The sequence below is a fragment of the Leptodactylus fuscus genome, chromosome 2, assembly GCF_031893055.1.
Source record: "Leptodactylus fuscus isolate aLepFus1 chromosome 2, aLepFus1.hap2, whole genome shotgun sequence".
NCBI lineage: Eukaryota > Metazoa > Chordata > Amphibia > Anura > Leptodactylidae > Leptodactylus > Leptodactylus fuscus.
Genome location: NC_134266.1, coordinates 80577150 through 80649238, shown reverse-complemented (window position 1 = coordinate 80649238; position 72089 = coordinate 80577150). Strand labels below are relative to the sequence as shown.

Genomic DNA, 72089 nt, shown 5'->3' with positions numbered 1-72089 from the left:
TTTAATGTGGAGGTGGAACGTGAATCTGGGGGCAGATGAAGGAGAGGACGGCATGACACTGGGGGCAGAGATGGAGAGGACATGAAACTGGGGGCAGATGAAGGGTGTATATGAAACTGGGGGAGAGATAGAGGAGGGACATATAATTTACGGGTGACTGTAGGAGGATTATACTGTGTGCGGGCACATGAAAAATTAATGAGTGGGCGGAGTCAACACAAAAGTGGGCGGGGCTAAATTTGCCGCGGCACGCTACGCGCGCCGCACATTTTGTCCCTCTTTCGGTTCTTCAAAAGTTGGGAGGTATGCATTAAGTTCTATCATGGTGTCTATCATACACCACTATCACACACATATCATTATGATAGACACCATGATAGTACTTAAGGGTTAAAGCATGTGTCTTGTATACTGTGTGAGGACTGTATGTTTGTATACAGGTATGTGTGTGTATATACAGTATGCTATAATAATGTGTGAGTGTATGTATATATGTGAGTATATATAGTATATATGGTATATGAATGTACAGTGTATATGCTATGCTAATTATATATACTGTATATATGTGTGTGTGTGTGTGTGTGTGTGTGTGTGTGTGTGTGTGTGTGTGTGAGTATATATGAATGTATATGTATGAGTGTGTAGTGTTGCAGTATAGGTATAATGGAAACAGAAAGTCCTCAGAGCAAACCTCTGTGGAGTTTCTGAAAAAAGCGCTGCAGGAAAAACTGATGTGTTGCCGCCGGGGGTTTTCCTGCCGCGCTTTTTGGCTGTGGGACGCTGTGTTAGGTCTTATCCTTTTAGTGTGATGTACAGTATATTGAGATGTTACAGAGGACCTTTCACCTCCTGGGGCACATGTGGTTTTATATACCGCTAGAAAGCCGACAGTGCGCTGAATTCAGTGCAGCTTTCCTGTTCTGTGCCCCCAGTAAAGAGCTATCGGTGCCGATACCGTAGCTCTTCACTGTCAGAACGGCATTTCTGACAGTCAGTCAAGAACGTTCTTCTTCCCAGCAGCACCTATTGCACTGTACTGTGAGATCGGAAGCGTTCCTCACCGCTCAGCGTCATCACTAGGCGGTAAGCAAAGCCCCCTCACACAGTACAGCGCAATAGACGCTACTGTGAGGAAGGGTGTTACTGATTGACTGACATAAACGCTTTTCTAACAGTGTATTAATCCACATGTGCCCCAAATGGTGAAAGGTCCTCTTTAAAGATTAGGCGCAGATGTGAGATGCAGTGTTTTGCATTGAGCTTTTGTCCCCAGCGCCCCGTTATCCTCCTGCCTGTGTCTGTTCAGTCTCATGGCCTTATTTCTGGAAATCCTTTACCTCATTGGTTTCAGTGGTCCCATGAGGTGCAGGACTCCCAGCAATGAGGCGCCGGCACGAGACTAAATGGACACTGGCGGCGGACAATGGAGCAATGGGGACAGGTGAAGGCGCTTTTTATTTATTTTTTTATTTTACACAGGCACATGGGTTGATCCAATTCCTGGACAAATCTTTAAAGGATTTATCCATCTTTATAATGTTGATGGTCTATCCTTAGGATAGGCCATCAGTATTACATCTGTGATGATACAACATCCAGGACCTCTGCAGATCAGCTCTTCCAGGACATCCTGGCTACAGGTAATGGTAACATTTCTAGGAGCTGCGCTGTTCACTTTCCATACAGAGTGTAGCAGTAGGTTTAGGTAGTATGTTGTTGCACATTGTATGGCTGGTGAGCTGCATGGCTCCCGAGATGGTATTACCTTTAGCTGCCCTGTCTCGGTATCGCTGGTCTGCAGGTTCCTGGTGGTGGGCCCCTAGAAATAATTCCACTGGTGGGCCATAGACACCCCAGTCCGACCCTGTTCCTGTGTAGCTTCTACACTAGTTCCCTCTCACTCAGCCCCCCTCTTTTCTCACTCCATTACACTCCCTATCTCCATAGCCTAGCGATCCCGACTATTACTAGCCCCTTCCACCCTCCCCTGCCTCCCTAAACTAGAGATCCCACCCTTTACTAGCCCCTCCCCATCTCCCTAGCTAACCTATTCCGCCCACTACTAGCAGAGAGGAAGAGGGGAGGAGCCGTTCCCAGACACAGGTAGGCTTGGTAAGTATTGATGGGGGGGGGGGGGGGAGAGTAATGGTGGCGTTCCATTTTGGAAGTAGTGAAACGGAACGTCACCGGATTATCAGAAAGTGTCCCTGGTGCGTTCATGTGACTGCCCCAGGGATATAGGTAATTAGACATTTTTTTTAATTGAAGTAAATTAGAAGTTAGGCAGGGGAAGGTGGTTTAGTTTAGAGGTTAATTCTTAATCATCATACACATCAGTCACTGCCCACAATGGGGCTCACTATATAATGTCCCTATATCACACACATATACAATAGGGTCAGTTTTATAGGAATATCAGTATATTATGGAGTATAGAGGAAACTCATGTAAAGACGAGAACAGTAAAACTCTATGCACATGTTGTACTTGGTTGGATTCAGATCTAGAACTCTATATTTAATAAGATATTTTACTGTATCTCTTTACTTCTTTAACCGTGTATATACTCGAGTATAAGCCGACTTTTTCAGCACTGTTTTTGTGCTGAAAAAGCCACCCTCGGCTTATAGACGAGTCAGGGAGTAATGAGTCAGGGAGAGATGACTTGAGGAGGCCCAGGTAGTCAGGGAGAGATGACTTGGGGCGGCCCTGGAGACAGCACCGCTTCACCATTCACCTATCGGCAGCAGCGCTGCTCCAGCGGCCGCCCACAGTCAGCAACGGGCCTCCGTGCTTCTTTGCTCCCTAGACCCCGCCCCACCAATCCATCACACGCTGGGTGACGTGGCCACGCAAGCTCAGGCCCGCACCCGATGTCTGTCTGCGTTCCTGGGTGGTCTCCACTCCTGGTTCACATTATCATATGTATTCAGTCCAGTTAGAGTCCATATGAAGTCCCCACGGATGGAATACAATCGCAATTGCAAGCGCTGTGCAAGCACACGGACCGCAAAGACTACAATGGGGTCTGTGTGTTTGACGTGCACTGCCTGCACAAATCATTCCCAGTTTTCCCAGTTTTTTGTGGTATATTCTGGTCGCCTTATATTCGGGTCGGCTTATACTCGAGGACTGGAACCACTGGGGAGGACTGGAACACTACAGCACTATGCGGAGACTGCCGGCCCTCTCCCCGCTTCGCTCCTAAGTCCCCGCTTACTCGGGAAGTAGGCCAGAACCTCCGCAGCGTTGTACGGAGGTTGCCGGTCTCCTCCTGAGCCAGACGGGGGAACTTCCAGTGTTAGCGGGGCTCTGACTCCGGATTGCTGCTGGCTATTCAGTTTAGTAAGCGTACTCCTGATGTGATGTGATTACCTGTGATTTGACCCCTTGCCTTGACCTTTGATCTTTCCTCTGCCTCCTGATTTCACATTTTGCCTATTCCTGTTAATGACCTCGGCTAGCCTCTAGACCTCTGCTCTCTGAACTCTGTTTGTACTTTGCTACGGTTCCTACTACCGACTCGGCCTGCCTGACGTTCCATTTGGATTTCCTTTTTTACTGCGTTGCCCTCTTGCTGATGACCCGGACCGTACAGCTAAGATTTATCGGCAGCAGCTGACCACCCGCTTCAGCCCTCTGGATCCCTGGACCAACACCGCAACCCGAAGCATCTGCTGGCAAGAGTCTCAGTGTCTGGTTTGTCGTGATTTGTGGTGCGCTGTGTGTTTGGCATTTCCCGACTCGTGCCGCTCTGCCCATCAGTGCAGCCAAGTCCATCTGGGGCTCTGGTGAACACCATTGTGGGGTTGGAGTTGGTGCGGCCCGTGGAGTGTTGAACACATGGCACTGTGTTAACCATTTTAATCAGTATATCCAGTACTGGTTCTTATTATGGTTCTGAACTGCATCTGCTATCCTAACATCCCTAATGTTACTTGATTCTATGTAAACAGCAGGCTTTTATCAAATAAGAGGATTTGTCTGAAAAAACAAAGGACAGTCATGGCAGTACCATGTTTCCAGTCATACAGTAAGTATACAGCCCTGTGTATGCCCCATTTATGTCTTATTTTAGCTACCTCCTGACGAAGCTCATTTTGGGGTGAAACTCGTGTCAAGTTTGTCGCCTGTCCTCTTCTGGTACTTGACCTTTCACATTGGCCTCAGGTATCTGTTATCTTGTGGTGGTATTTGCTCTGCTGCATTCTTTATAAATCCTTTGGTTTACCATCCGTATTATCTATATAACATTATTTTGTACTGGTCCATTTGATTGTCTATATCCTGGGGACTGTCTTTTATTCTCTGTGTCTTTTCCCATCATGTCAGGTGCTGTCTTTTATTATGTCCATATCATGTTTTTTGTGATCTTTTTATAAATTTATAATAGATTATAATTGGATATATTATTTATTAGTGGTCCCTGTTTTTCTGCAGTTCCAGATTAACATGCATGAGATATATCAGCACTCCTGCCTTGCAGTCGTATGTGATAGGAGGATTATGACAAGAAAGGAGGAAATGGATGATAAAAATTGTCATATATTTTGAAACTAATGAGAATAAGGAAGAAAAGTAAATGTGGAATAACATTCAGTTATATGTAGTTACTGCATTTAGCATTAATATAAATGGTTTGTACCTTGAAAATAAAATTCTGTCCTTGATTTCTTATGGCCTGTTTTTTTCTAGGCTGTTTTCCAAAGTTGACAACAAAGAGCTGATATTACAGCTTCCCCTGGGGCTGTCACTAAGTATTTCCACACTTCAGAATAGAAAATCTACCTAGTGATAAAGTAGCTGAATTGTATTTAAGGCTAAAGCCCTACGCAGCCAATCACTGCCAGAAAGCGCTGCAGAAGAGACCACAGCGCAAGCGCATAATGTTTTTTCCACAGCATTTTTCACACGATATTATACCTATATGGAAAACACCAACATTTACGTAGGTATAAATCGTAGCATTTCCGCTACAGATTTTTTTCTGCAATGTGTGGATGGGATTAGCCAGAATCTCATCCACTTTGCAGGCAATGTAAAACACAGTGTTTTCTGTATTTTCGCAATCTTGGACCCAGGCCTAAATGACTACTGTTTTATTATTATTATTATTATTATTATTATTATTATTATTATTATATAAAGACTTGGGAAACCTATATATATATATATATATATATATATATATATACTGTATGTGTGTGTGTGTGTATATATATATATATATATATATATATATATATATATATATATATATATATATATATTATACACACACACAATCAAGAGAGAAACAAAGTCCACCTCTTTTTAATACTATGGTTAGTATCAGGAAATAATACCAATATTTTAGGAAGTCTTAAAATAAGCTAAGTGGGTTGGCCACTTTCAGACTAACATTGAGAGATAAATGTTATTGTTTATATAATAAAAAGTTTAATTAATGTTTAATTAATGTTTACTGCCATTCATTCTGTTACTTCTAGTGCAGTGGTTCACAATACAGTTCCTCATGTTGCGGTGACACCAAACCAAAACATAATTTTGGTGGCTACTTCATAACTGTAATTTTGCTACAGTTATGATTCGGAATGTAAATACCTGATATCCATTATGTATTCTCATTGCTACAAATCAAACATAATTTAAACATAAGCATACCTCCCAACTTTTGAAGACCAGAAAGAGGGACAAAATGTGCAAATTTAGCTCTGCCCACTTTTATGTTGACTCCGCCCATTCTCATTCATTTTTCATGTAATCCCACACAGTATAATCCTCCTACAGTCACCCATATATTATATGTCCCCCCTCCATCTCTCCCCCAGTTTCATATAACCCCTTCATCTGCCCCCAGTTTCATGTCCCCCCCTACATCTCGGTCCCCAGTTTCATGTTCTCCCATCTCTGCCCCCAGTTTCATGCCATTCTCCCCCCCTTCATCTGCCCCAGTGTCATGTCGTCCTCCCCCCCTTCATCTGCCCCAGTGTCATGCCGTTCTCCCCCCCTTCAACTGCCCCAGTGTCATGCCGTTCTCCCCCCCCCTTCATCTGCCCCAGTGTCATGCCGTTCTCCCCCCCCTTCATCTGCCCCAGTGTCATGCCATTCTCCTCCCAGTTTTCTGGGCCCCCTTCATTATGTTCCAACTTAATGTTTAAAGGGGAAAAATTATGCTAATAGAGCCCCACATATGCGTGAATAGCCTTTAAAAAGGCTATTCAGGCACCATAAATGTTATATTAAACCCTGGTCCCGTTTTTAAATAAAAGCATTAAAACATATATGCAAATCTTACTGAAAGTGCACCATGGGCGGGGATGCACGATGCGACGTCAGCTTTGGGCACGCCTGCCTCTTCTGTCTTCTTGTAGTGACGCCCTCTGGTTCCGTGTCTTCTTCCGGCTTCTTCTCTTCAAATCCTGCGCCTGCGTAGTAGCCATTCCCTCCGGAGTGCTACTGCGCAGGCTCACTCGCCATTTTACTTAATGGCAGTTTGGGAGTGAGCCTGCGCAGTAGCACTCCGGAGAGGAGCGCTACTACGCAGGTGCTGGATTTGAACAGAAGAAGCCGGAAGAAGACACGGAACCAGAGGGCGTCACTACAAGAAGACAGAAGAGGCAGGCGTGCCCGAAGCTGACGTCGCATCGTGCATCCCCGCCCATGGTGCACGTTCGGTAAGATTTGCATATATGTTTTAATGCTTTTATTTAAAAACGGGACGGGGGTTTAATATAACATTTACGGTGCCTGAATAGCCTTTTTAAAGGCTATTCACGCATATGTGGGGCTCTATTAGCATAATTTTGCTGATAGAGCCCCTTTAACACACAAAAAAACCCCACTTATACTCACCTTCCAACGCTCCCCCGCCACTCTCTCCACAGTCACCAGACGGATGATGCTATGACGTCTGCGTATGTGCGCAGGCATTCAGTTTGGAATGCACGTCCATAACGGCGTGCGTTCCAGCTGAATAGTGCTGCTGAAACCGTAACGCAGCTTCTCAGCAGCTAAAGCCATCAGAAATATGTATTTTCTGATAGCTTTAGGCGACCCCTGTGTGTTGGTCGTTCGACCCCCGCTGGGGTCGTAACCCACAGGTTGAGAACCGCTGTTCTATTGGATACAATTCTGACCATGGTCATGCGATTAGCACACAGGTGCACATCCTAGTAACAAGCAGTGAACTTGTGTATCCATCACATGACCATGGTCAGAATTTTATCCACTAGAAGTAATAATTGACAGAAAACTAGAAAACTGTGAGGAATTGATACAGAAAATATATTGGAAAATTGTATATCTTTTTATTATGCAAACAATATATTTGTCTCTCAATATTGGTCTGAAAGTGGCCAACCCCTTTAGATACAACCTCAGATTGGGTTGAGGCTCATAGTTCAGAAAAGCTGTCAATGCACTGAATCAATAGAGCAGATTTATTAAAACGGTCTTATTTATTCAAAGGTGGCTGTCTAACATAAAAGGGGGTAATAAATTATGTTGGGACCATAAAAAGGGGATAATATGCTGTGTGTGAGGGGAAATAAGGGGATCATACTGTATACTGTGGGGGCCATAAGAAAGAGGTCATATGATATGGGGTGGCATAAGAAAGCGGTCATATACAGTGGGAGTGGCATAAGAAAGGGGTCATGTACTGAAGGAGCCATAAAAAGCAGGACTATATACTGTGGGGGACAAAATAAAAAAGGACTAATATACCATGTGGGGGCCAGTAAAAGGGAGTCATATACAGAGTGGGGGGCTAAATAAAGCGGGTCATGTATCCGATTGTAGGCCAAAATTTTTTGATCTGCCAATGTCCTAATTAGGGAGGCCCCTTCATTCTGGGTGGGGCTAGGTTCACCCCTGATTCCTGTTAGCCAACAACTAGATTTCTCATCACAAGAGTTCACCACATAGAGCAGTAGTTATGTAGTTGGTGGAGCTGTAATTTTCATTTTATACCACTAGAGGTCTCAATAGCCACAGTGAAATAAACAAAATGAATCATGCAGTTGTGTTTAACAATGTCTCCTATGTGCTTATGGAATGTTTGAAAAAACCTGGGTCAGATAAATTGGTCTATGAGTGCTACTACACTGATCTACATAGAACATGTAAACACACATTCGGTTTAGCATTAGCTAAATTAGCTAAAATTAGCTAAATTAGCATTCGGTTTTCCGTTCCTCAGGTCAGCTTACGCTAGGTTCACACTAGCATTCGGGTCTCCATTCTCAGCTTTCCGTCATCTGTCAGAGCGGGTACGGCCGTGAGCGACGATGAGCGTTTTATGCTCTCTGCCGCGAAACCATTTTTTAAAACCGGACACAGAGTACTGTAAGTCCGACTCTGTGTCCGATTTAAAAAAAACGGATTCGCGGCAGAGAGCATAAAACGCTCACCGCCGCTCATGGCTGGACATCTTTCAAACCCAATCAAATGAATGGGTTTGAAAGAGTCCTGCAGCTTTCCGTCTCCTGCCTCTGTTTTGTGCAGGAAACGGAAACCTGCAGAACGGAGACCGGGCGCAGATGTGAACGAGCCTTTAGGGACCTGAAAAACGGAAATCCTATCGGTTCAAGAAGCGGTTACCCACTTAAACCTACTGACCCTATTACAGTCTATGAAGCCTGTGGGTTACCGCCCAGTTTCTTCAAATGATTTACTGAAATTGACGGACAGTAAAGTCTGGCTTGCAAGTCTTTTCTCTCTCATTTGCATAGCGACGAAAACCGGAATTTCTACCGAACGGCAGCCCGGAGAAGACATCTAAAGTAGGAGAAGAATAGCCTTTCTTAAGGCTATTCCAACATGGTACCCAGAAACAATAGCATTTTAATGATAGAATCCCTTTAATCCTATGTACGCACTTACAGTAAGGCCGCCTAAAAAAAGAGAGTACCCATTGGGTCACATGGAATATATAATCTGCTGTATGGGTACATAGTGGGGCTCAGAGTGGAAAGAGCGCTATTTCGCTTTTAGAGGGCAGATGTGGCTGGAATAGTTTTCAGATGCCATATCTCATTTGCAGAGCCCCTAAAGTATCAATACAATGGAAACCCCTCAAAAGTGACCCCATTTTAAAAACTACACCCATTAAGGAATGTATCAAGTGGTATTCTCATTTTGAGCCTAAAAATTCTTCCCAAAAATTAATGTACAAAATGAAAATTAAAATTTTTAAAGAAATATGCCATTTCGGTGCCCAATACGTTGCACCCACTTTGTGCTGTCAGAGACCTGCACTCCTAAAACTGTTAAGTGGGCCATCCCGAGGGGCAAAAAATGAGGTATAAACTACTGCTTGGGCACACAGCAGGGCTCAGAAGGGAAGGAGCACTGCGCTTTTTAACTTTTGGGGTACAGATTTAGAGGGACTCTCTGGGCACCATGTTGTTTTTGCAGAGCCCTAGAAGTGACAGTAAACAAATTACCCAAGATGTGACCCGATTTTGTAGGGGCAATTTTAAGATCTCTGCAAATGTGACATGGTGTCCAAACACCAATAATCTAAATCTGCACTCCAAAAGCACATATCGCTCCTTCACATCTGCGCCCTGCTGTGTACCCAAATGGCAGTGTATGCCCACATGTATGACATTGGTGTATCGCTTCTCGGCCTTTTGGCTAAGATCAAGTGTAGTATCTGTTCTTATCAGAAGCAGAAAGTACGTGAAACCGCCGGAGGTGCTGGACTAGGGCCCACCGGTTGGGAGTAGACCGAAATCTGTGGAAGATGGGAACGTGAGAACCACTTTGGGCATGTTGCTGGGGGATGCGGCTAGTAATCGGTTCTGCCAGTGGTTTGTGGATGGCCACTGTAGGGGACCGATGAAGACTGCTGACGCTGGCAACATGACCACATGGCATTTTCGGGGGTGCCATGGATCTTGGCTGAAGGTCGGGGAGCGCTCGAAGGTCTCTGGTGTCGTGCCCTGGGGGTTGAGTGGCCCCCAGGGTGCCTTAAGTCACTGGGCGTGGGAAACCCACTGATTTAGGCACTATTGCGTGGCACTAGATTACACCATTTGAGCACCCCACTCCTTAATGCCTGGTTTACCAGCATTGGAGTAATTTTTATAGATCCGGCGGTAAACCGGGCTCTGATGGGCACTTTACCACTTGTTTAGTGTTTTTCTCACGTTTTGTCCTTTCACTCTGTCACCTTTTTTGTGTGTCGACGAAGGGATGCAGTACCCTTTTGGGACGCTTCCTGACGGTGTCTGGGGATGAGGCCTGTAATGGGTCTCTCCCCTCTGTCAGCTGACCTGTCCTGGGGAACCGGGGCAGGCGCAGACCTCTTTGCCTGAGCCAAGGAGTATCTCTGGTGGTGGCAGCCCGGAGAGAAACTTGGCGACTGGTAATCCTGAGTACCCCTGGTGGTGGCAGCCCGGGGGGAAAACGGATGTTGGTAGGGCCATCCTGCTCCGGCAGATGGCCCTTTCGGATACTCGACCCCACTCGGTCACCTTTTGGTCCTTGTGGGGAAGAGTTTGAGTCAGGAACCTCTCTCCCCTTTAGGGGAAGGGTGCGTTTTTTGGCAAGCATCCTGGGCACGTTTTTTTTAGTGTGGCACCCACACTTTTTTCGTGCACTTGGTGTTTTGATTGGCACAGACGGAGACCTTCGATAAAAAAAAAATTGGTGTACCCCAGATTATGTACTTAATGCCATATGTGTGTATAAACTACTGTTTGGGCACAGCCGAGCACAGAAGGGAAAGAGCGCTATTTTGGTTTTTGGTGCACAGTTTGGTTTTTGGACGTCATGCCACTTTTGCAAAGCCCCTGAATTGCCAATAAAGTGGAATCCGCACACGTCACCCCATTTTGGACACTACCCCACTGATGGAATTTATCAAGTGGTGTAGCGAGAATTTTTAACCATTGAGTGTTGCATTTATTTAGTTTCCATAAATGAATGTGCAGCTGGTAATGAGAAGTTAAAAATGAAATTTTTCCAGTTTCGCCATTTCAGTGCCCGATATGTTGTGCCTGACTTATATTAACAGAGATACACATTCCTAAAACTGTTACGCGGGTCCTGGGCACAAAAACTTTTAGAGCGTTCATCTCATACAAGTCGGACACAACATATTAGGCACTGAAATGACATATTCCTGGAAAAATTGTCATTTTCACCTCTCACTATCATCTTCGTATTCATTTACGGATAATAAATTATAGTAACACTTGAGGGTTAAAAATGCTCTCTGTACCCCTGGATAAATCCTTCAGGGGTGTAGTTTCCAAAATAAGGTCTCATATCAGGGGATTCCACTTTTACTGGCGCTTCAGCTCTGCAAAAGTATCATGGCATCCAAAAACCAAACCGTCAGTGCTCCAAAAACCCAATAACCCTTCTTCCCTTCTGTGTCCGGCTGTGCCCTAATATCAGGTTATACCACATATGACATTACATACATTATCCTGGGTACACCAGTGTCATACATGGGGCATAAATTGCAGTTTGGGCACACAGCAGGGCGCAGAAGGGAAGGAGCGCGATGTGGCTTTTGTAGTACAGATTTGGATGTTTGGTATCTGGACACCATGTCATGTTTATAGAGCCTGTAAGGAACCAGAAAAGTGGATTCCCCAAAGGAGTGACCCCATTTTGAAAACTGCACCCCTCAAAGAATTTATCAGGGGGTGTTGTGAGTATTAGTATCCCAGATGTGACTGCACAGCGGATGGCGAAGAGGGAATATGTAAGCTGTGCGGAGTACATTGCAGACACCAAATTCCCTACTATGTTCCAGTAGCTCCTATGATTGGGGGAGTCACTCTGGGGGTCACTTTGGGGGTCACGTCTGGTGTCTTTTCCCTCATAAGCTCTAAATATGGGATGTTCGGTGATATATGCTCGCACAGCTTATATATTCCCTCCCTGCCGCAGTCAGTTGTATTCTAATGATTTGGCGATTTGGGGTTTTTTGTCTTCACATTACTAGATGCTATATTTTCTTTATTTTTCTGGTGATGTGGCCATATAAAGGCTTGTTGTTTGCAGGATGAGATGCATTTTGTAATTACACCATTTTTGGGTGCGTACAACTTATTGAATACATTTTATTAACCTTTTTGCTGAATTAAAAAAAAATATAAAAAAATTCTGGCATTGCATATTACCTTTTAAATTTTTCGACATGCAGCGTACAGTATAAGTAACATGTGACTTTTATTCTGTGGGTTGGTACGATTACAGCGATACCTCATTTATATTATTTTAATGGCCTATTAGGCCATTAGCTGCTGGAATAACCCCACAAACACTATCATTATACTCGGGGGGTCCTTCAGACCCCTGAGTATAATTAGCGGAGGCCCAGGGGAGGTGAGGGAACATACAAAATGCTGTTTTTACGTCTCCTGACTTCAGGCCTACTTGGTAACGTCCTAGATGTCACGTGGGCTGGGCTTGCGTCATTATGCATCGCGATGCAAGCCCCTGCTCAAGTGACGTCCCGTCCATCAACATTGTTTGTATCCTCCCCATGGTCTCCAATTATTATACTCTGGGGTCTAAAAAGACCCCAGAGTATAATAATTGTACATGGGTGGTCCACAATAGGGCATAATATTGTGTGTAGGGGCCACTATGGGGAATAATACTGTGCTCATGGGGCAATATGGGGCATAATACTGTGTGCAGGGGCCACTATGGGGCATAATAGTGTGTGAAGGAATGCGGGGAAGGGGGGGCTTGGTCAGTCGGAGTCTTTGGGAGGGGTCGGTTGATTGGGGTCTTTGGGGGGGTCAATCTGGCAGGAGGGGAACCATGTCAGAAGTTCGCCACAGGGCCCCGCCATTCCTAGGTACACCACTGTTTCTCTCTGCCTATTTCAAACGGAATTTGGGATGGTTTCGCAAACACTAGTGGAATCCATGGCAAGAAAGGGCATTTTGCTTCTCTTTTCCACTACCTAGCGAAAAAAAAGTGAGTGGCTCCCATTGAAGTGAATGGGAGCCTTTTTTGCAGGTGGATTTTGAGGCGGATTCCACGTCAAAATCCCCCTGGAAAAAACGCCATGTGAACATACCCTTACATGGGCTCTCAGTCTCATTATAGATGCCTGGTAAAATTACAGCACATCACACCATAACGCATAGATGTGGCATAATTTAAAGGGGTTGTCCAGGATAAATAGATAATTATCCCCTAATCTAAACTCCCTCCCCTACCTAACTTCTAATTTACTTCAATTTAAAAAAAAATGTATAATTACCCATATGACCACTCCAGGGACACTTTCTGATAATCCGGTGACATTCTGTTTCTCTGCTTCCAAAACAGAAGGTCACCATCACTCTTCCCCCTCCCCTATCCCCTGCAATACTTACCAAGCCTTCCTGTGTCTAGGGAACGCGTCCTCCCCCTCTTCCTGTCTTATACCAGTTGGCGGAATAGATTCGCTAGGGAAAAGGGGAGAGTGGGAAGGGCTAGTAAGGGGTGGGATCGCTAGGCTACAGAGAGACACAGCAGGGTGGGATTGATAGTCAGTGAGGGTGGAAGGGGTTAGGTAAGTGATACGGAGTGTTCTGTAATGGAGTGAGAGAGGAGGGGGGCTGAGTGAGAAGGAGTTAGTGCAGCAGCTACACAGGAACTGCACAGCAGGAAGGTAACAGCATGTAAAAAAAAAAACACAGAGGATGCAGCAGCAACCAGAGACACCCAGAAATCACTCCAATGACTGCTGAAGGTATATGGGTGTACTTATTAACCCATCACTAGCACTAACAGACCTTTATAAAAAAATATATATATATTTATATTTTCTGCCTGGAAAACCCCTTTAATATCATGGTCCCCATAATTAATTTTTAGTATGGGTATCACTAAGGGTATACGGCTCCTATGTAAGAGGAAACTTTCATACCAGGTATGGGCATATGTCTCACCGTACTATGTTGCTATGCATATGGAATTTTATTTTCTTACATGACCATGTTTTACCTGTATATAATGAAAGTTGTGTTTTATTAGGTTTCCACATTTTTTTAGGCAATGTTCTACAAAAGAACTAAGAACGATGAACATATGCTGATCTAATCCCACACATTTATTGACTCCATTGACCCAGACGTTTATCATCGCCAGATCATATTGTCAAGCTTGGTAACTACTAAGCATTTGTATTTCACATGCAAACAAATATCAATAAAAAGTGTCCATTCTACGCTATCCTATCCTGACCGCAGCCTGACCAAATTGACTGATACCCATTAGTCATAGCAATAACAAATAGCACTAGCAGAGAATGTCTAATACATTTCTAAGCAATGGAACCCATTTCATCAGTCAAAAAAATCATAGCTGCTAATCTATATTAAAAAATTTTAGGGACAAAATAGTGCAGTTTTTTTTACCAGATCATATTTATTAAAGTTCTTATCAAATATACAATAAAATGTAAGAACAGTCACAACAATCACCCTGTCCAAACAAAACTCTCCCCCACATGACAGAAGTGATTTCAATGCAGAATGTAAATTGTAAAGCAACATATGGGACATAAAGACAGGTGCATTCACACTACGGATACGGTGACTAATTCTGAACGTGAAAACACATTCAGAATCAGCGCGTATAAAGCAGATCCCATTCATTTCAATGGGCGCCGGCATACGAGCGCTCCCCATTGAAATGAATGGGCTGCTTTTTTCTCTATGAGCGCTCCCATTGAAGTCAATGGGAAGCGCTCGTGTGTGCGGCTCGCCGTGTGAAGGGGCCCGGCGTTCGGCTCATTCCGAGCCGTACACACGAGCGCTTTCCATACACTTCAATGGGAGCGCTCGTAGAGAAAAAAACAGCCCATTCATTTCAATGGGGAGCGCTCGTATGCCGGCTCCCATTGAAATGAATGGGATCTGCTTTATACGCGCTGATTCTGAACAGGTTTTCACGTTCACAATTAGTCACCGTATCCGTAGTGTGAATGCACCCTTATATATCAAGACTTGAGAGCATAGATCCCATTTTTCAAATGATACCCCTCTCTCTCTCTCTCTCTCGTAAATTATGTCACAGATGCCTTGAGGCCAGGCCTGGGGCATGCTGTCTTGTCATGTCCAGTTAAATGCCTCCATATTTTACACAGCACTGATCCACATAATGTAATACCCCCTTAAATCCCACCCCACACACACAAAGTAATGCTGCTTTAGTAGTCCCCACACAGTATAATTTCTCTTCAGTGCCATCATAATGTATAATACCCCTTTATTCGCTATACACATTATGATGCCCTCTTTACTGGTCCCTATACAGGGTAATGAAACCTTAGCACCCCCACACACGATATATTGCCCCCTTGTACTGTCAGAGGGGTCGTACCTTGCTGCCCTATGATTACGGGCTCTGAGAAATGCTCCCAAGTACAAGTAAATGAACGAGTACTGTCGGGGAGGGGAAGTTCCTTACAGCCCAGTGATGAGTAAAACATCCTGAGACCATTCATGTGTGGGGCTACTTTTCTAGTAAGGGAGTGGGCTAACTCACAATTGTGCCTAAGAACGCTACCATAAATAGGAATGACATCTATACATCATCCAAGACAGACTTCTTCCAACCATCCAGAAATAATTTGAAGGTGAAAAATGTTTTTTTTCCAGCCAAAGCAGCACATCACAAGGCAAAAGTGATAACTAAGTGGCTTGATGAAGACACTGAAATGTTGGGTTCATGGCCAAGAAACACCTCAGATCTCAACCCTATTGACAACCTGTTGTCAATCTCCAAATGCAATTGGCCACACATAGACACAGAAAGTTGGTGAGTGGTACCACAACCGTGGAAAACATCTCGTCTGGTACCAATTCCAAAGACACCTCATCCGGCGGACCTCAACAGCTACAGACCTGTAGCATTGACATCCCAATTGATGAAAGTCCTAGAGAGACTGGTCCTGACACATCTACGCCCTCTAGTGAGCTTGGCTACAGGCTCGGACTGGCCCACCGGTGTACCGGGGAATCCCCCGGTGGGCCCCCGAGCTCTGACTTAAAGTTTTGATTTTTACCAATGCAGATGCATTGGTCGGGGCCCGATCGGGATGGCCAGGGGCCCCAACCGGGCACCTGGCCAATGCATCTGCCTCCACACACAGGGGCCCCCATTAGCTGATGCTGAAGAAGTACACATCGGAGGACAACGTGTCTTTCTTCAGCATCAGCTAATGGCTTCTCCCTTCACTTACCTGCAGCTGCTGTCCTGTGAGATCTCCCCTGCTGCACGCACGCACGCACTTCCTCCCCCTCCCCCCTCCTCCTCACACTGAGTCCTGTTACATCGCAGCGTGTGGGGAGGACAGGGAGCCGACTGCTGCTGGAATAGGTGAGTAAACTCTTTGTAAAATCTGTATGTTTAATATGTATATATGTACATTTGTGTAAAGTATGTGTCTTGTATACTGTGTGAGTACTGTATGTTTGTATACAGGTATGTGTGAGTATATACTGTATGCTATAATAATGTGTATGTATATATATGTGTGTGTGTGTGTGTATATATAGTATTCATACAAGTATATATATGACTTATATGGTATATGAATGTATATAAATGTATATGTGCTATAGTATTGTATGTGTATATTGTATTGTATATGTGTGAGTATATATGGTATATGTTTAAGGCCTGGTTCACATCTGCGTTCGGTGATCTGTTTGGGGAGTCTGCATGGGAACCCCCTCCCCCTTCCCCCCGAACGGATTACCAAACGTATTAGCAAGCGGTGTGCAGTGAAAGTATGCGGACCGCATAGACTATAATGGGGTCCGTGTGCTTTCCACGCGGTGTCCGCATGAGTCATGTGGACAGGAAAGTAGATTGTAAAGTACTTTTCTGTCCGCATGTTGTATGCAGACACCGCACGGAAAGCACATGGACCCCATTATAGTCTATGTGTGCTTTCACTGCACACCACTTGCTAATGCGTTCGGTAGTCTGTTTGGGAGGGTCCCCATGCGGACTCCCTGAATGGATTACTGAACGCAGATGTGAACCAGGCCTGAGTGTGTAGGTATATAGTGAGTGCAATCCCATCCACACATTGCAGAAAAAAACACACACGGCGGACACACTGCAATTTCCAAAACTGTTGCGGTTTTGGAAATTGCAGCATGTCACTTATATCTACAGAAACACCTGCAGTTTCCCTATAGGTATAAGGCTAAGTTCACACGGGGTTTTTTGGTCTGGAACCTGAGGCAGAGGCCGCCTCAGGTTCCGGACCAAAAATCGGGTAGCCGCGACTGGATGCACCGGCATCCAGTCACGCACTCTGCTCCAGATTAGGCCCAATAAATGGGCCTAGATGGGAGGAGGGAGTGTCTTCAGGCTGAATCGCGAGGCGAAACGACCTGAAGAATGAGCACCTCGCTTCTTTTTCTGGGAGCTGGAACAAACCGGCTCCCGGAAAAAAAAGAACTGACCGGCTCCCATTGATTTAATCTTTTTGGTCAGGATTTTGAGGCAGATACGGCCTCAAAATCCTGACCAAAAATCCCTGCGTGAACTTACCCTAAAGGAAACAAAGTCCTCAGAGGAAACCTCTGCGGAGTTTCTGCAATAAGCGCTGCAGGAAAAACTGATGTGTTGCCGCCGGGGTTTTTCCCGCAGCGCTTTTTGCTTTGTCTTGCTACATGGGGCTTTAGGCTGACGCTAGGTTCACACTAGCGTTCGGCAGTCCGTTCTCAGCTTTCCGTCTTCTGCTTGTAGAAGACAGAAAGCTGTCAGACCGGGTGCGGCGGTGTGCGTTTTATGCTCTCCGCCGCAAAACCGTTTAACCACTAAGGACAGATGAGTATTCTTTTTTTATTTATTTGTTTTTTTATTTTACACCTCCCTCCCACCACATGAGTTGCTCCAATTCCTGGACAACCACTTTAAAGGATGTATCCATCTTTCTAATATTGATGGTCTGTCCTTAGGATAGGCCATCAATATTACATCTGCGATGATACAACAGCCAGGACCTCTGCAGATCAGCTTTTCTAGGACACTTCAGCTACGGGTAATGGTAACATTTCTAGGAGCCATGCTGTTCACTTGCCATACAGGCTGTAGCAGTAGGTATATGTAGTGCGCATGGTATAGTGCGTGAGTAGCATGGCTCCCAACATGTTATTACCTTTAACCGCCCTGTCTCGGTACCGCTGATCTGCAGGGTCCTGGCGGTGGGCCCCTAGAAACAATTCCACTGGTGGGCCCTAGACATCCCAGTCCGACCCTGCTTGGCTATATACCCTCTCCAGTTTGCTGGGCATTGGGGTTGATGAGGCCATCATCCACCTTCTTCACAGAGCTCTTTCTCACTTGGAGAAACCAGGAAACACTGTGAGAATAATGTTGTTTGACTTCTCCAGTGCTTTAACCCCTTAAGGACCCGGCCATTTTTTGGTTTCGCATTTTCGTTTTTCCCTCCTCACATTTCAAGAGCCATAACTTTTTCATTTTTCAGTTCACAGAGTCACATGATGGCTTATTGTTTGCGGGACAAATTGTACTTTGTAATGGCATCATTCAATATGCTTTGCAATGTACTGGGAAGCTGGAAAAAAAATTCAGAATGAGGTGCAATTGGAGAAAAAATGCATTTGCGCCATTTTCTTATGGGTTTAATTTTTACAGCGTTCACTGTTTGGTACAAATGACATGTTACCTGTGTTCTACGTGTCAGTACGAACGCGGTGATACCAAATTTATATAGTATTTGAAATGTTTTGATACTTTTAAAAAAATGATAAACTTTGCAAAATAGAAAAAAAATTTTGTGTCATCATGTTCTAACACCTGTAACTTTTTCATATTTCCATGTATGGAGCTGGTTGTGGTGTCTTTTTATGCGGGACAAGATGACGTTTCTATTGATACCATTTGGGGAAAGATCTGATGGTTTGATCACTTTTTATTCAATTTTTTATAGGAGGCAAAGTGTTGAAAAAAACGCTTTTTGGCAGTTTTTATTTTTTTTGCCGCTACGCCGTTCGCAGTACGGGATAAATGTTTTAATATTCTAATAGTTTGGGCATTTTGGAGCGCGGGGATACCTAATATGTTTATGTTTAATGTTCTTTAATTACTTTTATAGCTAATCTAGGGAAAGGGGGGTGATTTGAACTTTTATATTTTTTTTATTTTTTTAATACTTTTAAAAACTTTTTTTTTTCTTCTGTTACATTTATGATCAGACCCCTTAGGTACCTTGAAACCTAGGGGGTCTGATCGCTCATACTATTCACTGCAATACTACAGTACTGCAGTGAATAGCAGAATCCCAGCACTTCTATTAGACGATGCCTCTGGCATCGTCTAATAGATCTAGTGCAGAGACAAGCCTGGAAGCCTTCAATAGGCTTCCGGCTGTCATAGCAACCGATCACCGCCCTCATGTGACGTTCAAGAGGGCGGCGATCGGCGAAACATGGCGGCGCCCATGCCGCCGGCGCCGTTTACACACTGCGGTCACGTTTGACCGCAGTGTGTAAAGGGTTAACAGCAGCGATCGGCTCGGGCACCGACCGCTGCTGTTATTGGCAGGTCCTGGCTGTATTATACAGCCGGCATCTGCCGTGTATGGAGCGAGCTCAGCGTGTGAGCTCGCTCCATACATCCCCATGCGACCCATGACGTACAGTTACGTCAAGGGTCGCTAAGGGGTTAACACCATCCAGCCAGGGCTACTGAGAGACAAGCTGGACCTTGTTGGAGTGGACCATCACCTATCCAACTGGATTCTATACTATCTCACAAACAGACTTCAGTATGTGAGAGTCCGGGGCCGTGTGTCTGACAGTCTGATCTGTAGTACAGGAGCATCACAAGGTACAGTTCTTGCCCAATTTCTCTTCACACTGTGCACTGCTGACTTTTGATGTAACTCATCTAGCTGTTACTTACAGAAGTACGCTGATAATTCTGCAATAGTAGGCCTCATCACTGACGGACATGACAGAGAGTACAGAGACTTAAACCGAGACTTCATGGAATGGTGCCAGTGGAACCACCTCAGGATTAACGCTGGGAAGACCAAGGAGATGTTGGTGGACTTTAATAAGCGGAGAAGTGCTCCGAATCTGGGGGTCATTCAGGGGATGGGCATTGAGGTAGTCAAGAGTACCTGGGTGAACTATAAGTACCTGGTTGTTCTCCTCAATAATAAGCTGGACTGGGCTGATCCCCTGGATGCCCTGCACAGAAAGGGTCACGGCAGACTCTACCTGCTCAGGAGGCTCAAGAGGGCCTTTTGAGTCCATGAGACATTTCCTAGGACCTTTTTCAACTCTGTAGTAGCATCAGCCATCTTCTTCGGAGTGGCCTGCTGGGGGAGTAGTATACCAGCCAAAGACAGAAATAGATTTACCAGGCTGATCAGAAGGGCCAGCTCTGTCCTGGGGACCCCCTGGACCCAGTACAGGAGGTGGGTGACAGAAGGATATTGTCCGTGGCGAGCTCCATGCTGGAGAATAACTCTCATCCCATGTATGAGACCGTGATTGTTCTGGGCAGTACTGTCAGTGACCGACTGCTTCACCCCAAGTGTGAGAAGGAGCGTTATCGGAGGTCCTTCCTTCCAACTGCAGTCAGACTGTATAGTCAACATCAGGCTAAGCACACAGAGAACTAAATGATCTTGAAGTTTTTCTTTTTCTTGTTATGACTCCTAGTATCTATCTTTTTATCTGCTATTCTGAGCTTTGTATGTGTTTTTTCTTGTATTATTATTGTATTATCCATACTGCTATAACACACTGAATTATCCCATGGTGAAACTATTAAAGGATTATCTTATCTTATTTTATCTTATTTTAGAAATAATGAGGCAAGAATATAAGGTCATCAGTCAGGATTTGGCCCTCAAGCTGATATCCAGCATGTCATGGCAAAAGCAGAAGCGTTGAAATATAAGGGTTGATACTTTAAATATTAAGTTCTTCTGTAAACTTAATATACTTGTCTGTAAAAGTAAAAAAAAAAAAAAATAACGATGAAATACTAATAATCATTTTTCGCTATGCCATTGAAAGATCGGACTAAAAGATCTAAAACCAGTGAAGCAACAAACTTTCTAAAGAAAACTAAATTTGTGTCAGTCTCAAAACTTTTGGCCATTATTAAATAAGCATGGAACTGCAGTAACACAGCATGGCCACTTCACGGAGAATGTTAACTGCTGGGAACAACAAATCTGTGGAGGGTCCATGTCAATATGATATTAATGCCCTATACTTCGGATAGGTCATCAATATCACTTGCCCAGAAAACTTCTTTAAAGGGGCTCTATCATTGGGAAAAGTCATTTTAACTAAGCACAAACTTGCATAGGCTTTAGAAAGTCTATTCCACACATACCTTTTGTTAGGAGTATTTAGGTTCATTACTTTCTATTTTTCTTACCTGGGGAGTTTTTGGCTGCGCAGTGTCTGGGGTGGCATCCTGGCGCTGCGGGGTTGTCCTGTCGTGGGTATTGGTGCACACCTTCTGACTTGCACGCGCGCACTGCTGGTAGGCAGCTTTATTTCCTGGTTGATTAGTCTGTCCTCCCATTTGCACCTGGGAGGAGTGGTCTCTACTCTGTATTTAAACCCATGCCTCCCATGGTTCTGTGCTGAGTGTCGCTTTTACAGAGCTAGGCCTTAGCAGGAGGAGTTGGTGGTTATCTTGGATAGAGGAAGTTCCGTGGTTGGTTTTTGGGAGGTTTGGGTGAACAAGTTGGTGTGTGTGTTTTCCCTTCTGTGTTCACCAATCCTCCCTCTGTGTATAATTGACTGTGTGAGTGAATTGCCTTATCCTTTGATTTCTACTCAGTTTCCCTGTGTTTGTTTCCTAGTGTAAGGTTCCTTCCCATATTGGTTTGGGGGAATCCTTTCCCACATTTTTCCTGTGTGCTGCTTGTGTTGTTAGTCAGCGTACACCCTTGTCAGTCCCTGTCAGTAGCAGCTTCACTTGTTCGTTAGGGGTGACCCCCTTTAGTCTCCAGTCCCTAGAGATCTTATAGGGCATTCCTTCTCCCACTTCCCTCTAGGCCTACGGTATCAGTGAGAGAGGAGCTGTCGGGGTCAGGCGTAGCCTGAGAACAGCCGACCCACACCCGTGAGGCAGGGACCGGGATAGCTAGTGGGAGTAGTGCAGGGCGAGATTCCCTACTGCTATTCCTTAGCCCCGTTGCAGCTACCTGGACTGACATAACACCTTTTGTATGCAAATCCCCTCAGTAGTTTCTGAATGAAGCCTTTTTTATTCATATGCTAATTAGCCTCCAGCATGCACAGGAAGTTCTCAGCGAGCACTGTCTGCTATGTGCACTGCACAGGCTGCTGCTGATGACTCATCTCTCTGTTCTCACACAAATAGCAGACAGTGCTTGCTGAGACTTCCGGGTGCTCGCTGAAACCCAATTAGCATATGAATAAAAATGGACTCATTCAAAAACTACTGAGGTGATTTAAATACAAAAGGTATGTGTGGAATAGCCTAATAAAGGCTATTGCAATCTAAAGACTATGCAAGTATGTGCTTAGTTAAAAATTACTTTTCCCAATGATAGAGCCCCTTTAAGCAAACAGCTCCTACTGTTGATCACAACTACTGTGACTTTGAGATAACCATGACAGAACTATATATTATGGAGTCATATCATAGCACCATAAAGGGAGTCTACAACCAAATTTGTCTCTATGCAACTAAAACTTGTAAGTTTCTTAAACCCACCTCCTGTCTATCCACACCAGTCCCGTTCTCCTTTTCTTACTTGTGTGCAGCTCTCAGTCTCTGTTCGCCTTCCTCAACCACCTTAACCCATCTTGTGCTTCAGCGCAACAAATTAGACGTTCTCACAAATTACTTAACCATCTGCTGCCTCTGCTACTAGCTGCAGGAGACATCTCTCCAAACCCTGGTCCTCCTTCTTCTGCTAACCTCAACTCCATATCTGTCTCACCAAGAAACCCTGCTAACCTTATGAATAGTCACTGTCTGCCATCTTCTCTCCCACCGTCTTTTTCTCTTGTGCACTCTGGAAATCCGTTCAGTCTGCCACAAACTTGACATTATTCACGATCTCTTAAATCCAAAGTCCTTTAACTTGTTGGATTTAACAGAAACATGGATTAAATAGTCTGATACACCTTCCCCTGCTGCTTGGTGTTATGTTGGTCTACAATTTTCACACACCTTTAGTCTGAGTACAGACAGGGGGGATGGGTAGGCATCCTTCGGGCCCCTTCACATTACGGATACGCTGCCTGATTCTGAACGTTAAAACACGTTCAGAATCAGCGCGTATAAAGCAGATCCCATTAATTTCAATTGGAGCCAGCATACGAGCGCTCCCCATTGAAATGAATGGGCTGCTTTTTTCTCTACAAGCGCTCCCATTGAAGTGAATGGGAAGCGCTCGCGTGTACGGCTCGGAATGAGCCGAGCGCCGGGCCCCTTCACACGGCGAGCCGTACACGCGAGCGCTTCCCATTCACTTCAATGGGAGCACTTGTAGAGAAAAAAGCAGCCCATTCATTTCAATGGGAAGCGCTCGTATGCCGGCTCCCATTGAAATGAATGGGATCTGCTTTATACGCGCTGATTCTGAACGTGTTTTAACGTTCAGAATCAGGCAGCATATCTGTAGTGTGAAGGGGCATTACAAAAAAAAACTCTTTTCAGGTCATTCCCCCAGTACCACAACTCTCCTTTCCCTCTTTTAAGGTCAACATTAACAAGCTTTTCTTCCTCTCCTTGCGAATAGGTGTCATCTACTGTCTCCCTGGCTTTCCTAGCAGTTCTTAGATCACTTAGCTTCATGTCTTCCCAATTCATTATCCTGTGAAATTCCTACCCTTATTATGAGTGATTTTAACATTTCCATCTGCTTCTTGTCTTATATCACCAACTGCCTCTTTTTGTCTCTCATAGATTACTACTGTATTTCTCCCACACACAAATGGTAATATCCTGATCTGGTCTTCTTATGGCTCTGTTCTGTCTCTGACTTTACTAACTCTTACTTACCAGTTTCCAACCACAGCCATCTTTCTTTTACTATTAAAGGCTCTTGTCCTTCTCAAAACACACCAATTTACAGTGCATACAGGAACTAACATGCTATAAATACACCACCTCTCATACAGAAGTCACTGTTTCCCATCTCTTTTCTCTCCTGCCCTGTCCTCTCCTGTCCTGATCTCCACCAAGAATGACAACGAGACTCTCAAAGCCATCTTGGATAAAGCAGCACCTTTGTCCCTCCAACCCTTCCAACACAGGCAACCTTACGACACTCTTCAAACATGTTTTCTTCAACGGTGCTCAAGGAGTGCTGAACGTCTGTGGAGAAAATCAAAGACATCTGCAGATTTTCGTCACTTCGGATTTATGCTCAAAGCTTATAACTCCCCTCTTCACCTCACCAAACAAACCTAATTTACTGCTAGCACCTTCACTTCTCTCTCTAGTATCCCTAAACAACTCTTAGATACCTTCTACTTCCTCCATACGCCAAAGGTGCAGGCACATGTCACATACCTCAGTGCTTAAGACATTTTCTTGTTGCTTGGGACTGGTGGGGGCTAGAGAAAAAATCCAACATTGCTGGAATCAGTAGCGCATCACCTATTAACAGACGCTAAGAACTTGAATTTATGGAGGTAGTAAAAATTCCTCTTTAAAACTTTGGAGTTGATGAAGAAATTTAGATAAACAAAACACCAAAATGGGTTACAGTGTATGATGTATGTCATTGGGCTCATGCCCTCATTAAAGTCAATGGGACTACGCAATGTTAATATAATTTTAATTCATGGCCATAAATAACAGAAATATAAATAAGCCCTAAAATGCTGTCCCAGGAAATAAGCAGATGAGGAAGTTCTCAAATACTGCCCAAAATAACAAAAACAACATAGCAACAAAAGCATGTGATGTTATTAGCATGCAGAACCAAATCATATAATAGTAATAATAATTTGATTAATAATAATAATAATAATAATAAATGGAATAATGCATTGATAAGAGTAGTAGTATTCCTACTACTACTGCTAGTATTATTAATATTCAGCTGAAGGAAAGCCGATCCTCCTTGGACTCTCACTTGAAGGTCAGATCCATTTGCTGATGTTATTGTTTGGCAAGTCCTGCCTAATGTATAATAATAAATGGACTGCAATTATGGAGCTAAGAAAAGCTGAAGCCTAGTAGGAAGCAGCAGAGAGCTGCAGCAGTGGGGGCTGGTGGAGGAGATGACTCCAGCACAAGGACTGGCACAGAGCTCACTGCTGCAGCAGAGCCACACAGGAGAGGTCACCATGGGCATGTCACCTATCATTACTGGAGCCCCATAGGGGTGAGCACTGGGAAGCAGTGCAGTGGGCTGGGCAGATCCTGGTGCACACCACTGGGTGTCACTCTGAAGAACCCCAGCATAACATCCGGGTGTCCAGTCACTGCTCTCCTGTGTGTACACCTGTGCCTGCGCACTGTATGAGGTGTCCTAGCTGCCCCACTAGCTGGGTGCCCCAGGGGCGGTGTGGGTGCGCCTGCATGCCGCTGCTGACTGCAGAGAGTCGGCTCCAGTTCCAGCGATGATCAGCAGAGTGAAAGCTGCTGTAACCGGGCTGTTGGGGGGGTCTCTGTCCAGCAAGCAAACTGCCTTGCCCGCCTCCTGTACCCTTGAGAAGGAGAAGGAGGAGACCCCAATCTCTCCTGTTGCCAAACCTCAGCCCCCCTGTCGCCCCCCCTTCCTGAAGTTATCGCCAGAGGAGTTCCAGAAATCGGGCGATCACAATGCCAGGATCGTGCTGACCCTGAAGAGCCCGGAGGAGCTGCACTGGGGGACAGGCTATGCAGAGTGAGTACACGATGGTATATGGCAGCGATATGTACAGTATACTGTATAGAGAGTGTTTGCAGCACATATGCTAGCAGCTAATGGACAGATAAATCGTGTGTGTGTGTGTGTGTGTGTGTGTGTGTGTGTGTGTGTGTGTGTGTGTGTGTGTGTGTGTGTGTGTGTGCCCATACACACACACTTATATTATAGGAGGGCAGCCTCTCAGAAACCACATTGGCTATCTAGGGTGGCATCATTTGGTGTTATTTGTCTCATATGCTGTAAGGTTAATATTAGTTCTGTTTCTTTAAATATTATTATTTTTTACAAACTTTTATTTATTAGAGCTTTGAACATTGGAAAGTTTGAAAACTTTTTAGTATACTTTGTTTTCAGGTCCCCCTAGTCTTTGCTGTCTGTGGGTGCAAACATCTATTGCTTCCATACAGAGCCTGCACCTGAATGTTTCCAGTGCCAGCTTCTAGAATGAAGACTGATATATTCTGCAGGCCAGGGAGCTTTCTGCTGCTGGCCTATTTAGATTGCATACACTGATATCTACCTGAGCAGGTCTACATCTCCACACTTCTTAGCCTCTGTATATACACAAGAGTGTTTCTGTCTCCTAAAAGCAAACAGAGATCAAGTCACAGCAAGGAGATTATCTCAAGAAGGGATGATCAAAACTAATGTTTCCCATGGCAATCTGCTTTCCTGCTTGTAGTTTGTCTTTGCATTAAATTTACTAAGTATTCCCCAGAGTTTATCAGGTCCCCCTTTATGAAGTCTAATAGGACAGACCAGGTTGTCTTCAAAAAATTGGAAAACCCGTCTAAAACCTATTTATGTTTGTGTAGATTATAATAATAATAATAATACTCATAATAAATGTTATTTATATAGCGCCAACATATTCCGCAGCGCTGTACAATTTGTAGGGTTCAAATACAGACAGAAAGATACATTACAAAGAAAGTCATTTCACACAATGGGACTGAGGGCCCTGCCCGTAAGAGCTTACAATCTATGATTAGAATCTGCAACTGTGCAAGAAATGTGAACCTATGACAAAGTATCCTATAGCTAGGTGTTACTAAGGCAAAGTTCACAACTGTATTGAATTTTACGTTTTTTAACAAATCTGCTCAAATATACAGAAGACTTGTTCTCCTACTTCTTCAGCCTTATATATCCATAGACTGTTGCTAATCCACTGAATTAACTATCACCCCCCCCATTCCAAACACACAAAATGGATACAAATGGAGTATGATCTGAATTCAGTGTAAAAAGTGGTTTTGTCCTATTCATCAGGTATCTGTTTGAGCAGATAAAAAGTCCTCTTCAATCTATTCCACATCAAAGAAACAGAAAACATGGGAATGGATGTAAAATGATGACAAATGTTGAAAATCACCAATTGAAATTGGAGGGTTTAATCAAATTCATTTTTCTCCATTTTTCTGTTCCTCTGATACTACAGACTACAAGCAGATGTGAAGCTGGCCTCTTACAGATTTTTGCTCAGCTTTGTTCCACTTTCATTAGTATATTCGCTGGTAAATGACAGAAGGTGAATCACAATTATGAGTTATAGTAAGTTTGGAACAAAATTGGACAATGTAGTGGGTAGAAAGTAGCCAGTGCAGGGAGAAAAATGACATCATCAGATAATCAAATTGTGATCAGTGGAAATATAGACACCAATCGGATAGTAAACCCCTTTGGTTTGCATTGGTTCTTCTTGGGTCTTCTCTCTAGGGCCCATTTTCAGTTTTTTGAGGAGAGCCGACATTGACACATGTGCATATTTTAGGGGACTGTTCCTTGTGACATGTCATGGCCTTTTTTGTATATTTTGCTCTGATTATTGTAGTATATAGAGTTTCATACTTTGTATCATCTCCCAGGTAAAAATAGGCAATGTCACCTCTTGCTATAAAACATGATCAGTCAATAATTTGTAATCCAATACATTCAAGTTACCTGAGCTTGGACTCTAAATATATTTGCCTTGCATCAAGTAAAAATGCAGGTGCTATTGTTTGTGGAGTTGTTACTTATTAATACAGGCACTGTGGTAAGTCATGCTACAGAGGTCTAATATGTCATACATGAAGTCCCTCAGAGTTAGGTTAGAGCTACTCAGTGATTTTGGCAAAATAGCGACCTTTGCTCCTTTTAATCCATTTTGCCTTGTGACTCCTTCACTCATGCAGTACCATGACCGTGACTTCAAGTCACAAAAAATGTGTGCAATGTTTGGGGTCGTAGTATGACTCCATGTACTAAAATGAGTGAAGGACTTGGTGATCTTTGGTCGCACGACAGGAGTTGCAGCTAAAGTCACCTTGTAGCACTAGACTTAGTTATCATGTCTTATTAATGACTAGGTTCATTAATAGACCAACGATGAAGATGGAGTGCCATTATCAGAGGATGGTATAAATGATTCTCCAAACTCAGCATCTCCTGACTCGGGTTGAGCCGATCTTGAGATTTCAGGATCGTTTTTAAAACCCGATTTCCGATCATTTTCCATCCGAACCTGATCCCGATCCCATTTCCGATCCTAATGTAAGTCAATGGGATTTGTTACTGATCGAAAATCGTTATTTAAAAACAATCCTGTTCACTACACAGCGTGGAATTCAAAAATTGAACACTTCAATATTTGGACTCCACGCTGTGTAGTGATTAAAAAATCCCCCGGCTACTTAAGTCCTCCCTGCTGTCCCCTTACCTGCACAGATCCCCTGCCGCTCCACACTGCTCTTGCTCCTCTTCTTTCTAATTCACATGTCTGCAGAGCACGTAGGCTAGTGTTACTGATGCTGGGAGTAAGCGGGGCTTGTTGTGGCATGCACGGGGGCAAGCACGGCGCTCTGCAGGCATGCACAGTAGAAAGAAAATGAACGAGAGCAGCGTGGAGCGGCAGGTGCAGTGCTTCTGTGCAGGTAAGTTGAGCATGAAATTTCCTCGATCGCCGATCGGGATCTGATGTTTTCCGATCCCAATCGCTCAACCCTACTCCTGACCTATCCTATGATATTCTCATGTAGCATTTTGTAGGCAGTGGCATATTAAAGAGTTTTCTGGGACTTTTAAATTGATGACCAATTGATTATCAATTGAAGGTCCGTAGGGGTCCGACAAGTGATTACAGCCTCTTCAAACAGCTGATCTGCCCAGAGCCTGGGTGTCAGACCTTTGGCAATCTTTAATTGATAGCTTAGCCTAAGGATAGGTCAGAAATTATTTAGCCTGGAAAACTCCTTGAGGCTAATGCAGCGTTCTCACACCGGTTTTATTGCACGGACCCAAATTCCTGCATTTCTGACTTTTTGTCTGTGCAAAAACCCCAATTTGACCGTGGAGAGGCTGCATACGTACACCATCGGTTTCCTTTAAAAACCCATTGAAATGAATGTTTTTTTTAAACTGACCACCGGCAAGCCGCCACTATATAGTTTTTTCTGGAGATTTAGATGGAAACACAAAGGGCAGTCAGCGGCGAATGTATGAACACCGCATAAGGCTCAACACAGCGAACTGCAGGTCAAAAACATTGCACAAAAAAAACTAATTAGTTTTTTTCTTCCGCATTTTTATTGTATTTTTGTTGCGTTTTTACTTTCCTTATTAAATCCATAGGTAAAACGCTAACATTTCTGCAGCTAAAATGACATGTTGTGTTTTTCCACAACCTGTCGATGAAAGTTTATCATGTTTCTCTCCAGCAATGTTAGAATCTTTCATGTGTCCATACGCCCAATTTGGATTCTTTGCATAGTACCCCCCACGCCCTAAGCCTTTGGGGCCATTCTTCATCATCTTGTTTGCTAACATTGCAGTTCCACTATAGAGGGAAGTTCTACATAGGTTTGTACCACCATAGCTAAAATATATGGAACCAACCAGGTTTGTGTGTATACCCTTAATCTGAGTACAGGTTACCTTGCAGTGTAACAAACAATATTGCGCAACATAAAAATGGAAATAGTCTTTAAAGGAGCTCTATCATTGGGAAATGTCATTTTTAGATAAGCACATCCTTGCATAGCCTTTAGAAAGGCTATTTCACACCTATCTTTAGTATGTAAATTGCCTCATAGATTTTGAATGAGCCCGTTTTTATTCATATGTTGATGAGCTAAGACCGTGCGCCGGAAGTGTCGGTGTGCACTGTCTGCTCTGTGTATGCACAGCAGAGATGAGTCATCAGCTCAGCAGCCTCTGCTATACATACACAGAGCAGACAGTGCACACAGACACTTCCGGTGCACTGTTTAAGCTCATTAGGATATGAATATAAACAGGCTTATTCAACATCTACTGAGGCAATTTACATACTAAAGGTATGTGTGAAATAGCCTTTCTAAAGGCTATGCAAGGATGTGCTTCTCTAAAAATTACATTTCCAAATGATAAAGTCCCTTTAAATCAAATATGTCCCACATAATATCTCTAAATAGCAAATGTTTACTACATTTTCATTATGCACGCATCATGAGCATCGCTGGCACCTGAACAAGGGACTCACAAAACAATCCCTTATTCTGAAGACTGCAGTTGTAGCCAAAAGTATTTCTGAGACCATATCCAAAATTCCACCGTCATCTAGAACTCAGCAGTTCACTATTGTGGTGCTTAGTGTGGATGTCTGAGCAGCCATAACTGTATAATCAGGGTTTCCATACACTCTGACATCACTCACAGAGAGGGGACAAACAGGGATGTTTGTTCTACATAACACAGTGAGGCCTAATAGGAAAAATACAGGTTACAATATTAGTGGGCTCTAGGACGAAAATTGTGGAAACCATTGTAAGGCCTCATTCACATCTGGTTTGGGTTTCTGTTCGGGGAGTCCACTTGGGGACCCCCCTGAACGGAAATCTATATGCATTAAAATCAGTTACCAGGGAAATCCACGGACGCCATAGACTATAATGAGGTCTGTGTAGTTTCTAATTGGTTTGTGCATGAAACATATGGAGAGAAAAGTCCTGCAAGCAGCACTTTTCTCTCCACATGATACGTATAGAAACCTAGTGGAAACCACACAGACCCTTTTATAGTTTATGGGGTCCGTGTGGTTTCCTTAGGTAACCGCTTTTTAACCGATTTCCATTCAGGGGGTCCCCAAGCAGACTCCCTGAACAGATACCCGAACGCAGATGTGAACCGGGCCTAACAGAGAAGGTTTTTGTTCTGGAACACAAAGGGGAGTATTGGACATAAGACCCACCTTACGCTGTCCATATACCGTATTAGGGTATGAACATGGGTGTCCTCATGAGAAAACCCTCTTCACACTTTAATTCACCCCCATTAGTCCCTCTGACTCATTTCATTTATGAGACAGACACCGTGCAGAAAAATGAAATACAACCAAACAGCAGGGAGTCTTAGCAATAGAGGAACAAGTTCCATGAAAATATTTCTGGGCCTCCTAACGTATAGTCACAAGACTGCGAGCGTAATAACTAGTAAGCACAACACATTGCTCCTCACTAACCCACAAAGGAAGTCAGATAGGGGCTGCCTTCATGTGCACAGTTTGCTGATGCAGACATAACGTGTTTATTTCTCTCTCATCTGTAGAATGGCTACTTTTTTTTAAATCTTTGTATGTATATTAATCTTATATACCGTGTGCCTTAGTTCCCTGCCATGTTTAAGTTCTCTGCTTCCAGTCAATGAATTGAACCATTCTTGTTTACATTCAGGGAGTGAGAACCTATATACGGGTGTGTGTGTGTGTGTGTGTGTGTGTGTGTGTATATATATATATATATATATATATATATATATATATCTCCATTGTAGTCAGTCCTGTCCTAAATGATTATTGCAATCTATTAGTGGAGGTATGTGTCATCCTGGAGTTCAGGCTGCCTAGCAGGACTGTCTGTTGTGTATGTATATACCGTATGTACTATCATGGTGTATTCTAACATGCAAACAAAACATATCTGGCAAAACTGTGTGTATTAACCTGAATTACATCAGTTTTCACACAGTCTATGGGCAGCATGGTGGCTCAGTGGTTAGCACTATTGCCTTGCAGCATTGGGATCCTGGGCTTCAGTTTGTATATTCTCCTGCATGTTTGTGTGGGTTTCCTCCTTCATGCCAAAAATATACTGACCCTTTTGGGTGTTGGCAGTGAGAGCCCATACGGCAGCCGCTAACTCCGCAACGCTCTCTGTGCTTTCAGTGTGTGAGAAGCACATTACTAATATTTGTTATTTATCTGCTTTATAATTTATTGCACAAACACAGTAATTTACAGTATAATGTACATTTCTTTTGGCTGATGGAAATGACACTAGGTTCACACCTGCAATTGGGTTTCCATTCTTCAGGTCCGATTGGGGACTTGAAAAACGGAAACCCAAACCACTTAAAAAGCGGTTACCTGCAGAAACTAGTGGACCCTATAGACTTAAATGGGGTCCACCCAGTTTTCACCCGAAAAATGTTTGCAGGACTTTTCTCCCCACATTTTTCAAGAGGAATGGGGGACGGATTCTCCGAGCACTCACGAGCGCACATGTGATCCCAGCCTTAGGCAGTAGGTCCTCACTGATGAATTTGTTTGCCTCATACTTTAGTGTATATTCCCACAGGGCTGAAACTCTGCAGATTTTTGCAGAAATGATGAAGATTTCCAGACTATTATATTGTTTCTATTCTATTAGAAAGGGCAAAATTTATTTATGGACAGTGATTTCAGATCTGCATGAGATATTCCCCGCCAAAATGCGTGCATCAAAATACTCTTACAGTATCTTTATGTAAGGGGAAGTCACCACTACCATTGTAAATGTCCGTTGTTGTCTTCCATCATAGGATGAGAGAACCGGCTCAAACTGATTCTGTCTCCATTCCCATTGACACTAATGTAAACAACATGACAGAAGTTATATCTGTTTACCATTGTAATGGAAGGCCCTGCATGCACAACTTTATCTTCCGTTAGGCTGGTCTTACACGACCGTAGTTTTAGACCGCAAATGGTCCGCAATTGTGGATTTTAAATTCTGGCCCCAGTGTTTTATATGCGGCCTCATACACCACCGTAGATTTTGTCCGTGGTGTGGCGTGCCGTAACTGTGGTCTGGACAGTATACCGCATGTCCGTAATGGCCGTGTTTTTACGGCACGCACTGTCCCATACAAGTCTATGGGTGCGTGCAGTTTTGCGGATATACACTGAACATACTTCAGTGTATATCTGCAATTGCGGATGTCAACATTGCGATTGGGGGTGTGTGTTGTTTTTTGCGTATCCGCAAAAAAACGGGTGCACACGGAGCCTTGCACACGGACATCTGCGGAATGAGATTTTTTAGTGAAATTTGTGTTGCAGATCCGCAAATTGCGGACCGCAAAAACCACTACGATTGTGTAAGACCAGCCTCAGTCTGAGACAGTTTAAGCTCCGTTGCTGTCATCCTATGATGGAAGACAACATGGACAATGGACATTTACAACGGTAGTTGTGAACACCCCCTGACAGATATTTCTGTATCCAAGGAAGCCATTCCAGAAGTCAGAGACTGAGCCTCAGATTTTGTATATGGATTTGCAAGCTGAAATACGACAGATCCACATGCAATATTAGCCCCATTCAATGAGGTTAATCCATATGTACCCCACAACACGGGATCAGCACAAAGTATTGACATGTTACCATATAGGTACACAACAAAAATGTCAAATCTGTAGGGGAAGCATCCATGGCCCTGTAAACTGCCACACATATACGCTCAGTGGGAGGCAGTTTGTGGACAGATATCATATGGATCGTGGCACCGAACGTGTTCCAAAATCTGCAGAAAGTTGGCAAAAAAAGCTCCTCCTAAAAGCAGTGAAATAATTGTTAGTTGGTATGAACATGTCACTAACCTCCCTCTCTGTGACCTGTTTTTCTGAACTTTATTCTTATAACTTTTTTCTTATTTAAACAAAGTCAGCATGTATTGAAAGTTGCTGATCCTCAATTCTGAAGATTTTAAATAGTTCTACTGATATTTCAGGTTTGGTGACTTGCTAGATGGTAAATTTGAGCCTGTCCGTCTCAAGCTGTATTTCCACTGGATATACCGTAATTTGCCGAAATGTGTTGGTTATATCACATTCCTGAAAACTGTCTTTGATTTGAGGGTTCTGTTCAGGCTTCAGTAGTCAGAGTCTCTGAAGCAAGAAACCAAAGGTATTGTCTATGTATGATTGTATGTCTATATATATCTTAACACTATGGCTGTAGCAGCGTATTCAAGACTAAACAGAACTAGTAACTAAAAAAAAGTGGTATAGTAAGGAAACATAGAGGATGTTTTGTGTTATCAAGCCTTTCCTGTGCATGAAATTGTGGTTAGAGGCAATTGTTCTCATTTACTAATTCTGTAAATGTAGTGGAAAGTTTCAATAATTTTAAATGGTTACTATCTTTTCAGACATTTTAGTCTCATTTAATAGAACATGTGAGTCTGGACCAAAATGTAATGCACTTTATTCAAAAATCTTGCTGCTTTCTGCCTGACAAATCTCTCTTAAGTTCCTGCCACTAAGTGCCCCCCGTCTAGCTAATTTGCAGTTCACTCTCTGGTACTAGGGATGTCCGGTCCATAGATACATCAGTTTTAACATGTCTTCCAGTGAGTGGAAGGAGGAGGGACTTTTCTGTCTTCACACAGTGAATACCGAGGTATGGGGTTGTTTTCCTCACAGCACATCTGCAAGCACCTTTCTCTGTGCACTGGAATGAACATTCTGCACATCTCACAGCTTAAAATATAAGAAACGTCTTCTATGTGTGTTTATCTAATTCTGGCTGCTTGTGTGGTTACAGATGACAGTTCTCTTGACTGTTCTAATAGATTGCTCTTTTCCTGTGTCAGGGAACTTTTAGCTGCATTATGCCTGCATGTATTTTTCCTGTATTTGCAGTGCATTTTTCCTGTATGGAGTTTGTATATCGTCCCCATGTTTGTATGAGTTTCCTCCTACATGCCAAAAATATACTAACTCTTTTGGGTGTTGGCAGTGAGAGCCTATACGGCAGCCACTAACTCTTCAACACACCCTGTGCTTTCAGTGTGTGAAAAGCACATTACTAATATTTGTCATTTATCTGCATGACAATTTTATTGAAAAAGCACAGTAATTCACAGCAAAATGCACGTTTTTTGGCTGTTTTGCACATTACTGATGGGAATGTTGCTAGGTACACTCCTGTGGTATCCGTTCTTCTGGTCCAATTGGGGACTTTTTAGGTGCATTATGCCTGCATGTATTTTTCCTATATTTGCAGTTCATTGTTCCAGTATCTCCTATATTATGGTGACTTGGGCTTTTTTTTAGCTATTTGCTCTTTTACAGTTACTCCTGGCAGAATTATATGTCAAACTAGTAGCAATAATAAGTAGGGGAGGGGCGGTGTACGTAGTCTGGAATACTCACTGCCACTCACTAAAACACTGTGGAAGCTTTCCAGACTATTTGGTCCCCGTGGGAAACATTTTGTATCCATCATTGTTTCTGATCCCTCTTTCCCCGTCTCCCCGCCATCCCTTCTTGTTGTCTCTCCTCTATATATTGTGTTTTATGCCTAATGCTTTTGTTTACTCATATCTGTGATGAAGGCTTATATAGTCATAGAACAGACTGCTCTGCAAGACCTTCCAGATATATAAGTTTTTGTGATTGCCTTTGAAAATCGGATTCTCAGGCCCTATTTTTTTAAGAGACCAGGTTCAAGGAAGTGTAATCCTTTTATGCCAAGGATTAATAAATAGCAGTAATCACTCCGACATCGCTAGCTGCCTTGTATTGTTTTGATCCTCATTCTGATTACATATATCCTAGTTGTTACTTTGCTATTTCTAACTTCATCACTTAGGAGTAGGGTTGAGCCGATCTTGAGATTTCAAGATCGATTTTAAAATCCGATTTCCGATCATTTTCCAGCCTATCTCGATCCTGATCGCGATCGTGAAATTTGCTCGATCGCCGATCGAAATCCGATCCTTTCCGAACCCGATCTTCAACCCTAGTCAATGCTTCTCTATGGGAAAAGTCACTTTTTGGGTTGAGCCGATCTTGAGATAACCTCCGATCTCGATCCCGCTGGAAAAGATCGGGTCAGAATTCCGATCGCGATCGTGAAATTTACTCGATCGCTGATCGAAATCCGATCTTTTCCGATTCCGATTGCTCAACCCTACTTAGGAGACTACCACACTGGTCTGATTGGTTTCCCTAAGACTACCTAGAGCTGAGCCTAAGGACTGGTCAAGCCAAGGGATGGAGTCTGCTCTTAGATCACTGCGTGCAGAATGCTAACACATCTGCCAGTCTACCATCCAGACCCTGGCAGCACAAACTTGTGATCTTCTCAAGGAGCCACCTTGAATCTATTGAGTGAAAAGCATTAGGATGTTCTAATGATATCAGCCTAGAAAATATACAAGGCAAATGAGCTGAGAGTGTTTTTCAGCTTGTGGGAAAAGCATACTAAACTCTCTGCTAGCCTGTGCTATATCAATTATTTATTTCTTCTATCCATGCAAGATAAAATCAATACAAATAAGATTCTCAGCCAGAGGTCACACTACAATTATTAGTAAAAATTCTCTTCTTGTCATTTTTGAGGAGTACGTTTAACCATGATCGCCACAATCACTGGTATTAATGCAGGGGTTCTGCTGTGTTAAACTGTGGGCGACCTGGTAGTTATGGCGCCCCTTTGCTTCTGAGCGGGTGCCATATTGGTGACTGGATGTCAGACTTCCACCAATTTAATAACGATGACCAATTCTTAAGATAGGTCAAAGTATCTATATCCTAAATAGCCCCTTTAACTTGATTTAGTAATTTGCAATGAACTTGTATATCTTCAAGGCATTCCGTGAATAACTTATTGTTTATTTAGTTTTTTAGGATTCTGACAAATTTCCCTTTCGAGATTGTCAAGCACCCACAGACCTTTAGCACAACTCTTGCTCAGAATAGGTTTAATTGTATCTTAAATAATGACCAGTTGTCTGAAATGGTAAAGCACAACCAAGCATGTAATAAAGTGTAAGCTTTGCACAGAACTTCTTTGTTGGTTATGCTGGCTGTATGGTTACTTTAATGGATCATTGGAAAATTCTGTTGAGGCGAACTGACCGACCTATCATCTGCTTATTATTACTGACATCCACTATATGTTTTTTCACATGAAGTTGCCACAGACATTTCCTGTTTATAGCTGTTTAGCTATTGCATCACATACCCTTACATATATATATATATATATATATATATATATATATATAGTGCTCGGCAATAAATCGAAAAAATAAATGAAACCATCAGGACAATCAACATTATTACATTATTTACAAGCCTTTGTCTGTCTGAAAATGAACTGCATTATTATACTTTGGGGTGTCTTCAGGGACCCATGGCAGGTGAGAAAACATAATAAACAGTGTTACTCTCCTACTCTGGTCTTTGTCTTCTTCCAGGCTGCTGAATAATGTTAGGGATCGCTGAGGCCTAATTACCTCACATGGTGTCGGGACGCAATGACGCAAGCGTGACTAACGTTGTCATGCTTGCGTCTTTGTGTCACAATGCCATGTACAGCTAAGCTCAATCAAAGGCCTCAATGATCCCTGACATTTTTCAGTAGTCCAGGAGAAGACAAAGACCAGCGCCGGAGTCCAGCGGAGGTGAGTAACACTGGTTTTTATGTTTACTCGCCTCCCATAGGCCTGTGAAGAGACCTCAGATACTCTTCAAGGGATACGCCTTCGTCCAGGGGTGAAACGCAGGATGGGTGTGGTTAGCATACAGCCTCTCCCCTAGGCTTCAACAGTCAACGCCTGAACTGTGTCCCTTTGCTGACTCCGCAACACAGAGCTCGAAGGCTGGCATGGGCAGTGGCGGCATGTGGCATGGTCTGATGAATCACGGTTCCAGTTGTACAGAACCGATGGGAGTGTGAGAGTGTGATGGATGCCCTATGAAGCCATAGATCCTGCATGCCAACAGGGAGTTGTCCAGGCATGCGAGGTGACTCAGTCATGGTCTGGGCCGTGTTCACATGGTCACAGACGGATCCCATTGTCCGGGTGCAGGGATCAATGACCGGTGTTTGATACATGCAACTTATGGCAGACAATCAGCACCCTTTCTGGTGTTGGAGTTCCCTGATGGGGTTGCTGTGTACCAATAGGACAATGCAACATGTCATCGCTCGTTGCTGGCACAAGACTGGCTTAATGAACACACCAGTGACCTCACGACCCTCGATAGGTCTGCCCGCTCGCCGACCTCAACCCCATAGAGCATTTAGCATTTCAAACTGCTGGAACCACGCTATATCTCCCCCAGATTTTTAACTTATGTGTGGTACAGTGCAGGTCTTGAGTAGGCCTCATGCCTAGGTGTGGCTCATAACTAGGCCAGAAAAGGCTGCAGATCTTACACTGTAGGGCAGACCCAGGAAAGTGAGAGGAGGCGTCTGGGTCTGTCCTGCAACCCTGAGTTCAGTGAGACAATATTGTTCCTTTTGGTTTGTTCATGGTGCTGTTGGTAATCCACGTGTATAGTTAGGTTATCATTACTGTTTTGTTAGTCGCTCAGACGAGCAGGATTTTGTTTTGCTTTGCCTGAAGTTAAAGCTATATTTTAGTTTTGCTCATTTTGTGCCTGAAGTCAAGGTTTATTTATTTTCCTTTTTTTTTTCTAAATAAACTTGTTTCCTGCATATTTTGTGTCCCTGTCTCTTACTGGTTGGGTACGCACCACTGCTTGGGTTCGCCTCAAAATCCGCCTCCATACAATGGTGGTCTGTGGAGACTGCTAGCTTTCGTTTTTTGGTAGCAGTTTTTTGCTTCTAGCAGAAAAAAGAAGTGACATGACCTTTCTTCAGGCGGATTCCACCTGAGGACATCAATAGAAGCGAATGGGAGACGAAAAATGTGTCAAAAAGGTCAAAAAAAACCTTCCTAATTAGAAAGCATTTTTTTTTCAGGACAAAAATAAGCTAGGCGGTTTTAAATGTGAACTAGCCCTTAGGAATTTGCAGAAAGATAACCCCATAAGTATGCAACCACAACTTGGCTCATTATGCAGGTTTTTTGTCTTCCTCTGGGACAAGATGATAGGATTATAGGATGGACTTGGACTTAGGTTTTTATTCAACCTCTCAACTATGTTACCATATTATTATGGCAAACATATACCGTATGTGATTTCAATTGCAAGAGAGTAATAGGCTTATCTGCTATTGGAACAGAGGATTGGGAATCTATAGTCCCATACTGTAATATTGTACCACTGTATGTACCCAGTGTCATACGGGGCCATACATTTTTTCTTCTTTTTACTGTTGGATTCATACAGTATCTGTAAGGGGGAAAGCATTTTATTCTGATCACTGCATTATCTTTTAGAAGCACTAGAAAGGGCTATGCATCTATGGTGCATGGCCCTTACTTGTACCAAAGATGTGCCACATCCCCTATTTTGTACCTCACTGGCCACTTTCTGTGCATGTGGGTAGAGCGGGGCAGAGAGCAAGTTGGGGCTTGTATGCCAGAAAACTGGCACAAGTTATATAGGAAATCGGACTGGCACAGATTTTCATCCTAGAGTATGGGCATGCACCTGCTTTATTACGAGATTGTAGCATCTTAATGAATCAAGTGCGCCTCATTCCAAGCGGAAGCTTTATTAATACCAAAGACGCCCAACCTTGCTTCTTGAGATAAGATGCATTGCTGCATAAAGCAACACATGGTGTGCTGCCATGTAGTAAGGAACTGTGCGGATCTGTGCATGAGCTGTTTCTGGTGAATGAAGAAGTATAGGAAACTTAAAGGAGTTGTCTCAATAATTACAATACATGATATGGATGACATTGCAGAAGGCATCTCCTGATGGGACTCCATACTGTGAGCCAGAGTAGTGTTCTGTGTAAAGAATAGTACATGATATCAGTATGATGAGATTTTGAGATTAGTGTGTTGCTGTAATATTCTGGAACTGAATAATGGCAGTTAACCCTTTCAATATTCCCTGGATCCAAACTGTTGTTTAACATGGTCAGTATTTTTATTGTAGAGTGATTAATGCTGGAAAAAGTCATCACAATGAAGACCAGGCTTGTTGTGAATTTGTGGTTGCAGATGATGGAGATGACAAACATAACAGCTTATCCAGTGACCACAACTTAAATACAGATCTACAAACAGTTTGCAAGGTAAGTGTTCAGATGAATAAAAACTATGTATGCATTTTTCCAAATTTATTTCTGACATTATATATTATATACCAACCGTTCTGAAGGCTTCTTGCCCACAAACATGTGCTTTGTCAGTGTGTTAGCTGTGTTTTTAACAGCTAGCATACTGGCCCATTATATTCTAATGGCCTGTGTATTATCACGGGTTTGTGTATGGGGCCATGAGCCAAGGAGCAAAAGTCAGGGCTCATGGAGGCCACAGGCAGGCCTCGGAAATGCACACATTAATGTGCATGTACCTTTATACTGTACACGTTCTCCCTGTTTCATCTGGAACAGTAGAAAAACATGAAATAGGTGGTTCAAGTTAATGAGGGAGACAGCAGTAGTTTAGAATTGGGAATAATTAAATTGTTTAGGTGCTGTGATATTGCCTTTGTAATATGTGTGGTCCAGGGCAGATCTGGAGTAGGCCTCAGCTAGGTGTAGATCCTGGGCTCATTACTGGACCAGAAAAAGGCTGCAGATCCTGCATTCCAGTGCAGTTCCATGAGGTGAAAGGAGGTGTATGGTTCTGTCCTGTAACCCTAAGTCCGGTGAGACAATATTACACTTGTTTTGTTCGTGTGACTGGAAGTAAGTCACACATATACTTAGGTTATCAGTTCTGTTTAGCTAGTGGCTCAGACGAGCAGGTATTTATTTTGTTTTTGCCTGAAATTAAGGCTGTATTTTCTTTTCTTTATTCTATGCATGATGTCAAGGTTTATTTATTTTCCTGTTTTTGTTCTAAATAATAATAATTTCGTGTCCCTGTCTTGACTGTTTGGGTCCACATCACTGCTTCCACCAAGCTAACTTCCCCACAATATATATATATATATATATATATATATATATATATATATATATATATATATATACACATACACACTGGCCCATTTCACCACTCTCAAAGTTTTTACATCATTAGGGTATATTGACATTTGTACACTGTCAGAGCAGGTTGACCTCGAGAAACTTGGCATGTAATCTGCTTCAATGTTCAGCAAAGTTAATTCAATTTTACCAAATCTCATGCACATTTTACGACTTTGCATTGCAAAGGTTGTAAAAAGCTTGAACTTTGAACTTTTTCAAGTGTTTATTTCTGTTAATGTTGATGATTATGGCTTACAGACAAGGAAAACCCAAAAGTCATTATCTCATAAAATTAGAATAATTAACCTAAAACAGCTGCAAAGGCTTCCTAAGTGTTTAAAAAGGTCCCTTAGTCTGGTTCAGTAGGCAACAAAATCATGGGGAAGATTGCTGACTTGACAAATATCCAGAAGGCTGTCATTGACACACTCCAAAAGGAGGGTAAGTCACAAAAGGTCATTGCTAAAGAAGCTGGCTGTTCACAGAGTGCTATACCAAAGTATATTAACAGACAGTTGACAGGAAGGAAAAGGTCTGGTAGAAAAAGGAGCACAAGCAACCGGGATAACCGCAGCCTTGAGAGGATTAAGAAAAGGCCTTTCAAATATTTGGGGAAGATTGACAAGGAGTGGACTGCTGCTGGAGTCAGTGCTTCAAAATCCACCATACTCAGATATGGGTTACAAGTGTCGCATTCCATGTGTCAAGCCACTCATGACCAATAAACAACTCCAGAAGTGTCTTACCTGGGCCAAGGAGAGAAAGAACTGGACTTTTGCTCAGTGGTGAAGGGTGTTGTTTTCAGATGAAAGTAAGTTTTGCAAACCAAGGTCCTGGAGGAGGAGTGGAGAGGCTTACACAATCCAAGCTGCGTGAGGTCTAGTGTGAAGTTTCCACAACCAGTGATGGTTTGAGGAGCCATGTCATCTGCTGGTGTAGGTCCACTGTGTTTTATCAAGACCAAAGTCAGCGCAGCCATCTACCAGGACATTCTAGAGCACTTCATGCTTCCCTCTGCCCACAAGTTTTTTGAAGATGGAATTTTCATTTTCTAACAGGACTTGGCCCCTGTCCACACTGCCAAAAGTACCAATTTCTGGTTTAATAACCACAATATCACTTTGCTTGATTGGCTAGCAAACTCGCCTGACCATAACTCCATAGAATCTATGGGGTATTGTCAAGAGGAAGATGAGAGACCCCAGACCCAACAATGCAGATGAGCTGAAGGCTGCTATCATACAACCTGGCCTTCCATAACACCTCTGCAGTACCACATTGCCGCATTGATGCCATCATTCATGCAAAAAGAGCCCCGACCAAGTATTGAGGGCATTTACTGCCTAGACTTTTCATTTGACCAGCATTTCTGAATTAAATAATCTTTTTACAGTTGGTCTTATATAATATTCTAATCTAATTTTCCGAGATAATGACTTTTGGGTTTTCCTTGGGAGTAAGTCAGAATCATCAACATTAACAGAAATAAACACTTTAAAAAGTTCGCTATGTTTGTAATGACTCAATATAATATATGAGGTTCACTTTTTCAATTGAATTACTAAAACAAAAATAACTTTTTGATGATATTCTAATTTATTGAGATGCACTAGTATACTCTTTAGATAGCTGACGTCCAGATGTTCATTTGGCTGAGTAATTCACGTGACTCCCACGTACACTTGCACACTTGCTATGTATTATGAAATGATAGAAATAAAGGGTGTCTGAAAGTGGCTTATCATGTGTGGGAACAAAGGATTGGGCATGTGTTAAAAATGGAAAATGCCAGTCCTTCTGATATGCCATCAGGACACACCCATACACATTAGAGAGTCGATTGGGAGTGTGTCAGTCTCTAAGGCAGATGTCAAGGATTAGGCATGCTGGATTTCTATATGCTTGATTCTTTGACAACCGAGTCTGACAACTTGAGTCTGACAACCGCTTATATTCATACATATTCTTCATCATACTCAAGAGAAATCTTTCTTTAAAAGGAATCTGAAGCTTCATTCCAGACATTGGTTAAATAATATAAATCACCATTATACTCTTCATATTCTGCACTAGCAAAGGTATTAGATTGCCTTATGCAAGGCAATATTATATTATTATATGTTATTATTTTATAATATAATATTTCACATACTGTGCCAACAACAATACCCTCATTTACACTTGGCACTAACTGGTAAGTTAAGTTACTGGAGGGTAATGGTGAGCAAGCCCTCCAGTATCATGTCACCCAGATGTCTAGGATAGTAGAAGAATTAGAACTTGTTACTGTATGATGCATTATTTATAACAGAGGAGTAAGTGAATGATTTCTCCTTTCTACACTTCAGGTCAATGATGGAGTCAGCTTCTTTTACTGGGCACTCTTTGATGGCCATGCAGGGTATGGGTGTGCCTTGGCTTCATCAAGACTCCTTCATCTTCAGATCTATGATCAGCTAAGAGACCTTGTATACATCCTGCAGCAGACAGCAGCCGCTCCTCTGTGTCTAGACCCAGGCACTAGGACTAGGACTGAAAATGTTTCAGGCACGTCGACTCCTGAGATAACTAATCCTCCTATGGAGACAGCACTTCGCTTCCATTTAGAAAAACAAGTGTTTCCTGAAAGTCTTGTCATTGGTGCACTGGAAAATGCTTTCAAACAAATGGTAAGTAGAGAAAAAAAAAAACACGAATATACCTCCAACCCTGTGCTGTTACATTTATAGACCTAAGCTGGTCAGAAAGCTTGCATGTTTCATGTATTTAGCACATAAAAAAGGCATCATATAACTATTCTGTCCAGCCAAAGAACAGTGACAGTAAAGGGGGAGTTCACACGGAGTAACGTGCCGCATGATGTGGCACGTATACGCCGTGTGAGGGCCCATTCACACGGAGTAACGTGCCGCGTGACCTGGCACGTATACGCTGTGTGAGATTTTGCGGGCCGTATACGCTCCCATTGATTTCCACAAAATCACGGCCGCAAAATAACGCGGCGTTTACGATCCACGCTCCCATTGAAATCAATGGGAGCGTATACGGCCTGCAAAATCTCACACGGCGTATACGTGCCAGGTCACACAGCACGTTACTCCGTGTGAATGGGCCCTGAGATTTTGAGCGCCGTATACGCTCCCATTGATTTCAATGGGAGCCGGGATTGTATACGCAGCGTTATTTTGCGGCCGCAAAATCACGGATGCAAAATAACGCAGCGTATACGAGACTAACTCCCCTTGAAATCAATTGGAGCGTATACGACGCTCAAAATCTCACACGGCGTATACATGCCACATCACGCGGCACGTTACTCCGTGTGAACTCCCCCAGGGGTCACAGGCTCAGCATAGTATCATTGTCTTCACCATATGCCTAGCTGCCAGTTCTTTACTATACAATGCTGCACTGTGTAAAGCTGACAATACACCTAAAATATTTATCTATAGACCCTTGGAAGATTTAGCTAAAGGGGCATTTACATTTCCGTTGTTAAAGTCCGTTGCTGTCTTCTGTCATAGGATGGCAGCTACGAACATTAAACTGTTGCAGAGAATGTCACAGATTGATTATGTGTCTGTTCCCATTGACAGTAAGGTAAACAACGTGAAGTAAGCTATCTTCCATCATGTTTGTATTCTTTGTAACAGAAGATAAAGTTGTGCAAGTCAAACTTTATCTTCTGTTACAAAATTAAAGAAACATGACAAAAGATAACTTCTGTCATGTTGTTCACATTAGTGTAAATGGAAACAGACACAGAATCAGTCTGTGACTGTTCTCTGCAACAGTTTAATGTCCGTTGCTGTCATCCCATAACGGAAGACAGCAACGGACATTAACAACAGTAGTGTGAACGCTCCCTAAATTTGGTAAACTCTGCAAAGAATCTGATGTTCATGTTGATCATACATGTAAGATTAACAGCAAATGCTACTAAAATAAGCTGGATCTGCCAATGATCTGCAGATACATATGTCATATGTAAGGCTGGCTTTAGGGCAGCATAGTGTGAAGACAGGTCTGTAAGATCAGTAGCTAGAAGAAAGCAAAATAAGTATTTGGATAATAGCAGCTAACAAGGAATGTGTTGCGAACCAATAGTTATGAGTCCACTGTATTTGGGCCTGCAGTGGGATACTCTGCTATTGATTCGCATACCATGTATACTACTCAGTATATGTCTTATCATGACTAGCGCTGGACAATTATGATCTGAATGAAAATCAGGATTAATTGAACATTTTACCTTGATTATGATTAGTGATTAATAAGTGATTATTTTAGGACGCTCCCATTTTTTTACATGCTACGCCCTCCTTTCTGTATGCCAAACTGCATATTCACATAACAGAAATTATAAATGAATAGCGTACAGTTAGTGACATATTCTTTAGACTACAGCAGTGTCAGATAGGATGATTTGATGCAAAATAATTGAAATAATCAATGTTAGCAAGTTCATTGATTAATTGAGTGATTTTCGGTCATATTTCGATTAATTGCCCAGCTGTGGTCTTGATGCCTTTGCCTAGAAAAGTGAGAAAATAGAAATACTTGCACATATGAGTCTGACAAAAGAATGTCTTTCACCTATCTTGGATGAATATTGCATGCAATTCCTCTTTCATACAATTGAACACAGAGTTTGATCATATCAATGTCTGATTGTAGGGGTCACTATGACCCAATAATAATGAACCACTTGGATCTCCAAGAATACCTAAAACAACGGAGCTGCACCACTCAGTAAAGCACAGTGACCCCTTCGACATTATATTTGTAAATCAATTTTTACATTTTCAACAAGTTTATACATGGTGCCACTGCTGTTCAGGCACTGTGCTTTGGTTGGAATAGAGCCCCATTCACAATGGTTGGCCCTCTACTGATAAGACATTAATATACATTTAATGTTTAGCATCAGAATACCCTTTAACCATTTCCGGACCACCCATAGAGTATATATGTCGGGAAGTGGTTGTTTTGTGCTGCAAGGACAAACCGTTATATACATTGTGCAGCTTCTGAAACGGGGAACTGGCTCTAACTACAGCTATGGTTGACGCCATGATGCGGCTCCCCTCTGGCTGGCTGTCAGGTCACCGAAAAAAGATGCAGAAATTAATTGAATAACACAAATTATAAAAATTTTATAGCCCTCAAAACATGCAAAAAAAAATTAAATGTGTCTGGTCCTGAACCACAAATTGGCTTGGCAGTGAAGTGGTTAACTTAAATGTCTGATAAATGCATATCCCACCTTTGGGACCCACATCTATCTCTAAAATGAGCCCCCTATCCTTCATGCGCCGCTACTTACTCAGCTGCGACCTCTAGCTACGGTCGGGTTATATGGAAACAGTTAGTATAGTTCAGAGTTACAATATCCGTTACTCCCATGGTAGTGAATGAGTTACAGAAGCAGCTCAATGTTCTACGGTGTTTCTGTAACTCCCTTTCACATCTGTAGGAGTTCTGGAAACAGCATAGCTCAGAAGTAAACCATTTCTGTACAACCCGACCATAGCTGAAAGTCTTCTCAATGAGATTGCGGCTAGGTATTTAGTGGAGCACAGAGGTGGGGAGAGGGTCTCAGGTTAGAGTTCACCCACAGCTATCAGGCATTTATGGTCAATTCCATGGAGATTGTGAGCAAACCCCTTTAAGTGTAATGAAGTTAGAGCACTTACATTTCATTGCAGCTATCTGACTATGGCCTGTTGAGATTGCACTCGGAAAGCACTAAATTGAATTGCTGTTAGGTTTATACAGATGGGCATGTATCCACCTCTGTTATATCCAGAGCCGTGCATTGTGGTTTCTGTCATGTACTTATCAGTTGGCTCAGTGTAATAATATAATTCTGCTATGGCTGATAACACAACACTACTGCATTGTTATCGCATTACCAGTTGCTGGATGATAACTAGGTGCCTCCTTCTACATCTGTAGCTTCCCAGCTGTCAGGAATTAGGGCACGGACAGGGGGTTAAATGGTCGCTAATGGTATGTCACAACACTCGTAATACGCAGCAGCTCTGCTTTAAGGAAATGAGAAAAATGGAAAAGAACAGAAATCAGTCTCCTAAGAGATCTGGAAGCCATACAGCTGAAATGGACTGAAAAGTGAAGTCACATGTCTCTTTTACGTGTTTAGATGAAATATTCAGTGGGACATTTTAGGAGCCTTCAGCGCTCTTTATATTTAAGCCTGTATAAGATTATTGTTTGAAAGTTGGAACATCCTCTCATTTCATTGGAAAGTCATAGTCTTCATAAATCTATCCTGATATTTTTAATAATACTTTGTAAAATATCTTTTAGACATCATTTAGACTATAATGGGTTCTATTGGGTCTCCGTTGGTTTTATGCTGTGTTTATACTGAAACTGGTGGAGAGAAAAGTGCTGCTTGCAGGACTTTTCTTTAAGTATAATTTGTTCAGACATTGAGCGGAAACCACACGGACCCCATTGTAGACCCATACTTTTTAATGCATTCGGTATTCCGTTAATGCAGATGTGAACCATATATTGCTGTGCCCGTGATTTTCCCAGCATCTAAGCAGCTTGCTGGGACGTCATATAATGAGCGTGTTGATGGCATCGATGATCCCCCTCAGCTCCATCTGAGGAGAAGTCTGTGACTTCTGGCTACCTTCATAGCTCTCATTGTTTGTGACAAATTAGATTCTCTTTTTCCAGGCATGTTTTAAACTGACAAAAGTGTTTGCCCATGTCAGTGTGTCAGCAGTGCCTGGAGCAGATCAGATAATGTGCAAATGCATGTACACTGAGAGTTAGAGTTTGTTTACACAGAGAGATAACAGCCCTGGCTTTCTCAGAAGCTGAATTAAGAGCAGTGTAATATAGTATGTGAACATAAATTCATAACAGTCACAAAGCCTTGTCATTTACTGGGATAAAAAGTAGCCTAAATTTTAATCGAGGTTACAATCTATCTATGTGGCAAATTTCATTCAAATCCATTCAGCTGTTTTTGCGTGATTGAGTAACAAACATCCAAACTTTCACAATAATAATAATAACTTGGTTGAGGAAAAATAGTAAAATAGCTTATTCACTTTCCTAAAAATAGGACATTAATATTAGATCTGCAAGGGTCCGAGACCCCAGGAGATCATTTTCTGCAGGACAACACACAGTTTCTGGTAATAGTTGCGTCATGTTGAGTCACACTGCTCACTTGCCTTGTAAACTGTAGTGCTGGCTTTCGGGACAGCAGTGCTACTTTATTGAATTATATGGGATAGCGCTGCAATACTACACTACTACAATTTGTACAGTGAGTGAGCTGTGTGGCTTTTGGCATTACCAGGAACTGCAATGTTCTGGAGCTTTTGATCTGATGAAGTTAATGGTGTGGTACCCTCGCAGATCTTATATTGATGATCTTATATGGATAATCAATGTAATAAAGTCCCAGAAAAACTGCTAATGTCTGTTATGTTAAGACTGCTGTCCAAACCTGTAGGCAGCATGCTATAGAGCAGGAGATCCTGAGAACATTGACGGATAGTTTTGTGGGTGTAGATTCAGTATAACTAGTAATTTATTCATTGAGATCTCTGCACATTATCAGTTTACAGTCCATTGGGCCCATTGACAGCCTTTCCTCTATGACTCTGCATACAGAGATAGGTAAGGGTCAATCAGTGGGATCACCACCTAACCCTAAATATAGAAAGAGCAGAGATATAATTGAGGTTATACTGTATCTTTTTTTTAAATAAAACCATATATCAATCTGCTCAGCTCCTTCTACTCTGTAAAATGTTGCCTGTAGATTGCCCTGTATCCTCAATGTGATGGGTTCACTTTAAAGTCAGCAGCTAAACATAAAGTTATCAGCAACCATTTATTACGTCCATAACATATGTGACAAGTTCCTTACTAGCAACTGCTGACCAATGGAGACAAGTGAGTATGCCTTTATTAATTTTACACCTGTCTCCACCATCTCAAGGGTTGCTTCAAGGGAAACCCCTTTAAGTCAAGCACCAGAAAACTAGGGGAACAATAATGGCATGAGGTGCTATAAAATTGAATAATTTAGGTTGTAAATGTAGCAATGCTCAAGCAGCCCAGTTCTAGAAGAAGATAAAAAGAGGTCTTATGTTACAGTCTGTTGCCTGGAAGGAGAGAGAAAATGTCAGTGACCATAACCCTAGCCCAATTCTTACCCAATTAAACCCAATTCACCTTTTTTTAAGCTTGAGATTAACAGTAATAAAAAGTTATACCCACCCTTAACCAACTTCTGACTCATTTGTATTTGCCTTGAACAAAGAAGTTGAGATTCTATGACTCAGAAAAGTTATTGGTAAATTGACTGGCTATATTACGTAGTTTTATACACCAGAAATATTTATTTCAGTGGTTCTATGTCATTTTCCTGGGAATTGCCCATACTTTATAACACCAGAGACACAATAATAGTCAAATAAGAGGACAAATAGCTGACTCATCGGCCTATCCTATGGCAGTTGTCAGAGCAGGTTCACATTTCCTATTTCATATGGCACGGATGTCCTGATCCATTGGTAGATAATGATATGCAAATACTAGAACTATGAAGAAGCAGAAGTACAACGGTATTGTTTCTTGATAGAGCAGATATGCCCAGTCCCAGCCAGTCAGCACTATAGCAGTGCTATTTCTCAATAGCGAGGCAGTATTTCTATCCTATCTGCCCAATGGTCTTTATTTTTGCCTTAGCATGCAAAAGTTACTTTTATTACAAAAATGTAATGTAAAGGTTTTCATATTCAATGTAAATAAAGCTTAAAACATAACTAAACTTGAGGATAACTTTAAATTTTTTTAGAAGCTTTTGTTCGTTACTCAATTTTTGTAATATATTTTATTAATAAATTTTGTCTCCTTTTTGTGAAATCCTGCATCTCTTTATTGTCCCCCTTGCTTCTGTATTGAGAGCTGTTCCTGCCTCTCGCTAAGCTACGGTACATTGTGTATGGGGTTGTTAAAATGTAGAGAAAATGAGTGTAAAGGATGGAGGGTCACTTCAAACAGTTCTGTCTTTGGCATTTGGTGTCTTATGAAAGAGGAGATTCTATATTATTTCCAGTGATTTTACTGTCTGAAAACACAGTCGGGGTTGGGATATTTATATGATATATATTATTCAGCTGCAAGTAAATATCCTAATCCTGACATTACTCAGTGCCCCGCTAAACCTGAGGACACCAAGTATTTTGGTGGATCATGTTGTCATAGACCATCTAAATATGGGCTATGTTCTACTTTTGGCCATTTTCATGACAGCTGCAAAAAATGGATGTTTTTCATGGCCGTTACTGTATAATGTTGCGATTTTTCCTGTGAGGCCCCGGCCTAAAATTCCTGCTCTTCTAGCTAATGTGCAGTTCAAACCCTATTGCTAGGAAAAGTCCATCCATAGATACCATCCAAAAGCAAGATGTCTTCACAGGGTAGATGCTAGAATGGAAAGAGAAAAATCAGGTGCTGCTTGGTATGCTGTGTATCCAGTAGGGGCTGCCTCCTGTGACTGTTAGTATGAGGCACCATTTGCTGTATCCACATCAAACTAGGTAGGTTGCATATAGGAGGTTGGCCTTTACTTCAACAATGCAGCACCCAGATATGCTGTGGCTCCAGGTGTGTCAGCTTTGAGGGTCTGACCATACAGCTAACACTCCCAGTGCCAAGACAGCTCCAACTACTGGATCTACCACACATCTAATATAAACCACTTTTTTTTCTGTGTTTTAGCTGCAAGCCTGGATGTATTTGCCCTGTATTAGCTGTTCAGTTTTTGGAATCTTCTATATTATGGTGACTTGGGCTTTTCTTGCCTATTTCTCTGTGATTGTACAATTTCTCCGGGAAAAATTGCATATAAAGAAACCAGTAGTATCAGTAATGGATACTACTACCCACAGCCTTAGAGACAAATGAAAATGTGCTGCAGCCATAATGCAGCAGCAAAACTGGGACTTCGACTTCAGCCTGCAAAAGACTGATTAATCTCTTGATATTACAAAAGAAATTTATTTTATTAAGTAGAATAAAATTCATACAAAATTTGAGACCCGTGACTCACTTTGGTTTGGATGTAGGATCCACATTTGTGCTACTTGCATATTTAATATATTTTTTTTATTGTGGCTACACCACCCTAATGGGTAGGGTTGGATTTAGTTGGCTGAGATAGAGATTACTCTTATGTTACACTTATGCAATATGTAATGATCGTAATTGTAAAATTTTATATTTTACATTGATGTATGTGACATCTTCATGATGAATTGTGCATGTACTTTTCTGCTCCATTAAACATATATAGAAAACAGAATAGATATAATTTCTAAGCTCTTACAACAACATTATTGTCTTTCTGTGGTTACAGGATAAACAAATCGAAAGAGAGCGAACGTCACACAGCATTGATGGAGGCTGCTGTGCTCTTGTGACTATCTGCTTGATGGGCAAGCTATATGTAGCCAATGCTGGCGACAGCAGGTAAAACTGCATGCAAACAATCCTGTTACCACATATTGCAAACTGTCCTGATTTAAGCAAGTTTTCTTTGACCACATGCTTTAGCACTATTAAGCAATAAGGAATAAGAAACACATGAGAGTAAAATGACGTGACTATGCCAGATTGCCATTGTTGGTAATGTAACACAGAAATCAGCAACTCCTCTGGTAGATTTGTACTTTAATTAGGGGCATAACGTGCCAAGGCAGTGTCCCATAGCAGTTTTGACCAGGGCCCCTGGCCCATACATTGTATAATGCCCCCTTAACCGACACTCACACAGTATCACTCCCCATTAACGGACTCCTACATGTTATAATGTCCCCATTACTAGCCCGCACGGTATAATGCTACCTTTAATGACCCCCCATATGATATAATGGTCTCAGGCAGTATAAAAGCCCTCTTTAGCCACTACACTGGGTTTTGCCTTCTTATTGGCCCCCAAGCAGTTTGCTGCCTTCTTTACTGGCCTTCACACAGTACATGCCCTGTTTACTGGTCTCTCCACACAGTATATGTCCCCTTAATTAGCCACCATGCAGTAAGTGCCCCCTTAATAGGTAAGTCTTAATGACTTTAGGCCACCACTTTCCCCAGGTCTTTCTGGTCTGGAGTTTGTCCAATTGCTAGACAACCCCTTTAAGTATAATGTCCTATAGTGGCCCCTCCTCACACTATAATGTCCCAAAGTATTCGTCCATGTAGCATAATGTCCCTCAGTAACCCCTCCACACAGTATAGTATCCTATAGTGGCTCCTTCAAACAGTATAATGTCTCAGAGTGGCCTCTAGAGTTTTAGTTATAAACTTTCGCTACCCACTAACTTATTTTACTCTGGGGTCTCTTCAGATCCGTGAGTATAACTAATATAAACATAACTAACAACATTGTTACTTTTTCAGGGCTCCGGCAGAAGTATTCAGAATGATGTTAGAGACCATTGAGGCCCAATCACATCACATAAGTGAATGGGTTTGAAAACACCGCGGGGTTTCCATCTCCTGTCCAGTTTCTCTTGGCAGAAGACGGAAACCTGAAAGCGGAGACCGGGCACAGGTGTGAACCCGCCCTTAGTATGTATTTAGCAGGCGATTATGCAACTGCAGAAAATTAGGAATACCACAAAGTGCCTGGATTCCAGAGCTTATTTTTTGCCTTATTTTTCAGCAAGTAAAATATGCTTTGTGAACATATTGTTATATAATATGTACAATATATGCCTCCTGCTTCTTTATTGCGTACTTATATTTCTGTATTTACAGGGCCATAATCATCCGACAGGGGAAAATCATAGAGATGTCACATGAGTTTACTCCGGAAACAGAAAGGCAGAGGCTACAATTGCTAGTAAGGACACAATACTCGCATTTACTCACCATACGTCACATCACTAGTGAGGTCCTGCCTATATGTGAATATTTCAAGTGTGTGCACATTTTTGTTCCTCACAACTTCTGATTTATTTATGACTAGAGTGGTGAGCACATTTCCCAGAATAATATTACAAGATGTGCTTTTTACTGTTACAAACGTTGCTCTTGCATTTCTGAAACAGAAAACCACAACATCCCTGACAAGACTGAAGCCGAAAATAGTCAGAAGAGCCTACTGTGTGTTCCTGTGTGTCAGGATTAGGAGCTTGTGACTTTCAGGCTGGCCCCGACGTGGCGCAAACGCAGCTTTTTTTGTTGCAGATATTGTTGCTGATGTTTTTGAACCAAAGGCAGGAATGGACTGAGCAGAAAGTAGAAGTATAAGATGCTTCCTATATATTTCCCACTAGCCTCTGCCCGCGACTTTGTCTGCGGGTTGTTGGCGTCGATGATCCGCCTATATTTAGCAAATTGCTGATGTCGATGCTTTGCCTGCTTTGGCATTTCAGCAGCTGTTAAGCTGGCTTGCCGCTGAACTCATTCCTCGCACTGTGGCCGTGATTGTTCCGGCATCTCAGCAGCTCGCTGGGACACCATATTAATGAGCATGTTGTTGGTGTTGATGATCCGCATGCTCTGGCGTTTTTGCAGCTGTCAAGCTGGCCTGCCGCTGAACTTCTTTCTTGCACCGTGCCTGGGTTTGTTCTGGCATCTCAGCACCTCGCTGGGAAGCCATATAATGAGCATGTTGTTGACGTCGATGATCCATCTCAGCTAAGCTTGAGAAGAAGTCTGTGACTTCTGGCTACCTTCATAGCTGTTGTTTGCGACAAAGTAGAGTCTCTTTTGTCAGGCATGTTAAAAATTGGCAAACTGCCAATTTGGATTTTAGGTGTTTGCCCATGTTTGTCAGCACTGGAGTAGATCAGATAATATGCAAATGTGTCTACACATGGAGGGTTAAGTGTGTTTACACAGAGTGATACCAGCCTGGCTGAGATAAGGCTGCTGCTAAGAGCTGTTTAATATAGTATTTGAACCTAAATTCATAACTGTCATTTACCGGGATAAAAAGTAGCCTATATTTTAATTGAGGTTACAATCTATCTGTGTGCCAAATTTCATTCAAATCCATTCAGCCGTTTTTGCGTGATTGAGGAACAAGCATACAAACTTTCAAGGAAGTAGGATTAGTAGGATAGGATAGGATTAGTAGGATTAGTAGGAAGTAGGAAGGATATAATATTAGTAGGATTACTTTTGTAGCCATTATTAGCTATGGTTCAAAAGCACTTCAGCAAACCTGCAACAAGCCTTAGCCTCACAGTTTTTTTTGTGGTAAAACATCCAACGTTCCTCGTAGAACCATAAGGACTAGTTCACACGGGGCAAAATGTTCAGGATTTTGACGCGGAAATCATTGGGAGCTGGTCATTTCCTTTTTCCGTGAGCGGTTTGTTCCCGCTTACGGAAAAAAGAAGCGAGCTGCCCTTTGTTCAGGCGGCCTCGCGACACCACCCTCTGGACTAGGCCCATTCATTTGGGCGTAATCCGGAGTGGAAAGCCACGACGGGATGCCAATGCACTGCGATGGAATGTGTTCAGGCGGAACCCCATGTGAACTAGCCCTAATCGGAAGTGGCAGCACAGTCATGAATTTCTATTAAACATTACTCATATTACCACTAGTTTTATGCAAAGGTTTCATAGCATAATTGGGCAGTTTTATGAAAAGCAATATAAGTGGAGAGTTATAGGTGTCATCCATAGTAACCAACCCAATATCAATTCTTACTTCATGGAGGCCCATTGGAAGATGAAATGTTAACTATACTGGTTACTGTACAACTAGACATCTATAGCATTCCTTCAAAAAATATCCATTGTCATACCTCCCAGTATTTAAATAGCCATTGTCAGAATATTTAAGACCTGGCCAAATCCACGTACCAAAAAAGCCTGGTTTAGGCTAAAGCCCCACATTGTGAAAACGCAGCTTTTTTGTTACTGATTTTTTTGCTGTTTTTTTGTACCAAAGCCAGGAGTGGATTGAGCAGAAGGTAGAAGTATAAGAGCTTCCTCTATATTTCACATTCCTTTAGTAGACATTCTTGGCTTTGGCTTAAAAACTGCAACAAAATCTGCAATAAAAAAAGCTGCATTTCCGCAATGTGGGTCTTTAGCCTAAGGATAAATTTGCAAAAGTCTTAAAAAAAAATAAAACAAAAAAGAACACTCAAAATTAGCCACATATATTGGAGATCTAACCCTTTATCTCTAGAAGGAAAAGATTTTATATAGAACATTTTTTCACCAGATTTGACATTTATATATTTGTATAAATGAATCACATTTTCCCATAGATGTTTCTTGTAATGACAAAATAAATCACATTCTTTTAACCTTTCCTCAAAACAAAGATTCTCCAAATTATTTGTTCAGCTGTTCTTTGTATTTTTTCGAATTCCAGGGCACTCTTTCCATGATCGGGTGCCCAGAACTGAAAAACATGATCCAGATAAAGTCACTCTAGTGGTAATATTGCATCCTTACCCACCATACTTAAGTCTGAAAATCCAAACTGTTGCTGACATCCACTATACTGTTATGGCAGATGTCACCGGTTTACGCGCGTAACACATTGAAATCAATGGGATCTGTTTTGAAGCGCCGCGCTCTGACACGTGTATACGTGTCTAAATGAGCGGCGCGTTACTCTGTGAGAACGGAGCCTAATTATAGTGCCCGCTCAGAAGCAGAGCAGGCAAAATAACTGGCGGGTCTCCATTGTTTTACACAGAACTATAAGAATATTTACCCTATATGGTGAATACTGTAGTTGTATAAAAGATCAAAGTGATCAAAACTTTGAACCTTCCCCAAAATAGTAAAAATGACATCTTATGCTGCAAAAAAGACTTCTTAAGGCGGGTTCACACCTGCTCCTGGTCTCCGCTTTGCAGGTTTCCATTTTCTGCCCGAGAAACTGGACAGGAGATGGAAACTGGCATCCAGTTTTCAAACCCATTCACTTGAATGGGTTTGCAAAGTGACTGCCCGTGAGCGTCTTCTGCCTCTCCTCGGAAAAACCTTTTTTTTTTAACCGGACACAAAGTCGGACATGCAGGACTTTGTGTCCGGTTAAAAAAAAAAAAACAGTTTCACTGCGGAGAAGCACAAGATACTAATAGCGGGACACTGACTGCCGGGTTTCTGTTTCTTGTCCAGTTTCTCGGGCAGAAGACGGAAACCCACAAAGCGGAGACCGGGCGCAGGTGTGAACCAGCCCTTACGCACCTCTGTATATGAAAACATAAAAAGTGACAGGAGTCAGAATAAGCATATATAATATAACAACTAAAATATTTTTTTTTTTTCATTTTTCAAAAATTTGGATTTTTGTAGAAGTGTTAAAACATTAAAACACTATATCAATTTGGTATTGTTGTGATTGTGCTGACCAAAAGAATGTATGGTTCAAAAGCTGTTTTTCTCTAATTGTACCCTTTTCTGAACACTTTGGTTACTTAATACCATTTGATATTCCATGCAATGTACAATTACGAAGTACAATTTATCCCACACAACATAAGCCCTCAATACGGCTCTGTGAACAGCCGTCATGGCTTAATAGATGACAATATCTTACTGGCTCTAGCTGATTAAATAACAGCATGCAATTTCATTATATCTACACTATCTGTGATCTACGCTTACAAGAGACTACAAATGACCATTTCAGTTTTACTCCACCTAGGGTATATGTTACATGCTGATTATTACCGTAGAATCCAAGAACGGTTGTTATCTTTACCTTCCGATCGTCGGGTTTTCAAGCCACTGATCCATCTTTGGTAGCCTGAAGAGTTATCTTATTTCATTTAAAGGAATGATATTACATAACTGCAAGATCAGACTACTGTGTAAGGGTGCATTCACATGGAGTAACGTGCCGCGTGACCTGGCACGTATACTCCGTGTGAGATTTTGAGCGCCGTATACGCTCCCATTCATTTCAATGGGTGTTAGTCTCGTATACGCCACGTTATTTTGTGGCCGTGGTTTTGCGGCCGCAAAAACACGGCTGCAAAATAACGCGGTGTATACGATACAGGCTCCCATTGAAATCAGTGGGAGCGTATATGGCGCTCAAAATCTCACACGGCGTATACGTGCCAGGTCACGCGGCACGTTACTCCATGTGAATGCACCCTTACACAGTAGTCTGATCTTGCAGTTATGTAATATCATTCCTTTAAATGAAATAAGATGACTCTTATTTCAGGGATAATTTTTACTAAAGACTCTTTTATAGGAAACAAAAATTAGTTCATAGTTTGTAATTTGTGATTATTTTTCAGGCCTCTTTGAAGCCAGAACTACTAGGTAATGAATTCACTTGCCTTGAGTTCCCACGAAGGATTCAACAGAAAGAACTTAAGAAAAGAATGTTGTATCGTGACCATACCATGACTGGCTGGTAAATATAATCTGTGTTTGACAACAGGATAGAGAGAAATCTGATCTTTATCATGCTGCATTAGTTAAAGGGGTTTTGACTGCTAACCAAGCCCAGCACTATTCATTGTATAATGGGACTAGGGTTATGAGCCTGCATCCTGTGATGTGATCCTTCCCATGCCTGGATATGGTTCCATCTGAGGTCGGCTCTAGAAGATTATTGTGGTATGTAGCATGTCCTGCTGTGATACTTCATTGTTTGGACCATCCTGTTACCATATTAACTGTTTCCATCTTTAAAACTTTCTAGTTACTGCTGCTACTACCTGCCAACTGTTTGTTGCCAAGGGGTCCATTACCAAAGTTGTGCTTTATGTTGCTTTACCTTGACAATGGGTCAGCGTGCAGTTGCCAGGATTGTTACAGCAAGGTGTATAGATAAAGCGTCATCACAAAAATTCCTAAGCAGGTGCCCATAGTATGGAAGAATAAAAAAATTACTTGTTGGATAGATAGAGAAATATACATTTACAGCAACCCAAAGCTCAGCAGTAAAGAGATGGTGCACTCTGAAGTTGGCCCAAGATGGCAGTCTCACTAATCACAGTGGCTTTTGGCACCTAATACTGTTATAGGCCCTACACCTTTGATGAGGGGGTCAGACTGAGGTGATGTAGGGTTCCTGGAGGCACTTCCTGGTATTTTAGGGATCTCTGGAGGCATTCACTTATAGCAGCAGGTTGCACATGTATGGCACCATACACACATGAACAGACAGAAGTGGCTACTGTTCATCACCCCTTTCTTAGTCCTCTTATCCTTTCCATTGTGGCCTGGGATCTAGCCCACCTTTCCAACCATAGTTGGGGAAATCCAAAGCACGTCTTGGTTTTGGACACCTAACTCTCCACACCGGTTACACAGTGGAGATATTCAGCAGGTTCCTAAAGTCTTCATTCTGCAAATCTGGGTTCTGATGACATAAGAACCCCATTAACTCTATCCGCCACTAACTAGCCTGAAGATCTGAAGGTGCTCTTCCAAAACCTTGTTCCCTTACCTAATGCAAGCTTTAGTTAGGTGAATAGGTAGTAGCTTAATGGCTGAAGGCTGTGGGCTCCTATCAACCACTAAGCTCCTTCCACCTTATAAGAAACCCCGAGTATAAGCCCCTCCTCCTTTATCAACAAGTACCTGCATTAACATTCTATCCCAAAACACACTTTGTTGCCCATTAACCATTAACAGTACATGGTTATTTCACAGTTAATTTTTTGAGAACACTAAAAGAAATGAAAACTGCTGCGATTGGCTGCTATAGGTAACTAAGATAATTTGTCTTTAAGGCCACATCAGGGTTTTGGTCATTGACTGCAAATCAAAACACGTAAGGGAAGCAAAACTTTCCATTTTACAGTATCTCATCTCTGTGATGTTCATTTTCAAGATGGTTTACAGAGACTATTGAACGAGGGGGAGGTTGTGTTTATGAGTTTAAGCCATCAGTTCTCTCTCTTAGCATGAATTATTGATGGTGTGAATTGCAGTCATACCATCATTGCTCCATTATTGTGAAATACATAAGGCTCAGCCTGGTGGTGAATCACATGTCACATTTACTGCTGTAATTTCTAGTAATCTAAAAATTGAGTTCTGCAGTCATGTGTTACTACTGCCCATGTACGACCTCTCTTCCTCTCTGTTCCATAGTAAGCACATGACTGTAGGACTAGACTACACAGATGAAAAAAAAAAACACGTGTTGTGTGGTCGTACTTGGGATTCCCAGGCTGAGGTGGTACACATTATCAGTTCTGGCAGTCTAAAGCTGAGTTCACACAGAGTTTTTTGGACCGGATTTTGACGCGGAGGCAGGTCCAGAATCCGGTTCCAAATAAGGCCTCCTGCGACTCGATGCCGGTGCAGTGCGCTGGAATCCAGTCGCGGCATTCCGCTCCAGATTAGGCCCAAATGAATTAGCCTAGTTGGAAGGGAGGTGCAAAATATTTGGAGACACGGGGCAGCGTAAGGGTTAATATGGATTTATTCCAAGTATATTTAACTTAAAAGAGGACCTTTCATGAGCTCCACTAGCTCATGAACATGAAGTTGTTGTTATTGCCTGTAATGTTACAACTACAGTATAACTGCAGCCTGGTCACTGGTCACTGCCTCTGCAAATCCTGCTAGCTTGCATTTTCTTCTTCTCCTCCATGTCTCTCTAGTGTCTCTCCCCGCTTGAGGAAATGCAACTTTTAGTTGCAGTTTTTTGAACCAAAGCAAGGAGTGGATTGAGCAGAAGATAGAAATATAACTGCTTTTTATATATCTCCCATTCCTTTTGTAGCCACTCTTGGCTTTGGCTAAAAAAAAAACCTGCAGCCTCTGTTAGGCCCAGATCACTACATGGCACGAATACAGATGATTCTGGCTACTTTTTGTGGGTGCGCTTAGCTGAAGTAATTTATTAAATGTGGCGTGGGTTAAGTGAGCAACATGTTTTAGCCAAAAAAATGTATAGATTATTTCTTGCTTTACAGGGCTTATAAAACTATTGAAGAAGATGACATGAAGTTCCCACTTATTTATGGAGAAGGCAAAAAGGTTTGTGTATATTTATATTAGAGATGGTACCCCTAGAGCAGAGGTTCTCAAACTTATTTTGTCTACCGCCCACTTCGAGAATTAATTTTCTAGCGCCCCCCCCAAAAATTTTTTTTTTACTTTACTACATCTTAAGAATCACAATCGCAGTCATTATGTTAATAATTAAATTATGTGTGTCATGTGAAAATAAGACTTTCTGATGAGGGTAATGTAAAACACCATTTTGTAATATTAGGAAAACTTTTATTCATGTAATTAAAACAAACATTTCAATTTTAATTTTAAAACTAATCTAATGTGAAGGATGAATTTGATGATTTTTAACAAGTTTGTTAATATCAGGCTCGAATTTACTCAAAAACAGCCGTAAGTCACCGCGTTCGGTAATCTGCAACTGATTTCTCTTTTTAGTTAGCAACGTTGCCACAGCACTAAATCCACGTTCACACAAATACGATGATGGGAATGCTATCAAAAATCGTTGAACGATGGACCACAATCCAGGGTACAATTGCGGGATTGGCTTTTGTAGCCTTCTAAGCTGCCTAAAAATCTTCTTTCTTCCTGTTTGCTCGCGTCAATTAGCCCCACCCCCAAATTAGCGTGTAGCTCTGCCCACCACATAGCGTGATCCTATGGGATGACTGAAGGGCCTGTGATGCCCACTAGCAGCCTGCTCTATATAATAAAGCTTTATCCTAGTGAACAGAGAGACCAGGTCCTTTAGCCCAGTAGGATTTAGACTGCTTTATATAAGAAAGCAGCACTTATTCCACACACACACACACACCCCCCCCCCCTCTGTCTCACAGCAGGGAGCTAGGTGATGTGTATGTGATGTGTATGTGTGGTGCAGACACAGGCTGGCTCCGTACACTCAGCCCCCCCCTCTCTCCCCCCACACAGCAGGGAGCTACGTCATGTGGCTCCCTCAGCAATGAGTAGGGGGCCAGGTGCTAGTGTCCATAATGAAGTGAATAAAGTAAGATAGTGGACAAACAAAGCAGTTTTGCTGAAGCAGTGTATTTAGGAAAAGTCTTAAATCCACATTAACAAGCAGTATAGATAGAATCATTGTTATGATACCACCCCTTTAAATTAGCCATTGCCCCCCTAAACCGCTTCAACGCCCCCCAATCTTCTCTGTGCCCTTTACTGCCCCCCTATAGGCCTCCAGCGCCCACAAGGGGGCGTTATCGCCCACTTTGAGAAAGACTGCCCTAGAGGAATAACCTATTAAACCATATGAAATTATAATTACCTTTTTATCAGACTATAAAACATATTCCTGGTAGGACAACAGTATTGAAAGTAGAACTTTCATCATCTCCAATTTGCTACATCTTTCAAAAAATGCCGCTCCACTAATTCTTGTCACAGCTGAAATCGTTTCTTTAGCTCCGACTCTTACGAGCCATCATTTCTGTTACTTGGAGCAAATCATGCTCACTACTGTCAGGTGGGCAGTCCTTGGCTGGAGTATAGAGACAGAGACCGCCCACCTGACAATAGAGAGCATAACTGTGCAAGGATTCCTCGATAATGGTGGGAGTCAGAGAAAAATTCCAACTGTAAGCAGCAAGGCTTTTGGGTGCCAAGAGGTGGAGGTACAGAAAGGTCTTCTTATTAATTAACCTTGGTGGTCTAGTCTAGTGACCCCCTTAGTTGGTATTCTATGGTAGAAAAGGTTAGTAGGTAAAAGTCCTTATCTTTGAACCAAACTGCCATCTTCTTAAGTTTTGAATGATTTTTAGTATTTTTGCTGACATTTGCGCACACAACTCACACAAATGATATACACAACTGCTACACATAAACACGCACTACATTAAGCACAGCTCTGCTGTGGAAGGAACTATGTTCCGAAACGCGTAGCATAATTCATCAGTGATACGCTTTGTCATTCACGCATATCACAGCTCTGCTGTATCTGACTTATTGTTACTATAAATTCCTGCCACAGTGTACTGTATATTCAGGCTTTATTCTTGACTTCTCCTGCCACAAGCCTCACTATGTAGACCTCATACTTCACAAGAAGCAGCAGGAACATGCTTATTCCTTCATGAAAATTCCTTCAGAACTTTGATCTTGTTTTGCTGTTGCTTCTTGTGAGGAATAGAAGAGACTGGGGAGGGCAGTGGTTCTCACATAGTCCATGCTGTACAGACAGTTCAGCTTCCTCTCCTGCTCTGCACTAACCTAACAGATCACTGTCAAGAAGGGAAGGAGAGAAGTACTCGTACACAGCTTTCTCTGTGATAAGATAAAGCGCTTATGGAAGCTTATAGCAGCGGCGTCTAAAGCAGATCGCATTGTTTTCTATGGGAGCCGGCAGACGCGCGCTCGCCATAGAAATGAATGGGCTGCTTTTTCCATTCATTTCTTTTTTTTTTTTTTTTTTTTTTATGTAGATTGTGAGCCCCACATAGAGCTCACAATGTACATTTTTCCCTATCAGTATGTCTTTGGAATATGGGATGGAAATCCATGCAAACACGGGGAGAACATACAAACTCCTTGCAGATGGTATTTTTGCCCTTGGTGGGATTTGAACACCAGGACTCCAGCGCTGCAAGGCTGGAGTGCTAACCACTGAGCCACCGTGTGGCCCCTTTCCATTCATTTCTATGGGGAGCACACGTATGCCGGCTCCCATAGAAAACAATGGGAACTGCTTTAGATGCCGCTGCTACGGAACGTTTACACGTTCTAAAGCAGCCAGCGTATCAGCCATGTGAAGGGGCCCTTACTATGGACTGTAAAATGCAGATCCCTTTTAGCAACCTGTTTTTCTTACTAATAGGCATGTATTATATCTAACAAATGGTAATTATAAAGTGAACATTGCAATTTATATCTTTAAAAAGGGTAAAAAAAATTAACGAACATCTCAGAATGGGTTAAAAAAATAATTAGTAGTACTTACCTGACTGAATCCCCCAACCTAACACACATATTCCCATTCCGACATTGCTTGGATCCATAACTGGTCTCCATTTTCAGGTCCATCTTAACACACAGGTAATGTTGCTGAGCCAGTCCCTGACTGAGGCGGGTCACCACTGCGTACAGTGACTGGCTAAGTGGCATCTACTGTTACCTGAGAGAGACCAAGAATTAGACAATGACGGGGAAACAGACAGTATCAAAATGGGGGCAACGAGGGATCAGTAAGATGCACATGAATCGCCCAAGTTCATAGTTGATGCAGTCTCAGGAGTCTCCTTACTTTTAGCTCTTTTCCTTACTTTAGTATTGTTTACAAGTCTTACAAAGCATGGACTACTTATGACCTGTTATTGCAAGCAGTACCAATGACCGTTCTCTCAATATACAGATATAAAGGGCCGAGAAATAATCATGTGAATGTAATCTAAAATAAAGTTGACAATACAAAATTAGTTCAGTACATACCACATATACAAGTTCACCAGGAACTGATCATTTTTCCTGCTGACTTTTCATAGGTTTTTGTTGTCTTCTGTGATATTATATTATGCTGAAGTTTAGGATAACTCTGCTACATGTGTATATGGGTGTACTATGTGTAGGTGTATTACAAAGCAGCGTTAACTGTCCTTGTGCTATTAATGTTCCACCAGGCTAGGGTTATGGCGACCATTGGAGTGACACGGGGATTTGGAGATCATGATCTTAAAGTGTATAACTCCAATATCTATATCAAGCCATTCTTATCTTGTATCCCTGAGGTATGTACATCATATTGTGTTTCTTGTATGACTCAGACGTATTGCCACATAGCTTTGCAGGAGGACATTCCACTGAGATCATAGAGCACTAGGAAGTCCAGCTTTGTTGTCTATGTAGCCATTCTCTTTGTAAAATACCTTGAGACTAAATGAGCTTAGCTTTTTCATTATATACTCAGTATATACCTACTGTACAAGCTGCATCCCCTGGCGTATAAAATGAAGATGATTCACAATACAGAGCTATAACTCATGAAACTCTTGAGTTATGCATTTGGCTATGGCTCGCTGATTTTTTTTTTTCCCAATTTTTTTCTGTCTTCCAGGAAGGAGACGTGCTGTAAATGTAATAACTGTTAAAAGCTACAGTTATCAGATTTTTATGAGCCACTGTTAAATAGAAATTATGCTTTCAAGCAGACATTCATTGATTCCTGTATTTTAGTGCAAAGCCATCAGTTCAGAATTGTTAAACATGAATTTTAAATGTATTTTAAAATCCGCGTTGGAAAGAGAAATAAATTGACATTTTGCACTAGCTCAGTTTTCAAAACGAAAAAAAAAAAATCTGCATCATGTGAATGAAAATAGAATTTCTTATTGACTTTAAAGAGGTTGTCCAGGATAAATTGACAATTCTTGGCTAAGTCCCCAAGACTCCCCCCCCCCCCCCAACTTTCTAAGATATCTTTTTTACCCATATTGTATAGTTTTTCAGTTGGGCTATGTGACCTACATATATTATATCTTTTTACTTTTCCACTGATGTAATCTGTATAATCCCCCCCCCCCCATTATACTTACCATTTCCTCTGTACGTGGGCCAATGCGTTATCCAAGGAAGGCAGTCTGCTCTTCTTCTGTATACCAGCTCCCCACACACGCACTATAGTGCCTGGGAAGCTGGCACACAATACTTACCTATCTTCTTTTGCTTCTGGTCTGGAGCTGAGCCATGACATCACTTCCAGAAGTGACGTTGGGCCCAGCTCCAGGCAGCAAGAGTGGCCTGCAGTGCTCCAGGATACATGAAAAAGAGGAGGAGACAGGAAGACAAGTAAGGTAAGTATTATGTGATGGACGGGAGGAAGGGTGCTCTGAGTTAGTTAGTTGGGAAGGGCTAATAGTGGGTGGGCTAGCTATGGAGACAGGGAGGCGTTGCAAGAGAGGGAAGGGGAGGGAGTAAAGCATTATGATAGTTGTAGGCTAGAAGCACAAGAAGCTACACCATGTAAACAAATGCAGAAGGTGCCAGGAGCTCCAGAGAAGGCCAGAAATCACTCAAAACACTGCTAAAGGTATATGGGTGCACTTATAATAATATAATATAATAGCACTAACAAAACAAAATAATTTTTGCCTGGAAAACCACATTAATGCTAATGGATCACAGTTCAGTTTTTCCATATTAAAATCTACACAGAAGATCTTCATGTAATCCTGAATGTGTATATGTACATTTAGGAGCAAAATTGTACAATTTTATGTTATCTCAAAATAAATGTGCATCATGTGATGTCTGAAAACATTTATCAGCTATGAGCAGAGTAAAATGCATGGGCATATTAAACAAACTTGAATGACTGTGTATTTTCACTTAGGATGTTACTCACATGTAGCAGTTATGACACATTTTTGCCATAGCTGTTAACATCATGGCAAAAACTGCGAAAAAACTGCTGTGTGAATACATCCTCACTCCCTTTATGCACAGCTGCCTTCTCAGGATTGCCACATTACAGGTATGAAGATTTTAAAAAGCCAGATTAGTGTTAAAACCTACAGCAGTCCCCCTCCAGTTGTCCGCAGTTTAATGTCACTCTTAATCTCCACCCCCCAGCTTAATATCCCTCTCATCCATCTCTGCCCCCAGCTTCATGTCCCCCCTCCATCTCTGCCCCCAGCTTCATGCCCCCCCTCCATCTCTGCCCCCAGTTTCATGGGTGGTGTTTTCCTGCTCCATTGTCAACATACCTTTCCTAAAAGTGAGTGTGGAATATGTTCAGCACATCCCTAATACACAGGTCTTTGTTCACATAAAATCTATTTGAGCAACTAAAGCAATTGTATTTGGACATAAACTCCAGCAAATCCTCTTAAAAATGTAAGGTGAGGAGCAGCTGTAACATAAATCAGCATATAAATACTGTGTAGACAATACAGACAATAGACTATGACAAACTACTGATCAGTGTTGCATACAGAACTCAGAGAGCTTTTCAACAAGTACATGCAGTGCTGGCCTTCAGGCAACGCAGTTACCTTTCTAATAAAAACATGATTTTGATGTATTTTAGTAAAGAGCCAATAGGCACATGTCTGAGATACTGATGTCTGCATTTGGTACTCCGTAGATCTCTGTTTAAAGAGGACGTTTCATCAGATTGGGCACAGGCAGTTCTATATACTGCTGGAAAGCTGACAGTGCGCTGAATTCAGCACACTGTCGGCTTTCCCGATCTGCACCCCAGGTAAAGCGCTATCGGTCCCGGTACCGTAGCGCTTTATAGTCAGAAGGGTGTTTCTGACACTTAGCCAGGGACGCCCTTCTGCCCAGCAGCGCCTGTCGCGCTGTGCTCTAAGACTGGGGCGTTCCTCCCCACTCACACAGTACAGCGCGATAGGCGCTGCTGGGCAGAAGGGCGTCTGACTGTAAAGCGCTACGGTACCGGGACCGATAGCGCTTTACCCGTGGGCACAGATCGGGAAAGCCGACAGTGCTCTGAATTCAGCGCACTGTCAGCTTTCCAGCAGTATATAGAACTGCCTGTGCCCAATCTGATGAAAGGTCCTCTTTAACTGTCACCTAAAAAGCATAGTTTTAGTATTAGAATTATTTTCTTTTATTTAAAGCGCAAACCGATGGCCATTTGGAAAATGTTTAATAATGAATATAGTAATACTTTTCATGATATGGTCATGGAGATGTCCAAAGAACTCAGTACACCACTCTAAAACCTCAGGCAATGGAGTTTTAACAGGCCTACTGTTTTCTGATATCAAATTATCTAAACATGGACCTATACATTAAACAGGTTGTCCAAGAGAGGACATTGATGGCTTTTCCATAAGGTGGTCATCAATGTCAGATCGCTGGGGTCTGACACATAGTACCCCCACAGTCAGCTGTTTGGAGTCAGATGCAAACTGCTCTGTACACTGTGTAGTAGCTATGTCGTGCTATTGCAGCTCATTTCACACTTAGTTGAATGGAAGTCAAGGTGTAATAGTTCTGCAAGGACATTATACAGTGTATTGAGCCGTCTGCTTCCATATCCAGGTAACTGGTGGGGTGCTGGGTTTCGGACCCCCACTGATTTTGTATTGACTACCTATCCTAAGGATAGGCCACTAATATGAAGTTTTGAACCACCCCTCTATAATTAAATGCACAGGGTACAGTTGTCTGTGTCAGAATAAAGCCCAGACTTCATTACATTTTGTAAACCGTGAATTTGGTATTGAACAACAAACTCTTGTAGTATGAGCAACAGGGTGATGTACTTTTGCACTCTCAAAAGACCAAACCAGTCCATATGTGCTGTAAAAGGCATATAAACATCATAGAGGGAAATCCCATTGTGATAGATTTGAGCCATCCTTTTATCACTATACCATTATCAACCCAGTGCAGTTGCGTTAGATTTCAGTGTGATTTTGCATCTACTGTATTCATATTGGGATATCCACAGGTGTAACTTGGTCCCCAAGCAAAATCTGTTATAGGGTCCTTTCCCATCTATGGCATTTATATGGCAGAGAGTCCTTACACTGGCTGCCTATGCAACCCTTATAGCTATGCCATTATTATTATTATTTTCTTTTTTGGAAATCGCACTTTGTAAGGTGACGTTACTAATTCATAAATACATTTTAAGGAACAGCTCTGCAGTGATAGGAATTTATATTTTCTAGAATATCTGTTCAGGGTTTGGACCTGTTGAATCTAACGAATAAAATGTTTGTTATAATAAGGTAAAGATGGGTAACATATTTAAGTCACAACACTCATGTTAGAATCTCCATGTTGAACTGGTGAAAAAATTAATCATATTCATCATATTTAGTTTTCTAGAGCTTTTATGCCAGGGCTCCGGCTGCCATGATGTTTTCCTTTATGCTGCTTCCTATTTAAGCCACGTAGAGTTTGTGGGAACCTCCACCATTATCAGTAATAAAAGAAATATAAGCCGAATATACAGCACTGCACGTGTAAATAAAACATAATGGAGTAAAAACATTAAAAAAAACCTCAATGTGCTTGTCATTTGAATGACATCTCCTCCTTTCAGTATTTCTTGTATAAAGGAATCTGTTTCTGTAGGTGAAGGTTTATGACTTGGCTGGATGTGACCATAATGCAGATGATGTCATGGTGATGGGCACTGATGGACTATGGGATGTCATTACTGACAGAGAAGTGGCAGAGGTCGTTCAAAGAGTCTTTGCTTCTCATGGTACTGACCAGCCTAACAGGTACGTTTAGGTTCTCTTAGGGCTTGTTCACACGGTGGGAAGAGGGGGCAGATTTTGACACCGAATCCACCTCAAAATCCGCCCCCTCACAACAGAGGTCTATGTAGACTGCTAGCGTCCTTTTTTCTGTGAGCCGTTTGTTCCCGCTCAGAGGAAAAAGAAGCGAGCTGCCCTTCCTTCAGGCGGATTAAGCGACTGATTCAGCTGCAGCGTCTGCCTCACGACAGCACCCTCTGGACTAGGCCCATTCATTTGGGCCTACTCCGGAGTGGGAAGCCACGACTATCGGAGGGCCTAGTCCGAAGGGTGGTGCCGCGAGGCGGACACCGGTGCTGAATCAGCCGCGGACTCCGCCTGAAGAAAGGGCAGCTCGCTTCTTTTTTTCTGTGAGCGGCAACATGGTCCTTTTCTGACGCGTCAAAATCAGGACCAAAATATGCCGACACTAGCCCCGTGTGAACTAGCCCTAATTGGATGCATTGACTTTTATAGAAAATGCTGCATATTTAATATTAAAGTACTTATGCTGAGTTCACATGAAGTTTTTTTGGACCAGATTTTGACGCAGAAGCCGCCTCCAAAAAACGCCTCCCGTGGCTAGCCGCAATTGGATGCGGCATTCCGCTCCGGATTAGGCCCAAATGAATGGGCCTAGTCGGGAGGGAGTCTTGCGCCATAGACGCCATGGCGGATTCAGCTGCAGAATCTGCATCAGGATAGGGGAGCTCGCTTCTTTTTTCTGCGAGCAGGAAAAAAACACTAGTGGAAAAAAGTGGACAGCTCCCATTGAAGTCAATGGGAGGCGTTTTTTGGAGGTGGATTCTGAGGCGGCTTCATACTGTAACAAACATAACTGACATTATTTGAGCAATTAAAATATAGAAGTATTACTAAGGCTACGTTCACACATGCCCTGGAGTCGCCATCACAGAGTCCACAAGATTTAGTTAGGAGCAGAGCATTCTAGTTCAGTTTGGTTTCTGGACCATGAAGGACCGTAAGTCATAGCAATAGGTCAGAGGTTTTTGTTTAAATCAGCATAACTCATTCAAATAAATGAGATTGAGGAGCAAAACTAGACACATCCCACAGACAAGAGCAGCCATGTTTTCTACTACAAATTAATACCAGAGCCCAAATGAGTTGATCTATTAGGGAATCACTGCTGCAAATTGATAGCATGTCCCTTTTCAGATGCTTGGGTGCTCCCATAATAAATAGGACCACCACAGGCATTTGTTACATTTGCACTACAGTCACGACTATTCTGGCAGTGAGGATAGACTAGTAGATTCAGTAATTCCGTTGGAATCAGACAGGTGGGAGTGAGAGTTGGTTAGAATGTATATTACCTATGATTTACTATGGTTTCCTTGTTTGTCACCTACTTCAGAATAAATATATAAATGCTAATAAAATCTAGGCTCTTAGTATAGAACTACTATTAAACATGCAGCACACTGCCACCTAGAGGCTTCTTATAGAATAGCTCTATATGATGTTTTCTTATATATATATATTTTTTTTAATGTCTAAGTACATCTGCATTGTGTTTCAGGTATAACCTTGCTGCTCAAGAGCTTGTTCTTCGTACAAGAGGCGTTCGGAAGGAGAATAGCTGGAGGCTTCCTAGTGGAAAGCTGGCCTCTCTAGATGATATATCGGTATTTGTTATTCCACTGGCTGGACATGGCACGTGAAAAATGACTGGATATAGTAGAAGAGCACAAATGCGGTATATTACCTCAACAGCAGATGGCACAGCAAGCGCTAAGCACTTTAACATGAAACACTTTCCTCAAAGACTGTTTTGATGCATAAATCTTTTTATTTAAATGTATGTTACAGGTGTGAACAAGCTTAAAGCCAGTCTTTAATAAAGTTGCATAGATTATATCACAAATGGAAACCATTTCTAATTATTACAAATTGTTATAAAAACAGCAGTATTGTTATACCTCTTGGAATCGCATGGAGAAGATACTCTACATATAACTCTACATGTAACATACCCAGTACTAAACTACAAGAGTCCATGTACAGTTGTGAGTTTTCAATAGAAGATCTAGATCACAAAACTTCCAGCATCACAATCTCTTAAACATTCGATCAGTTCTCAGGTGAATATCCCAGGAATACTTCCCTACTCAGATAAACAGTCATTAAATCACATTGCATGCCATACTGCAAACTGCACATATAACTGGTTGGACTTTTCTACAAGTATTCACATATCCAACAGGTCCACGGACTTAGCATGGCTGTGTAGATGGTACACCAAACCACCAACTCCTATTTTTCCACATCCCAATTCCAGTTCTGACTTTGGTTCAAGAAGAACAGACCACAAAAAAAAAAAAGTGTTTTTTTTTTTCCAACTCAAGACTAGACACTGGGGCAATTTACTAAACCATCAGATTTCTGATGTAGGGGGGTGTTAATATGGCACATCTCATGCACGGCCTTGTCTTGTGCCAAAAGTCCACATCGCTTGTTCTCTACCCATGTAGGAAACGCCAGTCTTAATAAACTCCCCTCACTGAGTCCTAAGATCTGTGACAGATTCAAATTGTTATGAAATCTCTTGACATGAGGCTCTTAGAGCTCATTCACATGGAGTTTTTTTTGGCAGCGGATTGTGACACGGAATCCGCCTCAAATTCCGCTGCCAAAAACGGCTCCCATTGACTTCAGTGGGAGCTGCTCACTTCTTTCTTCCACTATCTAGTAGCGGGAAAAAAAGAAGTGAGCTGCACTATCTTGCTGCGGATTCGCGCCCACGACCCGAGGCTCCCTCTCGAATAGGCCCATCATTAGGGCCTAATCCAGAGCGGAATGCCGCTGCACTGCACCGGCATCCCGTCTTGGCTAGACGCACAAAATGTTCACACAGCCGAATGCAATCCTTACATTTCACCACATGTAGCAATTCTTTAATATGCTTAAAGGGGTTGTCCCATCACAAGGATCCTATCTATAATGCTTGTTAATGTGGATGTAAGACTTTTCCTAAATATATTGCTTCAGCAAAACTGCTTTGTTTGTCCACTACATTACTTTATTCATTTCTCTGTTGACACATCCCTTGACTTATCTGGTCAAAAGTCAAGTGATGTATCTGCTGCTCTCAGGGGGGAGGGGTTAAGTGCACAGGAGCAAGCCTGAAGGGGGGGGGGGCATCAATACAGTCCCGGCATCCGCTGTAATAGAGGCGGATGCCGGGAAGTGTAGACGCCGGCACAGGTGCCTGCAACATCGCCACACTCCTGCCCTGCATGAAGCCAGCAGCGGCAGGAGCGATGCTGCTATTCCACTCCTCCGGATTAGCAGCATTGCTCCTGCCGCTGCTGGCTTCATGCAGGGCAGGAGCGTAGCGATGTCGCAGGCACCTGTGCCAGCGTCTACACTTCCCAGCATCCGCCTCTCTATTACAGCGGATGCCGGGTCTGTATTGTACTGTGAAGGCTGTACGTCCGATGCCTAACTGCATCGGGAGCACACACGCAGGGCCAGCGGCATAGAAGCGACGACTTCTCGCCGCTGGCTTTGCATATGTAACCCCGCCCACCAATGACGCAACAAAGCCGGAAGAAAGAAGAATTTACAGCAGTGAAGACTAGTGAGTATGCGACATGGAAATACCCCTTTAAGGATTTTTTTTTTTATTTATCTTTTTAATAGAGCCTAAATAAGGTTATCTTGATGACTCTTGAGCCCTCTATTGTACCCTCATATGCCTCCAAACATATACAGATTTTTTTTTATTTTTTTTTTAACTTCTTGATGGAAATTGTACAAGATACAGAATTTTACACCGAAGTAGGGATTGATTTGAACAAATATTGTGTCTCATGAATAACATGATAAAGTCTAATTTTAGGTTATA

General features: G+C 42.4%; 1 protein-coding gene and 1 pseudogene across 1 annotated transcript; both read left to right on the top strand.

The window, feature by feature from the left end:
• Positions 1–9625: 9625 nt before the first annotated feature.
• LOC142196424 (U2 spliceosomal RNA) lies at positions 9626–9729 on the top strand (annotated as a pseudogene).
• A 15530-nt stretch (positions 9730–25259) lies between these two features.
• Positions 25260–70016, top strand: PPM1J (protein phosphatase, Mg2+/Mn2+ dependent 1J). The gene is made up of 10 exons (XM_075264065.1): positions 25260–25864; positions 39977–40115; positions 43367–43687; positions 51436–51548; positions 52836–52920; positions 57308–57426; positions 59948–60011; positions 63620–63727; positions 68052–68203; positions 69762–70016. Exons 1-10 carry the CDS (start codon positions 25599–25601, stop codon positions 69901–69903), a joined length of 1509 nt encoding a protein of 502 aa, XP_075120166.1. The 5' UTR covers positions 25260–25598; the 3' UTR covers positions 69904–70016.
• The last annotated feature ends 2073 nt before the right edge of the window (positions 70017–72089 follow it).

Excerpts from the sequence above, each read along its gene's own strand:
- PPM1J (XM_075264065.1), top strand. The coding sequence starts at position 25,599 with ATGATCAGCAGAGTGAAAGCTGCTGTAACCGGGCTGTTGGGGGGGTCT. Across the intron at positions 25,865-39,976 it reads TGGGGGACAGGCTATGCAGA|AGTGATTAATGCTGGAAAAA; the intron begins GTGAGTACACGA and ends TTTTTATTGTAG. Across the intron at positions 51,549-52,835 it reads GCCAATGCTGGCGACAGCAG|GGCCATAATCATCCGACAGG; the intron begins GTAAAACTGCAT and ends CTGTATTTACAG.